The 72,089-nt window shown below is 42.2% G+C and overlaps 11 non-coding genes across 11 annotated transcripts; all 11 read right to left on the reverse strand.

Annotated features, from left to right (window-relative positions):
- Positions 1–25,961: 25,961 nt before the first annotated feature.
- On the reverse strand, positions 25,962–26,036 carry Trnas-cga. Its single transcript has one exon. It is a non-coding gene; the product is annotated as a tRNA-Ser (tRNA).
- A 226-nt stretch (positions 26,037–26,262) lies between these two features.
- Positions 26,263–26,337, reverse strand: Trnas-cga. Its single transcript has one exon. It is a non-coding gene; the product is annotated as a tRNA-Ser (tRNA).
- A 226-nt stretch (positions 26,338–26,563) lies between these two features.
- On the reverse strand, positions 26,564–26,638 carry Trnas-cga. Its single transcript has one exon. It is a non-coding gene; the product is annotated as a tRNA-Ser (tRNA).
- Positions 26,639–26,864: 226 nt separating this feature from the next.
- Positions 26,865–26,939, reverse strand: Trnas-cga. The gene has a single exon. It is a non-coding gene; the product is annotated as a tRNA-Ser (tRNA).
- Positions 26,940–27,165: 226 nt separating this feature from the next.
- Trnas-cga lies at positions 27,166–27,240 on the reverse strand. The gene has a single exon. It is a non-coding gene; the product is annotated as a tRNA-Ser (tRNA).
- A 226-nt stretch (positions 27,241–27,466) lies between these two features.
- Positions 27,467–27,541, reverse strand: Trnas-cga. Its single transcript has one exon. It is a non-coding gene; the product is annotated as a tRNA-Ser (tRNA).
- Positions 27,542–28,068: 527 nt separating this feature from the next.
- Positions 28,069–28,143, reverse strand: Trnas-cga. The gene has a single exon. It is a non-coding gene; the product is annotated as a tRNA-Ser (tRNA).
- Positions 28,144–28,369: 226 nt separating this feature from the next.
- Trnas-cga lies at positions 28,370–28,444 on the reverse strand. The gene has a single exon. It is a non-coding gene; the product is annotated as a tRNA-Ser (tRNA).
- Positions 28,445–28,971: 527 nt separating this feature from the next.
- Positions 28,972–29,046, reverse strand: Trnas-cga. The gene has a single exon. It is a non-coding gene; the product is annotated as a tRNA-Ser (tRNA).
- A 226-nt stretch (positions 29,047–29,272) lies between these two features.
- On the reverse strand, positions 29,273–29,347 carry Trnas-cga. The gene has a single exon. It is a non-coding gene; the product is annotated as a tRNA-Ser (tRNA).
- Positions 29,348–29,573: 226 nt separating this feature from the next.
- Positions 29,574–29,648, reverse strand: Trnas-cga. Its single transcript has one exon. It is a non-coding gene; the product is annotated as a tRNA-Ser (tRNA).
- Positions 29,649–72,089: the final 42,441 nt, after the last annotated feature.

Here is a 72,089-nt window from a genome sequence, read left to right on the forward strand (position 1 = left end):
ATGGCAGCCCCATCAGATTTGGTGGCTCAATGGATAGCCCGTCTAAAAATGAACACAGATCAAGCATGGAAACAGGAAGAGAGTGTTCTGAACTGTGGAAAAAGAAAAAAATACGAATAGTGAACGGACAAGTGATTGACCTGAATAGCCACGGTGTTGTGGTTAAGTGGTCACGGTGTTGGACTATCAAGTAAAAGGGGCATGTTCAAAACTCTCTCGTGCCATTTACTTTTGTTTCTTTTTTTCACAACATTATGAACTGTCCGTCTCGTCAATGTTTCTTCTCTTTCTGTTGGCTAAGCAGTTGTCATACTATACGTTGATTACAGAATATGAGTCATGTGGTAAGAATACGTTACCGTCGCAAGTAAACGTGATGAATAGTGGGAGCAGTTGAGATACCACACACACACGTCTCACTGAAATGAAAACTAATAATAAACGGGCGTGAATTATATTACGACAAAGGAGTGAAAACTTCCTACATGGAACGCAACTTAAAAAGACGTTAAAACGTATGTTTTGACAGAGCACAGAGAAACTGAGTGACTGTGAAACTGTTGCGTTCATTTGTTGCAGCTTATGTGACAAATTGTTATACAGGGTGTTACAAAAAGGTACGGCCAAACTTTCAGGAAACATTCCTCACACACAAATAAAGAAAAGATGTTATGTGGACACGTGTCCGGAAATGCTCAATTTCCATGTTAGAGCTCATTTTAGTTTCGTCAGTATGTACTGTACTTCCTCGATTCATCGCCAGTTGGGCCAATTGAAGGAAGGTAATGTTGACTTCGGTGCTTGTGTTGACATGCGACTCATTGCTCTACAGTACTAACATCGAGCTCACCAGTACGTAGCATCAACAGGTTAGTGTTCATCACGAACGTGGTTTTGCAGTCAGTGCAATGTTTACAAATGCGAAGTTGGCAGATGCCCATTTGATGTATGGATTAGCACGGGGCAATAGCTGTGGCGCGGTACGTTTGTATCGAGACAGATTTCCAGAACGAAGGTGTCCCGGCAGGAAGACGTTCGAAGCAATTAATCGGCGTCTTAGGGAGCACGGAACATTCCAGCCTATGACTCGCGACTGGGGAAGACCTAGAACGACGAGGACACCTGAAACGGACGAGGCAATTCTTCGTGCAGCTGACGATAACCCTAATGTCAGCGTCAGAGAAGTTGCTGCTGTACAAGGTAACGTTGACCACGTCACTGTATGGAGAGTGATACGCGAGAACCAGTTGTTTCCGTACCATGTATAGTGTGTGCAGGCACTATCAGCAGCTGATTGGCCTCCACGGGTACACTTCTGCGAATGGTTCATCCGACAATGTGTCAATCCTCATTTCAGTGCAAATGTTGTCTTTACGGATGAGGCTTCATTCCAACGTGATCAAATTGTAAATTTTCACAATCGACATGTGTGGGCTGACGAGAATCCGCACGCAATTGTGCAATCGCGTCATCAACACAGATTTTCTGTGAACGTTTGGGCAGGCATTGTTAGTGATGTCTCAATTGAGCCTCACGTTCTTCCACCTACGCTCAATGGAGCACGTTATCATGATTTCATACGGGATACTCTACCTGTGCTGCTAGAACATGTGCCTTTACAAGTACGACACAACATGTGGTTCATGCACGATGGAGCTCCTGCACATTTCAGTCGAAGTGTTCGTACGCTTCTCAACAACAGATTCGGTGACCGATGGATTGGTAGAGGCGGACCAATTCCGTGGCCTCCACGCTCTCCTGGCCTCAACCCTCTCGACTTTCATTTATGGGGGCATTTGAAAGCTCTCGTCTACGCAACCCCAGTACCAAATGTAGAGACTCTTCGTGCTCGTATTGTGTACGGCTGTGATACAATACGCCATTCTCCAGGGCCGCATCAGCGCATCAGGGATTCCATGCGACGGAGGGTGGATGCACGTATCCTCGCTAACGGAGGACATTTTGAACATTTCCTGTAACAAAGTGTTTGAAGACACGCTGGTACGTTCTGTTGCTGTGTGTTTCCATTCCATGATTAATGTGAAGAGAAGTAATAAAATGAGCTCTAACATGGAAAGTAAGCGTTTCCGGACACATGTCCACATAACATATTTTCTTTCTTTGTGTGTGAGGAATGTTTCCTGAAAGTTTGGCCGTACCTTTTTGTAACACCCTGTATTTTCAGCATTTCCTTGGAACTGACGACGTTCATACGAACACCTATACCGGGCAAGGAGGCATATCTCACTCACTCATCAGGCGTACAAATTAGATGCGTCGGTAAGAGGTTCTTACCACATGACACACCTACTGTCACTAATGCCGTGTATGACACACCAGACGTGTTTTCTGATGGAGGATTCGGTTGACCTGTCGCCTTGTCCTCAAACGTTTGCGGTTCCCATTTGAAAGACAATTCCTTTCCGCTTCTAATAGAGAAGTTGTGCAGAATCAACTGTCAATGTAGGTCCCATTCTTACACCCCGTTGTTGCAAACGGATGTTACACCACGACACAGACACAAATTTGAATATAGCGAACAAAGAAAAAACAAGTTGGCACGAGGTGGGTTTGAACACCACTCTCCCGCGTGGCGGCCCATCACCGTGATGCTACTATTTGTTTTACGTTATTGTTCATTGCATTTTTTCGGAGCGGATGTCCCACGACACCCGTTCTAGTTGTATCACAGAGGGCACTTAACCCTCTCCCCAAACACGCTGAGCTACCGTGCCAGCCCTTGACCACAACGCCGTTGCTACACTACAAGCACTAAAGAAACTGTTATAGGCATGAGTATTCAAATACAGGGATATGTAAACAGGCAAAATACGGCAGTACGGTTGGCAACGCATATGTAAGACAAGCGTCTGGCGATGTTGTTAGATCGGTTACTGCTGCTGCAGTGGCAATGGAAAGATTTAAGTGAGTTTGAACGTGGTGTTACAGTCGGCGCACAAGCAATGGGACACAGCGTCTCCGAGGTAGCGATGAAGTGGAGATTTTTCCGTACGACCATTTCACAAGTGTGCCGTGAATGTCAGGAATCTGGAAAAAGATCCTGCGAGAAAGGGACTTACGACGACTGAAGAGAATCGTTCGACATGACAAAAGTGCAACCCTTCCGCAAATTGCTGCAGATTTCAGTGCTGGGCCATCAGCAAGGTTCAGCGTGTGAACCATTCAGCGAAACATCACCCATATGCGCTTTCGAAGGCCCGCTTGCGTACTCTCGATGACGGCACAAAACGAAGCTTTATTCCTCGTCTCGGCCCGTCAACGCCGATACTGGACTGTTGATGACTGGAAACTCGTCGCTGGTCGTGATGAGACTCGTTTCAAATTGTATCGAGCGGATGGACGTGTGTGGGTATGGAGACAACCTCATGAATCCATGGACCCTGCATGTCAGCAGGGGACTGCTCAAGCTGGCGGAGGCTCTGGAATGGTATGGGGCGAGTGCAGTTGGAGTGATATGGGATCTAGATACGACTCTGACAGGTGACCCGTACGTAAGCATCCTGTCTGATCGCCTGCATCCATTCGAGTCCATTGTGCATTCCGACGGACTTCGGTAATTAGAACAGGACAATGCGACACCCAAACAGAGTGGGTTCAGGAACACTCTTCTGAGTTTAAACACTACCGCTGCCCACCAAACTCCCCAGACGTCAACATTATTTCGCATATCTGGGATGCCTTGCAACGTGCTGTTCAGAAGAGTTCTCCAGCCCCTCGTGCTCTTCAGGTTTTATGGACAGCCCTGCAGGATTCATGGTGTCAGTTCCCTCCAGCACTACTTCAGACATTAGTCGAGTCCATGCCACGTCGTGTTGCGGCACTTCTGCGTGCTCGCGGGGGCCCTACACGATATTAGACAGGTGTACCAGTTTCTTTGGCTCTTCAGTGTAGTTACAAGTAGTTCGAGCTTTCATTGTCCATAGATTATTGGTTCAATTATTAAAGAAATCAATAAAAATGTATCGACTTTTATGCAAATTTCAAATGTACTCTAAATATAAATATACTGTAAATAATCGGGATTTCAGTTTTGAAAGGAAAAAAAAACGTAAGCTTTAACAAGTTGAAGATGATGAAAAGAGCGTACATGAAATCCATTTCGCCAAAGATAACGCTGTAGCTTGCAGTGAGCTTCGTAGTATTGATCTCACTGGTAGCTTGTCACTGTCATTCCTCTGTCTCGATTGTCGTTGGGAAGGAATAGAAGTTCTAATGATATCAGCAAATGTTTTGCATGCCTAGTCTGCGTCTAAATCTGGGAGGAATCTTCTGGACGTGAACGTAATGCTCTCGCCATGTAAAGTCCACCTACTCTACGTGTGGCTTCTTCTGCTTTGTCACAATGCGTGGCATGTTGCGAGTCTTAAGGGAGGAAAGGATGTGGTAAGTACATTGCGCTTTCTCAAAGTTCGATAGTCAACGTAACTGTTTCGTCTTAAGTATCCAAACACCTGAAACGTACATGCGTAAACGTGAAATTGAGGTTTAAGATCGTGGAATTGTCACAAATATATAGAGCAATACTGAGTCTGCCATTTCGCTCGGAATTAATCAAGATCTACAAACTGTAATAAGAAATCAAATCGTTTCTCGATGGAGTAACTGATTATGTAGACATCCATCGAGACTTAGCGTAGTTTGGCGATTTGTATTAGGGAATAAGGTTTTTCTTTTATTCGTACCGTTTGTCGCGGTGTCATTACAACCACAATCTAATACAATTGCGACATTCATTACTGTGGATATTTTTACCGTCTTGACAGCTGGTGTGATACTAGCGCCCCAAGCGACCAGAAAGCGACCGCAAAAGTAAAGTTGGTTTTTAACGGTTTTTCTAATCGATTAGCGAAATAATTGTTAAATTTTTGCATTCGAAGCATTAGTAAAATGGCAAGAGACATGAATGACCGTGAAACACATGTAGGAACAATCGAATTTTCCTGGTTCAATGCCTCCCGAAGTGGCCGAGCGGTTCTAGGCGCTACAGTTGTAAGTAGGCTGTTTAGGTTTTCTTATTGGTAACGTCACGTAGCGCTCTGTATGAATATCACTGGCTGTGCTGTGTGCAGTCTGTGGCTAGTTTGCATTGTTGTCTGCCATTGTAGTGTTGGGCAGCTGGATGCGAACAGCGCGTAGCGTTGTGCAGATGCAGGCGGGCTGCCAGCAGAGGTGGATGTGGGGAAGTGAGATGGCGGATTTTTGAGAATGGATAATCTGGAGGTGTGCCCATCAGAAACAGTACATTAGTACGAATGGATGTCATGAACTGCTATATATATTATGACTATTAAGGTAAATACATTGTTTGTTCTCTATTAAAATCTTTCATTTGCTAACTATCCCTATCAGTAGTTAGTGGCTTCCGTAGTTTGAATCTTTTATTTAGCTGGCAGTAGTGGCGCTCGCTGTATTGCAATAGTTCGAGTAACGAAGATTTTTGGTGAGGTAAGTGATTTGTGAAAGGTATAGGTTAATGTTAGTCAGGGCCATTCTTTTGTAGGGATTTTTCAAAGTCAGATTGCGTTGCGCTAAAAGTATTGTGTGTCAGTTTAAGCACAGTCTTGTATAATTGTTCTAAGGGGACGTTTCATACTTCGACCCTTAGCCGAGGATACCTCACTGGAATCTTCTGGTTTTTTCTTGTAGTTTGTGTAATTAGTGTAGATTTTGTTTATTGCTAGCGCGTAATTGTAGAGAGAATCTCCTTTATAGTTGCAGTCTTTCATTGTTGTACAGTAAAACAGTTGTGGCATGCATGTAGATTTGCACCAAGTATTTCGCAGCTGCGCTTGCAACTAACTACATATTATTTTCAGTGCTATGTTAATGTGGTCTCTTATTTTTGCTCTTCAAATTGTGTTTTTCTGTGTTGTCGTGTGAAATATTGTGACAATAATGGCGTGTGAAAAACGTAATACTAGGCTCCAAAGTAAACTGAGAAATGACAGTGAAGACGAAAGCAGTGTGTTAGCGCCACCATGTAATGAATTAACTAATGTTCAAAGTAGTAATTTGGTAATTGTGCGTAGGGACATGGAGCGGGCTGCACTTAATGGTGTAGGCAGTGAAACAATTAGTAAACAGGGAAGCATTATCGATCGATCAGTCGGCAACGGCTCGCCTCAGGATTCAGAAACGACAGGACACAATCTTGCAAATACTGTAGATTCAGGTTTTGCGTCCTCACCGTTTTCTCAAATAAATCAAGACACATTTTCTGCTTTTCAAAATGCGAATATTACCGGTGCAAATTCACTGCCGAAAAGCACTGAGGAACATTTTTCAGACACCAGTGCACTGTTGTTACAGTTAATGCAACAAATGGGACAAAGGCTTCAAAAGTTAGACACAATGGAACAAAATCTTCAAAAGGTAGACACAATGGAACAACACCAGAGACAAACACAGCAACAGTTAGACACAATGGATCAAAATCTTCAAAAGTTAGACACAGTGGAACAAAATCTTAAAAAGTTAGACACAATGGAACAAAATCTTCAAAAGTTAGACACCACGCTTGAACAAACACGTGACGATTTAACTACTGAGTTACATAACATCGAATCGAAATGTCAAAATGTCTGTAATGACGTAAAAACACAAAGTTGTGAGCATTTCCAACCTATTTTTTCGCGTCATGAGAATGCATTACAAAATCACGAAGCAGCCATAAAAGAACTGCAAACTATTGTTCATGGAAATCACGACACCTTGCAAGCTAAAATTGACTCAGTTGCATCTACCGATTCGGTTACACAACTTGCAAAAACTCAAGAAAACTTAAAGGACACAGTAGATACGATTTCAACACAAATGGACACTCTGAAACTTGGTTCAGAAAAACACACTGAGGAAATAAGTACACTATCGGAGAAAGTAGCCGAACTTTCGGATCAGTTCACTAACTTATCTGCAAAGGTAGATGATGATCTGAATGACACAAGACCTGTAGCCATCACTGACACAGAAGAGTATGAACAAATTAGAAAATTCAAACAAAATCAAAATCAAATCAATACACAGTACAAAAGAGAAATCCAGGAAGTACAAGATCAGTTGGCACAAGTAATACAAGAATTACACTCGCGTTCCAGTACGAGAAGAGGGACATAGAAATACGGAACAACCACAAAATAATAACACAGGACACTTCGGAAATTATGAAAGAAATTGGCAAGGCGCATTGGATTTTGAGATGGAACCGCCGAAACGAAGTAACAATGAGCGATGTGCGACTCGCCGACACGATGATTTTGACTATAAGCTGTTCATTACTACACGTAAATTCAAAACATTTAAGAATTCTGACAACGACATTCATACACAAGCATGGCTCCATCAATTCTCTCATTGTTTTCCACCCAACTGGTCGTTAGAGCACAGATCAGAATTTGTGTGTGGCTACTTACAGAATGAACCAGCTGAAAGAATGCGATCGGTCATTCACGATTGTCACAGTGAAGGAGAATTTTATCATGCCTTCCTCTCAGCGTATTGGTCTCAAGCTACACAAGACCGTGTAAAACATAGCATCATAATGATGAAACGTCCCCTTTGAAAAATTATATACGACTGTGCTTAAACCGACACACAATATTTTTAGCGCAACGCAATCTGACTTTGAAAAATTCCTACAAAAGAATGGCCCTGACTAACATTAACCTACACCTTTCACAAATCACTTACCTCACCAAAAATCTTCGTTACTCGAACTATTGCAATACAGCGAGCGCCACTACTGCCAGCTAAATAAAAGATTCAAATTACGGAAGGCACTAACTACTGATGGGGATAGTTAGCAAATGGAAGATTTTAATAGAGAACAAACAATGTATTTACCTTAATAGTCATAGTATATATAGCAGTTCATGACATCCATTCGTACAAATGTACTGTTTCTGATGGACACACCTCCAGATTATCCATTCTCAAAAATCCGCCATCTCACTTCCCCACATCCACCTCTGCTGGCAGCCCGCCTCCATCTGCACAACGCTACGCGCTGTTCGCATCCAGCTGCCCAACACTACAATGGCAGACAACAATGCAAACTAGCCACAGACTGCACACAGCACAGCCAGTGATATTCATACAGAGCGCTACGTGTCGTTACCAATAAGAAAACCTAAACAGCCTACTTACACAGTCTGGAACCGCGCGACCGCTACAGCAGTAGGTTCGAATCCTGCCTGGGGCATGGATGTGTGTGTTCTCCTTAGGTTAGTTAGGTTTAAGTAGTTCTAAGTTCTAGGGGACTGATGACCTCAGAAGTTAAGTCCCATAGTGCTCAGAGCCATTTGAACCTGGTTCAATGACATAAGCTACAACCGAATGATGAAGTAATACTTTCGCATATGCGTATAATTGTAGCTTACTCTGCTGAAAACAAGAGAATATAAACGTATATTTCATGCATGAGAAGAATATATTTGTTTTGTTGTCTGTTCTAATTAAAACAGATGCTTTCCTTGACGCGTAACAACTTCGTAAGCAGCCTAATGTTTCGCATAGTCTTACACGTCACTTGGCTTTCTAATACATAAATATTTTTGTAAACCTAATTACTTTTGCTTCAAAATCGAATGTGTTGAAGATTCTAACTGTTTGTGAATCAGACGCAGCAACAATTACGGAGTTGGTTTCATCTGTATTGGGAAACAGTTTTATTGCTTGTATTCTTTTATTGTGACTCCAGTCGGGTTTTTCCTTGAACTACAGTTGTGGTAGTTTATCTGGTACTTTAAATAACGTAGGTATTGCATTGTTTACACGTTTCCTATATTCCACGTGTACTGATTTGACTGGAAGTGCAGTGAAGAAAACTTTACGTTTTTGAGTAGATACATATCTACATCTACACAGTGACGGGTACGGAAGAACCTCAAGGATGGGGCGCTATAGATATCTTGAGCTACCTTTACTTTTACTGTAATAAAAATGCGTTTTTAGGCATTTTCTCGAAAATCACTATTATCGTGGATTACAAGTTAGGTAAGGGAAACTACTGTTACGTTATTTGTAAAAATGTTGTTACGAGTCTCATAACAATATTTTTCCTGAGAAATTATTACGAATTACTATTATTAATACTTCACAATCAATTGGTCAATCTCACTCTTGACTAGCCTTCACACTTGCACTTGCTACAACTAGGACTTTTTACTTATTCATTCTTCAATATTCATATTTCTGCTTCTGAATGTAAACTAGCTTCCCATTCGGCGAATAGTCCGTATTTATAACGCTACGTATCGAAGGTTCTCTGTACAAGGAAACAGTAGAATATTCGCGACTTTCTTGAACAAATGCCAGACAGGATAACGAATCGATGTTACTAGAATGGTCGCGACTTTACTCGTAGGTGTGTGTTAGCTATTTATGTGCCAGACAAAAACGTATAAAATACGATCACGCGGACGCGCGTGCTACATAGGAAAGTACAACTAAAACTGGCTTATTTTGGAAATCAGCCTTATGTAAGCACAATTATTTTATTTTTAGTAGAACTACTCCATATCTCGATTCAGTCAAGTCGACTGCCGAGAGAAACGAACGAATCGGCCCCGCAAGGGGGGGGGGGGGGGGGTCGCCCCCGTATGTATCCGCCACTGCAGCTACATGGATCCTCTGCAAATCAGACTCAAGTGCCTGGCAGAGGGTTCGTCCAACCACCTTCACAATAATTCTCTATTATTTCAATCTCCGAACAGCGCACGGTAAAAACGAACTCTGATTTCCCTTATCTTATTATAATGATGGTTTCTCGCTACGTAGGTCAGCGTCAACAAAATATTTTCGCAATTGGAGGAGAAAGCTAGCGACTGAAATTTCTTGTGAAGTTTCCGTCGCAACCGAAAACGCTTTTCTGCAAACGGTCAGGTCTCCTGCTGTTTACTAGCGATTTTTTTGTTCCTATAGAACACGACATTCTCTAGTAAATATCTGTAGGTTACAAGAAAATCGTAAATAAACTATTCCATAATGTAGCCGTTCACACCTGCTAGGGTTGTTAGGAAACCAAAAAAAGAAAAATATGGTGTTTTCTTCTTGTTGTTGTTCCAATGTTCAGCGCTTCATACGCTTCCGTTTGTAAAAACCATTCTACACATCAACATATACAATTACGCATTGCTTTCGCTTTCAAAAGAGCTCACCGAACTCAACAGTGTAACTTCCTGGCCGCTTGGTGCGCTGCAATCGCTGTGGGTAACAAGAAAGAGACGGAGCGCCGTGACTGTTATGTTAAGACTGTGCCGCAGCTGTAGTCTTTCCTTGTTTCGCGGTACTTGGTTCGTTCCCATTTCGATAAATAGTTAAAGTTCTTTTGTGATAACCGTTCCAATTTGCTGCTGTCCCAGGAGCAACGGTCAATATTCAGAGATATGACAGGAATGATCATTCGAGGCAAAAATGTCGATTAAACATGAGCTCTAACATGCATACCTTAACAGCTATGAGCACTTCGTCATCTCAGATGCTGTTAAACCAATCTCTTCTATTGCAACTCTTTGCTTTCCATATTTTGGGAGGTGTTCAGTGTCAAACGAAGAATGGGATCAAACTCGTCGGCTTTGACTAATGACGTCATATTTTAGTCATAGATATTAATTTATTTTCGAATCATAGGTAATAAATCGGTTACTTTCTGTGGTAATAATCGTAACTAGGAGTAAATGAATGTTTTATTAAGAAATAAATATTGTGTACGATTTTTGATGCTGGTGGTAATTTTGAATCACTTGCGTAGGTCTTGCGAATTATACCTGTGTCTGATAGTCAGTCGTTCTAATTGCTGTTTCCTCTGCACTCGATTCGTATCTTGTACTATGTAGGTCAGCTGAAGAAGTATTGGCGAAAGAAGAAGAAGCGACGTACGCATAACTGGCATCACGTACCTCAGTTGAATTACGATGGTTGTATCCTGTTCTTCACCTGACCTATACATGTATATAGGATACAAGTACTTTATCAAATGGCTCTGAGCACTATGGGACTCAACTGCTGAGGTCATTAGTCCCCTAGAACTTAGAACTAGTTAAACCTAACTAACGTAAGGACATCACAAACATCCATGCCTGAGGCAGGATTCGAACCTGCGTCCATAGAGGTCTTGCGGTTCCAGACTGCAGCGCCTTTAACCGCACGGCCACTTCCGCCGGCAGTACTTTATCGCCTTCGCTGGTACTAGTATCGTATTCTTCCACTGGACTATGTAGGTCACCTGAAGTACAGGATACAAATTTTATGTTTGTGTCTTTTTTCGGCTTCGCTAGTACTAGTATCCTATTTTTCAGTTGACGCTAGTACCAACGAAGGTGAAAAAACTGATAAACGTAAAATTCGTGTATATATCAACATAGGCACTCCATGCCAATGTCAGATATATCACTTTATACTAGGGTTTTCTACTGTAAGAGAAAGCGATATGCCTCACACTACATTCGAAATATTGATGTACATGATACATGTGCACGATCTGTTGCCACTGTACTTCAAATGTTTGTTTCTCAACATTCGTCTATGCTTTTAAATCTTTGCAATGCAAGATGTGTGGTAACGTGTGATATCATTGATCAAAGCCGACGGGTTGTATCCCATTCCTCAATATTCTCACAATTTTTCATCTTCGCTGCTGAGAAATGATCTCTCCTACTGAACGTGTGCTCATAGCCTTTTCAGTTAAGCATTTTAGATCTCATGTTTACTACACTCCGTTCGTCATAAGAATAAACCTGTTGTAAACAAACACAAACGCGGCGATTGATGAGAAGCCGTAGCACTCGTAGACTGGTGTTGTTATGCTCTTCGAAGTACACTACTGGCCATTATAATTGCTACACCAAGAAGAAACGCAGATGATAAACGGGTATTCATTGGACAGATATATTATACTAGAACTGACATGTGATTACATTTTCACGCAATTTGGGTGCATAGATCCTGAGAAATCAGTACCCAGAACAACCACCTCTGGCCGTAATAACGGCCTTGATACGCCTGGTCATTGAGTCAAACATAGCTCGGATGGCATGAACAGGTACAGCTGCCCATGCAGCTTCAATACGATACCACAGTTCATCAAGAGTAGTGACTGGCGTATTGTGACGAGCCAATTGCTCGGCCACCATTGACCAGACGTTTTCAATTGGAGAGAGATCTGGAGAATGTGCTGGCCAGGGCAGCAATCTAAACATTTTCTGTATCCAGAAAGGCCCGTACAAGAACTGACCTGCAACATGCGGTCGTGCATTATCCACCTGAAATGTAGGGTTTCGTAGGGATCGAATGAAGGGTAGAGCCACGGGTCGTAACACATCTGAACTGTAACGTCCACTGTTCAAAGTGCCGTCAATGCGAACAAGAGGTGACGGAGACATGTAACCAATGGCACCCCATACCATCACGCGAGGTGATACGCCAGTATGGCGATGACGAATACACGCTTCCAATGTGCGTTCACCGCGATGTCGCCAAACACGGACGCGACCATCATGATGCTGTAAACAGAACCTGGATTCATCCGGAAAAATGACGTTTTGCCATTCGTGCACCCAGTTTCGTCGTTGAGTACACCATCGCAGGCGCTCCTGTCTCTGATGCAGCGTCAAGGGTAACCGCAGCCGTGGTCTCCGAGCTGGTAGTCCGTGCTGCTGCAAACGTCGTCGAGCTGTTCGTGCAGGTGGTTGTCTTGCAAACGTCTTCATCTGTTGACTCAGGGATCGAGACGTGGCTGCACGATCCGTTACAGCCGTGAGAATAAGATGCCTGTTATCTCGACCGCTAGTGATACGAGGCCGTTGGGATCCAGCACGGCATTCCGTATTACCCTCCTCAACCCACCGATTCCATATTCTGCTAACAGTCATTGGATCTCGACCGACGCGAGCAGCAATGTCGCGATACGATAAATCGTAATCGCGATAGGCTACAATCCGACCTTTATCAAAGTCGGAAACGTGATGGTACGCATTTCTCCTCCTTACACGAGCCATCACAACAACGTTTCACCAGGCAACGCCGATCAACTGCTGTTTGTGTATGAGAAATCGGTTGGAAACTTTCCTCGTGTCAGCACGTTGTAGTTGTCGCCACCTGCGCCAACCTTGTGTGAATGCTCTGAAAAGCTAATCATTTGCATATCACGGCATCTTCTTCCTGTCGGTTAAATTTCGCCTCTGTAGCACGTCATCTTCGTGGTGTAGCAATTTTAATGGCCAGTAGTGTAGGTACTATTTCTGTATTAGGAACATAAAATACATAAGATATGTATTACTGCTAAGTTACGTTAAATGAAACTTTAAGATATTCAAATGTAGTAACAGCCATCAACGATTTTCTTAATCACCCTTTAGCAACGTAGTTTTCATTTCAAAAATCGTGTGCAGTTACAGCTTCTGCAGTGTTGTGCTCTGATTGTCGCGTTGGTAATGAGCAGTACGAAAATGGCTGAGGCTGCTTCCTGTTCCGTAGAGGCCAGTCGGAGTGGCCGAGCGGTTCTAGGCGCTACAGTCTGGAACCGCGCGACCTCTACCGTCGCAGGTTCGAATCTTGCCTCGGGCGTTGATGTTTGTGATGTCCTTAGGTTAGTTAAATTTAAGTAGTTCTAAGTTCTAGGGGACTGATGACCTCAGAAGTTAAGTCCCACAGTGCTCAGAGCCATTTGAACCATTTTTTTCTTGTTAGTTCTCAGGCCAAATCCCGCAGGTTGGCTCCAGGTCAGTTCTCCTGTAAAAATGCAGCATTTGTATGATGTGCTCGATGCTGTGAAAATGATAGTTTTTCATGTTTCTACGGTACTTGTCTACCTCTGGGGCATAAAACGATGGAAATAGTCCAAATAAAGAGTATTTGGTTCTTCATTTTTGCGTTAAAAATTAAGTTGTTATGTTTTCTTACATCAATCAACTTTTATGAATAGTCTTTCATAAAACATCGATAGTTAGGAATTTGTATTTGAAATGGAAACAGGAATTTCGCGTCCAATATGTAATTAGCAACAAGAAGTCATGCATTATTCATAGAAAATGATGATAAGTTTTATAATTACGAGACCTAAGGATTTCAAATTGAAAGAGAGGAAAAAATAATGCATTTAGAGGAACGGCCCAAGTGTGACACTGAAGCACGGGAGCGTGTAGCCAACTGATCCCAACCCTCCCCATACCTGTTACGAATGGCGAATGTTAAAAATGATTGTCGGTAGCGTTAGCTCTAATTTCTCCAATTTTTTCGTTGTGGTCATTTCGCGAAATGTTTGAGGGAGGAAGTAATGCGCCGTCCGACTCATCCCTTCTCGAAATTTCAGCAGCAAAACTCTCCGTGGTACACAGCGCCTCTCTTGTAGCGTGTGCCGCTGGAGTTTGTTGGGCACCCCTGCGACGCTCTCGCGCCGACCAAACGATGACGAGGCGAAACGCGCCGCTCTTAGTTGGATCTCCTCTGTCCCTCCTACCAGCCCTACCCGGTAAACGTCCCAGATTGTTGAACAGTGCCCAAGGATCGACCGTACAAGCATCTTGTAAGCCACGTGATTCGTGGATGCGTTGCATTTCCTAATTCTTCTCCTTATGAGACTACTCATTGGTTTAGATGGTCATTCCACATAGGGTCGCTCTGGATTGTTACTCCTAGATACTGCTTCAATCAATTTGTAATCAATAGTGTAGTTGTGCAGTAATGGATTTCTTTTCCTATCTATGTGCAATATGTTACATTCATTGACGTTCAGGGTCAACTCACAGAGGCTGCAGCATTCATCAGTCCTCTGCAAGTCATTAAGCAAATCGATACTTTCTTCTCGCGTCGCCACTCTCTTATAGACTGCCGTATCGTCCGCAAACAGAGTCGTAAGGCTTCCAACAATAACACTACCACAAGAGGGCTACAAAAGCTCTTGTTCAGTATATCGTTTCCCACTTTAGTCACACATCCATGCACAGGGATGCAAAGCGTAACTCTATCACAACAGACAGCGGAACGAATGTTTGAAATATCGTCTGCCACAATACGTAGCCGGGGGTGCACAGTGCCCCTATGTGTGATTCACGTATCGAAGTCCAGTGCGTCCTCCCCTCACTTCTCGTAACTGGTTTGTAGTCGACTTTCCCACCTCGCATCTCGTATGACTTGCCCGACTAGGTTTTTCCTCCACCGGTCGCGAGCTCTAACGTTTGAGCCGTTAACAGTGCATAATAATGTGACGGTTGGGTAGTTTGAATGCTGAGCATAATAAGAATCTTGAAATGACAGGATTCCAACTAAATTTCAAACTTTATTTGACCTACCGTAAGATTAGCAAGACGATTTATAACACTACTCTATCGTTAGTATCCATGACAAGAATCCTGGTCATTTATCGTTAGAGAACGCACGGACAAATCTAACAATTGAATCTCTCTTTATGTGGAGCTGCACACAAAAGTTCGCATCTTGCTGCTTTGGAAGTATCTACATCGCGACTTATTTACGAGCACCGAATATTCACTGTCACGTCTACATCTACATCCCTGTATGTACACTGCAAGCCACTGTGAAGTGCATGGCATTGGGTACTTGGCACTGTAACATGTTTCGAAATTTTTTCCCGTTCCGTTGGCGAACGCAGTGCGTTAAGGGCGAGTGCTGAGACGTCTCCGTGCTGTGGCCGGCCTGACTCTGCCTTCAGCCTCCTTACGGCAGCGACGCGTGGTGGCTGGAGAGCGCCTCTGGACTCCTCGCTTAGCAGTCGCCTGCGACATTTCGTAAGCGGCCTGTCGTGGGACAGCTTGCGTCTCTCATCACTGAGTTGTTTCAACAATTGCGCGACACTCTCCTGTGGGTCAAACAAACCTTTCACGATTTCTGCTGCCCTTCTCTGTAGACGTTCATTAGCCGCTGTCGGTTCTGTGTGGTGAGCATCATGCTATGACGGGACCCACAGATGTTTCGTAACCGATATCGGAGGTCAGAAGTGATCGTCACTACATTTCAGACCAGCTCACTAGTTTTCAGTCCGTAAGGATCTGGCAAAGCAACAACTAAGATGACATGTAACAAAAAAAAGTGCCCCCAAAACAGCTCTAGGTCGAAAATTTTTTTTACAATCGGAGACGGAACTTCGGACGTTCACTGTATTTCTGTAGCGTCAAATTTCAACAAAAATGCAAGATTACGATGATAACCACCATCGGCTTTTGCCACAATAACTGACTGGAATCCTGCACAAGGAGACGTAAATAATTCTGCAAATTCCTGTCTAGTCTCTTAACCCTTAAGACAATATCCGCCGTGACAGTTAAAGTTATTGTTCAGTTTCATACCATGACGGCCTCCGTTGACGGAAATGTAAAATATGAGCGCCGACAGTTGGATTTGAAGTAATGTGAATAATTGTGGCTAAAACTTAACAGCACATGTTTACAATCATTACTAACTATTCTTTCTCATAACTTGAGCTACACATATCGGGGTAACGCGATGTTTCCACTACTTTCACACGTGCTTGTGAGTGTCGGCGAGCAATTGCACCATAAGCAGCGACGAAAACTCATCGCCATCTGAAAGGCATATACTGACGTGAAACACATCTGCGACGCTATAATTGCTGTATTCTTCAGTAAATGTCTAGGCTAAACGTAGCGTAGCGATATAAAGAAAAATCGTGATAAAACAAAAAATAACGCTAAACAAAAAAAAATGTTAGACAGTACCTATTGATATTAGCAACAAAAACCACTAATTTAGCTTCAATCAGAGGACCTGATTTATGGTAAATACATTGTAGATATCGTGTGAAAATTGCGACCATCGATTATCTACTGTACAATAAAATATTTTAACAGAAAATGAAAAAGCGGCGTCGTATATCACTAACAGAGTATATTTAAGTTACAATTCTATTTTTGCAAGGAGTATTTATTACTTTCATCAAAAACTTGACAACGAAGGTGGGAATATTGCAGGTGGTGCGTTCGACAGTGACAACTTTTTGTGTGCAACCAGTGTTTTTAGGATACAAAGATTACATTCACCTTACAAGGATGTGGTATAAATTCTCCCACTTAAAACAATTGAGGCTTAAGTAGTTTTCTCATACATAAAAGAAGTAATTCTTAAATTAGAAGCAGCTTGATGTGAGGTAGTTGGGTTAGTGGGCGACAATAACTGAATTTATAGAGAAGCAATATCTAACTTTAGCACTCCACCAGAAGTAAAGGTAAAGTACTGTCACCCTGCAAGGACTTCTGCAGATCGCCCACTGTACTATTTTGGGAATACCGTTCATCTTTTAAAGTGTATTTGTAACAACTGGTTCAATGAAAAGGAGCAGATTCTGTGTTTTCCTGATTTCAGTAGGAGCATGGAGGGAGGTTGAAATGGATGATTTATTACAATAGAGAAACTCTCTAGCTTTAAAATCTCTGTTTCCAAATTCAATTGAAAGGCAAGATGCTAAACAAGTGCTTTTTAATGATATGGCAGTTGTTGCTTTGCAGGCACTAGGCTCGAAGAAAGGAATTCAAAATTTTTAAAGTGCTGTAACATTTATAAGAATAATAAAACTTCAGTGGTGTACTGCGAATGCGAAAACATTACTTAAGGGTCAGAGGCTAAAAATGTTTTTCAGAAAACTGCAACTTCTAATTCCTATCACATATTTGATTTTTTAAAGAGCTTTGTGTCTTGGTTAGGTTTATGGCATGGCTTGAATGATAACAGGAAACTTTCTAAAGAAACACGCTTTGCTTTAAGACATGCAACAGCTGCTTTGACTGATTTCAGTAGTTACTGGCTGTCTGACAAAAAGAGGTCCTATTGGCTCCTTGGAAGAGTATAGACTGACTGTTTGGAATTAAGTGGGGGAAAATACCATATTTCTCTTAGACAGGCTTTTGAAACTGAGCAAAAACCTAGTGCTGAGAGCACAGTCTATAGTAGTTGGAGATGTGGTTATTTACGTGTCATATAGTTTTGAAACAACTTTTGAAATCCAGGGGTTAAATGTTATCCCAGTACCAGATTTATTAAGTTTGGTGGTAGATGAGAATGAGGTTGAAGGGATAGTGGAGGACAAATGGCCGTTATTTCACTACATATCAGGATACTGCTCACACCAAGTGCTGAAAGAAAAACTCACTGTGAGTATTGCACTGTGAGTATTTCTTATTTCAGATGATGTAAAGCAAGATGATCATTTGATAACGGCAAAGGATCGAGGAGGCTTGGCATATCCCAAAGAAGATGTATCAGGTGTAACATATGTTTATTTAACTCTTCAAAAAATGTAAAAGAACAACAAATTTTGTTTCTCCAATAGGGAAATCAAAGGTGTGTGCTTCCGAAGGTAGCATCCTGTAATATTCCCAGTGATTTGTTTGGTGGATTTCAATGTAAACAAACATAGTCTTGAATCTATCAGGTGTTCCATACTGCTCTGTTGTGTAAATATCATATTAAATAATCACATTAAGAGAGGAGATTATGCAGCTATGAAGAAAAATTTAAAAGTTTTTTTTAAAAGAAGTAAAAACATCATTAGAGCATACTTGAATTTTTTTATTGATATGTAGGAGAGTGTATTGGAAATCACATTATGAGGTGAAATAAAAAGTCACTTTTATATTTTTAAATAATTATTCCATTTCTTCCCACCCCTCGCTTTCTGTGTGTATGGTTTTTTTTCTGCCTGATGTGTGTAACAGAATATCTCTATTATTTTTAAGGGACATGAATGTGTGTTTCCTTACTCATTGATGACATTACATGAATCAATAGATTCCAAAATATTTGCATTGATTTGTGTGCCGCTCTTTAGATGTTTATTTGTATGAAAGAAAATTTTGGTGGCTAGGTTTCAGCTAATTCGGTAATTTTCCATTAATAGAAAATGAACATGGTATGCTGCCTCTATATTTTGCAATTAGTGAATCACATCTGCACCTGTTTCCCATTAAGAGATGTTAATGTTTTATATTCTGATGAAACATATACGTTTTAACATAAAAATGCGTATACGTGGACCACTAATTGTAGCACAAAATGGTGCAAATTACGATTTATGTTTTGTCAATCTACGAGCCTATGTTAAAATTACAAAGCTGCACTTAAAAAAGTCGAAATGTTGCAAACATGAGATTTGCAGTGATAATAGGAATCAGTGAAAGAAATTATGACCATATTTATTTTACGTTGCTTTAAATGATAATTTACGTTTATGCAAGACGCAGGAAGTAATGATACATTCACTTAAATGGACAATCCATGTTGCAGGGCATCCCAAAGTGCAGATATTGTTTGAGTCCTGTTGTGACATCACAACGCATGCTGTGAGGCTTTGTTTCCACGTGGCAAGCTATACGCTAAAAACTGCACGTCGAGTAACGATCGTTCTGGACAAACATGAGGCTACTTATCGTGCTGCCATCTTGTTGCGCCGACTTGCAACAGGGTGTAGTTATGTGGCGTACCGCTCGATGGCAGGACCAGCCGTGGCTGATTTCATTCCGTTTTCTTGCGTTTTGCAGGAACATGTCTTAACCAATTGAAGTTTTCATAGTTGCATGCATTTCTTACTTTGTTTTATTTACACTCTTGATATATGCGACAGTTAAATGCAATGATTCGAAATGGTGTAGAAATGTTGTGTACCTCGTTGCAGACGAAATTATGGAAATGAGCCACGAGTAGCGGTGTTTTTTTTCTCCTAAAATGTCAGAACTCCAGCAGAACTGGATAGCTCACTGCAATACATCATGAAAATTTCCATGTTACCCAGAATTCAAAGGTAAGCTCAGCGTCTTTACGAGTCACTTAGATTGTGTCATGGTATGAGGGCTTTAATACAGAGAGCAAGAACAACTTGTCGTGTGTTCGTGTTAGCATGATGTCCAGTTGTTCAGGAGCAACGTGATTTCAGTTGACCTGATGCCAATCTATAACAGAGCTATTTCACTGTATAAAGTACCGAATCACTAGCGGACTGTGATTTACTTATGCAGCTTTATAACTCAAAATACTGAGTCAGTATTGAACTATTTGTTCTGAAAGTAACCAACACTAATAGCATCTGTGCGTTAGTGGCAACCTTGCCCTTGGGCATTATCACTTGTAGCTAATGAAATGTTTTTGTCAAATTTCAAGGTCTGCAAGCTCCATTTCGCTGATGACCTCATTCACAGACGTGGTGAATATTTCTACACATCCACAGGAAAGAAATATTCTGTGCCTCTTCTGAAACCTCGCCTTAGACCAGCAACTGTACCATGGATTCTACCTAACTCTCTGGAGTACCTTTCGTCACCTCCTTTTTCATTGGAAGAGCCTGGAAAACAGACACTAAGTTCTAGCTATTGTAGCCAATGTAACTTATGCCCAGTATGAACAGGAAAGACATTTCGTAGACTTGAATGATTTTCTTCAGTGCTTGGAGGGGATCAAGCTGCTCAAAGAGTGGCATACTATAAAGTCAGATAGTGTCATTAGTTTTGCTCTAATAGAAACAACAGTTACTCTTACACTTTAATGTTCTGTTGTGGTGAATACTGGCCCAAGTATGCAGTTACATCTTGGTAATGTGTAACCACAAAACCTGGTACAAGGAAGTTCCCATTAACAATAAACCATTTGAACCTGGTATGCATACCCTGAGTCCAACAGACCTGCAGACAGTAGAAACTTTTAATTACAATATCAAAGACTTAAAATTGTGGCCCAACTCATCGGGTATGCTCTCTTGCAGTATTCAGTAACACATTAAATGTACCATTAGAAATCCGTGTCATTAGTTTTAAGTGTTACGTACATTGTCATCTTTATACCACATACTTATATAACCTGTTATATACATATAGCTATGGTTTATGTTGCAGCGTTATCAAATTAGACTGGGCTGTAATCGATTACGTTTTGTTGAAATACAGAGAATACATTATTAGTACACCTACACATTGTTTTCATTGCAGGAAATATATTGTTACAGCTCGCAACAGATGGTGTACTCCTGTGTGGTGTGATAGAGCGAAATCCTGTAGTGGATTATTACAAGTATAATGTTGTGGGAGTCTGCTGCACAGCAGTGGTGTGTTTGATATTCGATAGGAACTCGGAAGAAAGGTAAGTGTCATTTGTAAAACTAAACAATAAAATGAGTTACAGTCCTACAGTCTACAGAAGAAGAGAGGTTATTTCTTCACATTTTTCAGATATAATATCAGAATCCACATCTATAAATAGGAGCAGGAATGAAGATAGCATACGCTTATCAAACCCAAATTTTGAATCAGCTGTTAGTCAGTGGGGAGCTGAAGATGATTATTTCCTTTCAGAATAAAACCGTGAAATTGTTCCTTAGGCAACGGCATGCAGCTCTCTGAGTGAAGGACAACGTAGTGTTGGTGGTGATGATGATGTTAGTGACGATGATGATCGTAATGATGATGACGATGGCGTAGGTAATAATGCCTCAGGACAAATAAGCAGTGAAAATGCTACCATATATATTGCCCCAAATGGTATGCAGTGGGTTTAGTGCCCCCAGTGCCAAATAAAATGCCTGCACATAATTTGGTGAATAAATATTCCAAGACGAGCAAGGGGCGTAATCGCTTACACTCCCAAAGATGCTTGGGATTTATTTACTCTTCTAACTATTGCGGATGAAATCGTGAGATGCACAAACCTAGAAGCAAGAAGACTTTGTATACCAAAAAAATAAACTGGAATGATGAAGCTACAGACGAAATGTTCGCCTTCTGGGTAATTTTACTTAATAATGGCGCAGATAAGGTTTGGGATGTTCCAATTAGGGAATTTTTTCATGCACATTTTCCAATCCGTTATACAGTGCTACAATGTCTGTGAATCGGTTTGAGGCAATAAGAAGATTCATTAGATTTGATGACAAAAGAAGAAAGAGGCTAGGTTACAAACCGATAACCTTGCTGCTATATACTATGTATGGAAAATATTTACCAGACAATGCAAGAAAATAATGATACCTAAAAGTAATGTCGCTGTGGATGAACACCTAGTTGCATTTAGGAGCCATTGTGAATTTGTGCAGTATATGCCAAACAAGCCTGGAAAGTATGGAATGAAAATATTATGGATGTGTGAAGCTAAGCTGGTTATGCCATTGACAGGACTGTATACACAGGAAGAGAACCAGGTTAGTCACCCCAGAAAAATGTGGGCCTTACCACAGTGAAGATGCTTACAGGCAATATTGCTGGTACAGCCAGAAATGTTACTGTAGATAATTATTTTACAAGTATAAAATTGGCAGAAAATCTGTTGTGACAAAACCTTATTGTTGTGGGAACAATGAGGATGAATAAAACAGAAATTCCAAAAGAGATTAAGCCTACTTGGAGCAGAGCAGAAAATTCAAGTCTATTTGCATTTACATAAGAAATGACGAAGGTTCGATTATCACGAAAGAAAATCAAGTGTGTAGTCCTATGTACCATGCATCATGATAAATCTATAGATGAACAGTATCCAAACCTGACCCCCGAGATTGTGAAATCTTATAACTGAACGAAGGATGGTGTGAATATTATTAATTATACATGCAAAGAGGAACCAAACGGAGGCCAAGGGCTCTCTGGTGCAACATAAGGGATGCACACACTCGAAATGCCTTTATTCATTACAAAACACAACATTCCACGTATCACAAAGCGACTTTACGTAGGAGGAGACTTTTCATCAAGGACCTTTCAGTGGAGTTGATGCAACTGTTTATGAACAGAAGATCGTCTAACCCCCTTCAACAGAAATCCATATACCTGGATATGGAGAAGTTTATTACTATTCCTAAAACACAAAACTGCAGTAGTAACAATAGCAGCACTGTCAGTCATCAGAAGAGTCGCTGTTTATTGTGTCCTGCTCCAAAGGACAGTGTTCTGTAAATGCACAAAACGTGTGGCAAGACCATAGCAGTGTGGTGCGAAACAACTGTAAAAATTATTATCCTTGTTTCCTTATTAATTTGTTCCTCGTGAATACTACAGCCACTGATGCGAGAACAGTCTGTGATAATACTGGTGGCTTGTTTTTCAGTATAACTGTTAAAAACAATCGCAGCTGTCTTCTATTATACTGATAAGCTTTAAAACAAAATATTTCTGCATGTTAATGTCCACAGAATACGTTTCTATTTAAATTCTCGATTTATACATTATGGGTCCATTGGACCCAGGGTATGTAAATGTGCAGAAAATATAGGTCATGCAAAGTAGGATTAAATGACTTAATTGACGTTATAGATAACTTGGAAAACCGTCAGAGAGAACAAAGATACTTCAGAAACAGACTACTTACTATTCATAACCAATTATTTGAAAAAAAAAGTTAAATTTTTTTGATAAAACTGAAAGTAGGAATATTAGATTATTTGTTAGCAAGTGAAATGAATGGGTGTCCAAAAGAAGGGTTACAGATACTCGCCAGATTGCATTATGTCTTGTAGAATTTTATTTTCAATATCACCACACACTTACGAGTTTATAAGGAGCGCAAATTGTCTTGCGCTACCCCATCCTAACATACAGCATAGGATTTGTCTGCATTTTCAAACACATTCAGCAGTTGAGCAGCTAGGGGGCAATTAACTGTTGTATTCAAAACACAAGCTTGTATTTATTTGTGAATCAGTCTTTGTTGTTCACTGATTAGTCTGTGATGTTAGTGACAAAAGTTCAGTTAACACATGGGTCACGTCATTCTTTGCATCCCCTTCTCAACTGTCAATTGTTTACAATCTTCTTTGTAATGAAATACAACCCCTTTTTTAGTTTAACATTTCGTTCACATATTAAAATGTGTCACATACCATTGGATCGATAAATAAGATCCAGATCAGATAATAAAGTGCCCACAGTTTGAAACTGTTTCACAAAGCAAAGAACTCCTTATGGCGAAATTCTCTGCATGACGTGGAGTACAAACAGATAACAAGTTTTTACCAAACAAATTAAAGTATCTGCCTAAAATCAACCTGGAGTGAGAAAATTTCAAAGTTGTGCTTGATATTTTTAATGAGAGGACTGTTCAATGTTTGGTAGCCTTGGGGGAACATCATCTTACTGAAAGTTTCGAGAGCGCTGCTAAATTCATCAAAATTAATTTGTGCATGGTGGAACATTTTTAATATTGAAACTTCCTTGCAGATTATAACTGTGTGCCGGGCCGAGATTCGAACTCGGGACCTTTACCTTTCGCTGGCAAGTGCTCTACCAACTGAGTTACCCAAGCACGACTCACGGCCCCACCACCAAACTTTGACAGTATAATCGATTTCAGAGATGATCAAATCCAGTCTGTTCAGAAATATTTGCCTTTTCTTACACATACTTGTCAGGGCACTGTGCAAATGGTGTTCTTAAGAATCTGAGACACGACACGTGTAAAACATATTTAGAGAGAGATTATATATTATCAGCATTAGAAAACAATGCAGAGTAATGAGGTTATTAATGTTGTTATTTCTGCTTATTCGGTTGGTAATAGCTTGGTCTCCCGAGAACTTCAACACAGCTTCATTAGATGCCCTTCCCAGGGAAATTTACTTTTTCATTCTAGATGCTGATGAAATTAAAAAAAAAAGACTTTTCAGAAGCGAGTTTTCTCAGGTAGATCATATAGACGACAGAATTCTTCAGTGGGTGGTAAAAGTACCGTGTAATATGTTTCTCAATAATTAGCGATAACGGTAATAACAGCAAAAAGGGAAAATTGTCAACTGTAAAGTAGCTTGAAATAAATTTTGTATCAGGTTAACAAACACTTACATTTGTCATTTTCCTCTCATTCCTAATTTTCTCTTCTCAATACGTGTAATTGCGTTGTTAACACTGAAAGTGCATAATACTAAGCCTATATTTTACTTATAAACATTTCATTTCATTAACGGCAGTATGCTGGTACATATTTGACAGTTCTGATGACACAGACAGAGGGTCGTGTCAGATTTATGAAATCTTTCTTTTTGCTTTTTTGGTTAAATCTTGGTTACATGAGGGTCTACAATTAAACTGATCCTGATGACAACATCGATACTATCTTTGGTGAGTCATTTATGTCTCAGTGAATTATATTTTTGTCGAAGGAATTAAGCTTATGGTCACCAGAATAATTACTCCATCCTATCTGATAAGTTTTACTAAAACTATCTCCATCACGTAGAATAATTTACAGGCTGTGGCGTATGGCGGTTTCACTCCCAGCGTTTTTTGTTAACAAACGGTAAAATTCTGCAAATGATCTCAAACATAATAGAAGGAAATCACAGAACATTGCAACCAGCGTAACATGCATTTTGCACAACAGCATACAGGAAAGGCATAGTGTCTCTTTAACCGATAAAAGAGCGGCACAGTTTCATTGTAAGTGGCACACAGATTGATAGTCGAGAACTAAGTCTCGTGATTTTTTTGCACTTTCACGAAAGAACTGCAGGCTTTTGCGGCAATCAGCGACGGTCTATCAGCAATGACGTCACAGTTGACCGTGAGACCTGTGTATCAGAAGCTGTGGGCTCAACCCCGTGAAGTCTTCTGCACGCCTGGCTATCGAGAGCTGAATGAGACGTCGGACTGCCTGGTTATGTCGTTCGTCTCGCCCTCAATCGAACATTTTTAATGGGCTTAAGTTCTCCATTCATCGAATTCTATTCCAGTATCGAAAGTGCTCTGATGCAACAGAAAGAAGTTGAAGCACGTTTTATTATGTTACACGTTACAAGGGAAATGATCACCATTGTAGAACATTTTATAGCGCCTTTCTTTTTTCTTGCAGAATAATTGTCTTGCTCGTTCGAAACGCGTCAGTTATAGTGCTTCTGGATTGTGAACGGATTAACATATTGATATTTCAATGAAATTCTGTATCCAGAATGAGATATTCACTCTGCAGCGGAGTGTGTGCTGATATGAAACTTCCTGGCAGATTAAAACTGTGTGCCCGACCGAGATTCGAACTCGGGACCTTTGCCTTTCGCGGGCAAGTGCTCTACCAACTGAGCTACCGAAGCACGACTCACGCCCGGTACTCACAGCTTTACTTCTGCCAGTACCTCGTCTCCTACCTTCCAAACTTTACAGAAGCTCTTCTGCGAACCTTGCAGAACTAGCACTCCTGAAAGAAAGGATATTGCGGAGACATGGCTTAGCCACAGCCTGGGGGATGTTTCCAGAATGAGATATTCACTCTGCAGCGGAGTGTGCGCTGATATGAAACTTCCTGGCAGATTAAAACTGTGTGCCCGACCGAGATTCGAACTCGGGACCTTTGCCTTTCGCGGGCAAGTGCTCTACCAACTGAGCTACCGAAGCACGACTCACGCCCGGTACTCACAGCTTTACTTCTGCCAGTACCTCGTCTCCTACCTTCCAAACTTTACAGAAGCTCTTCTGCGAACCTTGCAGAACTAGCACTCCTGAAAGAAAGGATATTGCGGAGACATGGCTTAGCCACAGCCTGGGGGATGTTTCCAGAATGAGATATTCACTCTGCAGCGGAGTGTGCGCTGATATGAAACTTCCTGGCAGATTAAAACTGTGTGCCCGACCGAGATTCGAACTCGGGACCTTTGCCTTTCGCGGGCAAGTGCTCTACCAACTGAGCTACCGAAGCACGACTCACGCCCGGTACTCACAGCTTTACTTCTGCCAGTACCTCGTCTCCTACCTTCCAAACTTTACAGAAGCTCTTCTGCGAACCTTGCAGAACTAGCACTCCTGAAAGAAAGGATATTGCGGAGACATGGCTTAGCCACAGCCTGGGGGATGTTTCCAGAATGAGATATTCACTCTGCAGCGGAGTGTGCGCTGATATGAAACTTCCTGGCAGATTAAAACTGTGTGCCCGACCGAGATTCGAACTCGGGACCTTTGCCTTTCGCGGGCAAGTGCTCTACCAACTGAGCTACCGAAGCACGACTCACGCCCGGTACTCACAGCTTTACTTCTGCCAGTACCTCGTCTCCTACCTTCCAAACTTTACAGAAGCTCTTCTGCGAACCTTGCAGAACTAGCACTCCTGAAAGAAAGGATATTGCGGAGACATGGCTTAGCCACAGCCTGGGGGATGTTTCCAGAATGAGATATTCACTCTGCAGCGGAGTGTGCGCTGATATGAAACTTCCTGGCAGATTAAAACTGTGTGCCCGACCGAGATTCGAACTCGGGACCTTTGCCTTTCGCGGGCAAGTGCTCTACCAACTGAGCTACCGAAGCACGACTCACGCCCGGTACTCACAGCTTTACTTCTGCCAGTACCTCGTCTCCTACCTTCCAAACTTTACAGAAGCTCTTCTGCGAACCTTGCAGAACTAGCACTCCTGAAAGAAAGGATATTGCGGAGACATGGCTTAGCCACAGCCTGGGGGATGTTTCCAGAATGAGATATTCACTCTGCAGCGGAGTGTGCGCTGATATGAAACTTCCTGGCAGATTAAAACTGTGTGCCCGACCGAGATTCGAACTCGGGACCTTTGCCTTTCGCGGGCAAGTGCTCTACCAACTGAGCTACCGAAGCACGACTCACGCCCGGTACTCACAGCTTTACTTCTGCCAGTACCTCGTCTCCTACCTTCCAAACTTTACAGAAGCTCTTCTGCGAACTTTGCAGAACTAGCACTCCTGAAAGAAAGGATATTGCGGAGACATGGCTTAGCCACAGCCTGGGGGATGTTTCCAGAATGAGATATTCACTCTGCAGCGGAGTGTGCGCTGATATGAAACTTCCTGGCAGATTAAAACTGTGTGCCCGACCGAGATTCGAACTCGGGACCTTTGCCATTCGCGGGCAAGTGCTCTACCAACTGAGCTACCGAAGCACGACTCACGCCCGGTACTCACAGCTTTACTTCTGCCAGTACCTCGTCTCCTACCTTCCAAACTTTACAGAAGCTCTTCTGCGAACCTTGCAGAACTAGCACTCCTGAAAGAAAGGATATTGCGGAGACATGGCTTAGCCACAGCCTGGGGGATGTTTCCAGAATGAGATATTCACTCTGCAGCGGAGTGTGCGCTGATATGAAACTTCCTGGCAGATTAAAACTGTGTGCCCGACCGAGATTCGAACTCGGGACCTTTGCCTTTCGCGGGCAAGTGCTCTACCAACTGAGCTACCGAAGCACGACTCACGCCCGGTACTCACAGCTTTACTTCTGCCAGTACCTCGTCTCCTACCTTCCAAACTTTACAGAAGCTCTTCTGCGAACCTTGCAGAACTAGCACTCCTGAAAGAAAGGATATTGCGGAGACATGGCTTAGCCACAGCCTGGGGGATGTTTCCAGAATGAGATATTCACTCTGCAGCGGAGTGTGCGCTGATATGAAACTTCCTGGCAGGTTAAAACTGTGTGCCCGACCGAGATTCGAACTCGGGACCTTTGCCTTTCGCGGGCAAGTGCTCTACCAACTGAGCTACCGAAGCACGACTCACGCCCGGTACTCACAGCTTTACTTCTGCCAGTACCTCGTCTCCTACCTTCCAAACTTTACAGAAGCTCTTCTGCGAACCTTGCAGAACTAGCACTCCTGAAAGAAAGGATATTGCGGAGACATGGCTTAGCCACAGCCTGGGGGATGTTTCCAGAATGAGATATTCACTCTGCAGCGGAGTGTGCGCTGACATGAAACTTCCTGGCAGATTAAAACTGTGTGCCCGACCGAGATTCGAACTCGGGACCTTTGCCTTTCGCGGGCAAGTGCTCTACCAACTGAGCTACTGAAGCACGACTCACGCCCGGTACTCACAGCTTTACTTCTGCCAGTACCTCGTCTCCTACCTTCCAAACTTTACAGAAGCTCTTCTGCGAACCTTGCAGAACTAGCACTCCTGAAAGAAAGGATATTGCGGAGACATGGCTTAGCCACAGCCTGGGGGATGTTTCCAGAATGAGATATTCACTCTGCAGCGGAGTGTGCGCTGATATGAAACTTCCTGGCAGATTAAAACTGTGTGCCCGACCGAGATTCGAACTCGGGACCTTTGCCTTTCGCGGGCAAGTGCTCTACCAACTGAGCTACCGAAGCACGACTCACGCCCGGTACTCACAGCTTTACTTCTGCCAGTACCTCGTCTCCTACCTTCCAAACTTTACAGAAGCTCTTCTGCGAACCTTGCAGAACTAGCACTCCTGAAAGAAAGGATATTGTGGAGACATGGCTTAGCCACAGCCTGGGGGATGTTTCCAGAATGAGATATTCACTCTGCAGCGGAGTGTGCGCTGATATGAAACTTCCTGGCAGATTAAATCTGTGTGCCCGACCGAGATTCGAACTCGGGACCTTTGCCTTTCGCGGGCAAGTGCTCTACCAACTGAGCTACCGAAGCACGACTCACGCCCGGTACTCACAGCTTTACTTCTGCCAGTACCTCGTCTCCTACCTTCCAAACTTTACAGAAGCTCTTCTGCGAACCTTGCAGAACTAGCACTCCTGAAAGAAAGGATATTGCGGAGACATGGCTTAGCCACAGCCTGGGGGATGTTTCCAGAATGAGATATTCACTCTGCAGCGGAGTGTGCGCTGATATGAAACTTCCTGGCAGATTAAAACTGTGTGCCCGACCGAGATTCGAACTCGGGACCTTTGCCTTTCGCGGGCAAGTGCTCTACCAACTGAGCTACCGAAGCACGACTCACGCCCGGTACTCAGAGCTTTACTTCTGCCAGTACCTCGTCTCCTACCTTCCAAACTTTACAGGAGTGCTAGTTCTGCAAGGTTCGCAGAAGAGCTTCTGTAAAGTTTGGAAGGTAGGAGACGAGGTACTGGCAGAAGTAAAGCTGTGAGTACCGGGCGTGAGTTGTGCTTCGTTAGCTCAGTTGGTAGAGCACTTGCCCGCGAAAGGCAAAGGTCCCGAGTTCGAATCTCGGTCGGGCACACAGTTTTAATCTGCCAGGAAGTTTCAAACTCTGTATGTTGAACACGATTACCTAATTTTAAATAATGTTCACAACACTGCATTCAAATCCTCGAGTGTCCTCATTCATCCGACATAATATGAATCGTCTCATAAGCAAGACAGCCTACTCCGTAGATCTATGTTAACAATACAACACATACACCGCAAATGCTTGACCCATGTTACGAGTAGTGGTGGGCAGGAAATCGCGTATGTTAGAAATCACAGTGACTGAGAAGTCACAGATATCACAGTAGCAACTTTACAGAATCTAACTGCGATTTCAGTCACAGTTAGCAGTCGCAAATAGTATTTCACATTCAAAGACGTGAGCCATCTATTGGTCGAATTTAGCACTGCTTTCTGCGATTTCACTGACAAGTCGCAACTAAGAGTCGCAAGTAGCAACTAAAAAGCGCGGTTAACAGTGGCATCTGTTGTCCGAAGTTCGTACTACGTCCATCTCTGCGGTACGCTATGGAGTCTAACTGCGATTTCCGTGACAAGTCGCAACTAAGAGTCGCAAGTAGCAACTAGAAAGCGCGGTTAACAGTGCCATCTGTGGGTCAAAGTTCGTACTACGCCCATCTCTGCGGTACGCTATGGAGTCTAACTGCGATTTCCGTGACAAGTCGCAACTAAGAGTCGCAAGTAGCAACTAAAAAGCGCAGTTAGCACTGCCATCTGTTGAGCAAAGTTCATACTACGCTATTCGCTACCGAGTCAAACTGCGATTTCTGTGACAAATCGCAACTAAGAGTCGCAAGTAGCAACTAAAAAGCGCAGTGTCATCTGTTGACCGAAGTACGTACTTCGTTATGAGAGCCTTGTGCCTCACGAGATCTATGTGCTGTGTGTGCATATGAAGGGCTTATTTCAGTAGTGGTACAAGTCCATTTTTGTTAATTTTGAGATACAGAGTCGTAAAGTTAAATGAGCGCTGACAAATCTGCATTTGAGATACCAGAAATATTCAAGCATTTGGCTTCTTGCTAGAGATGAACCTTTATTTATGTTTGTTTGGATCACTAATTTCAGAAGCATTATAGACAGAAAAGTGGAGGTAATGGACTTGTACCACTATTGAAATAAGCCCTTCATATTATATGACGACATGCACATTCAGCATCAGTTATGGTTGGTCAAATACTGCTGTGACTCTGAATGTATTATATTAATAAGAAGCAACATTGCCTTTTTCTCCTGAAAATATCAAGTAACGTAACAAATGTGTTTGATTCTGCTTCCAATATGACAGTTTTGGTTAATACTCCACATGCCTACAGGATTTTGCAATGTTAACACAGCAGAACTCAGACATCTGTATAAGTGTAGAGAAATGAAAACAGTCATATGAATGCCTCACTTTTGTTCCGACACAGTTCAAGACTCGGGAGAAAAGTTTTACACCTGGTGTTCTACATGGCAACTTCACACACAAGAACTTTTTGCCGACACTACTACCACCTACATAAGTAAGCTTTTCCTGTGTCACTTTCAAGTAATGCACTTAAGCTATTCCTGATTTAACTGGAAGATCTGTACTTCCCCACTTTCATAACAACAGCCTCAAAATGCATATTGTAGACTTCGGGATATGTCACACCAAGATTGTGCAGAAAGGGGGGGGGACACCAAGATTGTGGAGAAAGGGGGGGGCGGCACGTCTGTAATCAACAAGTGTTTACCAATAAATAAGTGGCGGAAAATTACGGGTATAGGACGGCTTAACATGTGGAAAATGAGATTTTCATTATTCACTCAATGTATTTAACATTTATTATTCCTTTAAAATCGCACAACTTCAATAAAACACTTTAATCAGTCGGACACTAATTTCATAATTATTTCACTTTTAAACTGCAAATCCTCTAAGAGCTGTCTTGAATCTTCACGAGTCTCTCTCAACAGCCTTGATGTGGATAGATATGTACAGCAACCAGTAATCAGTCAGAACTGCGTCTGCAAAAACACAAGGATTATTAAACAATTTTTGCTGTCACTAATTACTAGCAATATAATTGACAGAGTAAATTGCTAATATTGGCTATATCACATTCGCAAGAACGATCTCACTTAAGTAATTAAGTCCATCAAAACGCTTAGAAACTAACCTCTCGTCTGACGAAAACGGTCTAAGGACTGGCAATTTCTTCAGATCTGTTGACAATGATATTTTGAATTATCTCTTTACTGAGTGACTGAAATGTAGTTCAGGTACCTATGAACATAACAATATGTTAGAATTCATTTTCTAAACACGAACTATTACGGTACTGTGCGGCTACTTACATTTTAATTACACTATTAATATTTTCACAGTTGTTTCTTTAATACAAAATTAAAGCCAACGGAAAAATAAACGTAAAACATACTTACCAATGACATGTTTGTAGAGATGCAATTTTCTGTGTGGACAGATGTAACTTTTTCATACGGTGGTGCGTCACAGAAATCGCAGAAGTTGCAGAAATAGCAGTGGCGGATGGATACGCGAATTAGGCTCCTTAACTGCGACTGAAAACTAGCATTCACAGAAATCACTGATATCGGAAAATCGCAGTATAGCCCAGCACTAGTTACGAGGTACAAACCATTCAAACATGTACCTCGTCAAACATTATAACGTATGGAAATGGATTCAATATACAATTTTTCCGGCAAGGATACGCCATAGCTGCGAACTATATAGCATTTGCCACGAACTACCATAACGAGTATTAAATATTTTTGTGATAAGTACTGCAAATATTCGAGCCCTTACATCAAAGTCTTTAAAGAACAAGAGATATATTATTGTGGAGTTGAACTCTACTTCAAATACTATCTGACAAGACGTCAAAATGCGAAATAAATGTGACTTCCAGCTGTCGGCTGCTACTGGTCGGCGAAAGGCGGGCCACACAACTGTTGCCTGGCGTTGCCAACAGATGGCAGGGCGGTAGTTAGTCTTTTGCTCACGGCACTACATGTTGGTTAACTATGTAGTATTAACACCTGTATGCAAGAACATCGACTTCTTTACTGATACATTAGTTCCCCACTAATGGTCAGACTGATGAAATATAAACCACTCTTCAAAGTTTAGGCGAATTAAACATCGTTTCAAACTAAATAAGAACATGGCTATGAAATATGTTATTTTCTTTTTCATGCACATCCTCTCCCGAAACAATGTCCATATCATCCCTGGTTCTATGGGGAACATATACGTTTTGGCGATCCTCACATTAGAGTCTGACTGTCTTTCTCGCCGTCTCCGAACGTTTCTGGAATTCAGTTCCCACATGTATCATAACACAAAACTTCTTTCTAGCGCAACAGGGAGATACTCTAAGTCTCCCATCGCATTTAATATCCACATTTGTCAATCCTTTCACTAAATTTGTAGTAGTTGTCTGTTCACCTAAACGCAAAATATTCGTCAATGCGCCGCTAAATGTACCCTTCAGAAAACGCTGTAACAAAGAATCTCTTCAGAGGAGAAAAATAAACAAGATCTGAAGATCGCAGAAGACTAGTAGCGTTCGGTGGAATGCAAATGAACTATATGTTATTTTTCTCACAAAGCTCTGAAGATTTCATTGAGATTTGAGAAGAGAGAATATTTCAAATATTAATCTCCTTCATTCCTTATTTGAGGCAAACATGAGGAAGTGAGTTTGAATTCAATTGTCAATCAACTCTGTTCTAGCCACCCACTCTGCTGTGTTTATTTGCATTCCAGGAGGTGACTGTATATCCAGTCAGTCCATTTTCGTTTACGTTTATCAATAAGATAAGGCGGAAGGAATTCTCCTGCTGCATTCCCCAACAACATAAGAGTGAAGCACGGTCTTGAGGTGTCCTCAGTTTTCTCAGGACGTCGACATGTCCATCGAAATAAGAGCTTTCGTTTGCTGGTATGTCATGAAACACATTTTCATCAAAACTGTAAACTTTTCAGCAGGACCGCCTTTAACGTCAGCTTTGTATTTCTCTAAAAAAGATATTGATTACATTCTCATTTACAGCAGCACCCTTCGTTTAAATATTGACTTTAAAATTGTGAGACAGTTCAGAACTATGTCTCTCTAAAAATGCCTTTCCCCAGGCCAATTCAAGCATATTATCAGCAAGGCAGTCCACTGTTCTTTTTCAGGTGACATGATTTAACCATGCACCTGAAGTCAGGTATTGATATTGGAAGAACCGTGTCACTGACAATGATACAGTCTTTGACAAAACATCTCTCTTCAGTCTGGGTAAGAACAGTGGGCCTTCCAGCTTTTCCGTCATTCTTGTTTCTCGAATTGTTCACAATGGTTTGTCTTGGAATGTAATACTTCCTTGCGGCTTTCCTGTGTCCATTTAGTCGAGAAGTAATTTCTTCTAATATCTTCTTGATTTACATTCGAATGACCGGTTTCGTGCCATATTCCTGAGAACCTGGTTTTGGACGTTTCTGTCATTCTGCAGTCTGTAAAAGAAAAACATAGTAAGCCTACTGTACTGTTTTAATTCGCGGCTTATTGGAGGCTTAGAAAGAATATTTAAGCTTATTTATAATTGCACCTACAGTACTCTTCGAATAATTTGGAAGAGTGTAGAACAATTCTACTTCCTTCTGCATAAGCCTCTATTGTTCTTCTCGATATCTGCACTGGCTCCAAAATTTCCTGAAAGATGTTACTTCTACTAATAGTCGATAGCGATATTGTGGTCGACACTAGAGGTACACTTAAAACACTTTAATCTTTAATTACACTCTCAGCGTAAAGTGTTCACCGATATGGCCAGATTTGTGTCTCACATATAGTTCGAATCAAAGGAATGCAGAGTACTACCTACTACACAGGTTCATAGATTGTTAAATTGTCCTAGTGTTAGTAACCACACGACACAGTCCAGTAGCTGAAAAAAATTCACCTGTGACAAACATTTAACCTATTATTTCACCATATCACTGCCCTCATACCCATTTAGAGAACTCGAAACAGTTATGATAGTGCACAAAAATAATCAAGTCCGTCAACACTGCTCTGCTAAGTGGTCATTGTTCATGAGCGTCAATAATCACGGATGTTCCTCTAATAAGTTTTCACTCGGAGTTAATTATTGATTACTGTCACAAAACTCACAAATGAAGCCCAGAGTTGAAGAAAACGAACCGTACACAAATAGCGCGAATATTTCAGAATGTTTGTTATCGTACTACGGCACACAGCTCACGACAAGAGACACAAGTGTTGCTCCACTTACCCTCAGCCACAGACTGCCTGACCTCAGCTGTGCTAGGTCCATACGTACATTCGCCTAGGAACACTATTATTGATAGCAGTCACTTTGCATGAAATATTTTAGTATCCTCAAAACACTAGCTTCCGAATTATCTACTTAATTAACAAATGCTGTAAATCAATGGGAACAAAAACAAAATCGCTAACATAATTATAATGCCCCAATTCAGAATAATCAGTGCACTACAAAAATGGTAATTTTTTGCTGGTGCAATGTTACTCTAAAATGACGTGTACTTGCAATTAGATGTGTCACAGTGTTTATTTCGACGCAGTAACTAATCGCTTGAAATAACATTTCACCACTGTAAACAGAAAGAGTTATTTGACTGTTTGAAAATGAAACATTATGCAGGAGGTCATGGTATTGAAATCTCTGCCTGTACTTCTTTCTTCACAACAAATGAGGTAACACTCGTTTCACTTTACTTCTTGCACACGTGACGTAATTTTGACGTCATACGCAAAAATCTACCACGGCTATCGAATTTCGTTTGCGTTCAATATGGGCCTCTCACAGGACTTTATCTTCGCGTACGGGATGTTTACAGAAAACGTCGTTCTTGGAATGATTTATTATAATCATTGCTATAATAAAAGTCACAAAATGATTTATCGACGGTTAATGTCTTCGTGTAAGAGTGTTCTTAGGAATGAGTTGTTATCGTCAATAATTGACAATTTAAAAAAGAAACAGCTTATTTTATAATCCGCAGTATGCCGTTTCGTGGTTACGAGGCGCTGATAACTTATCGCAGAGACGTTACCATTTATAAAGTCAGTTAATAACGTATTAACCGTTGACCCTCCAAGAGAGAATACGATAACGAAGACACAAGAAACAAATCACAACTGTGACGTCACCGCCACTAGGTGTCGCTGCAAACCAGCGTCAGCGCAAGAACGTGTACTTCTTCCGTGAGAGCGGAACAGACTTAGTTCTCGACTGTCAGTCTGTGTGCCATTTACAAAGAAACTGTGTCATTCCTGTAGGTTATAGTGCCAAATGCATGACACGCATGACACAATAGCCTTTAAAGTGTGCTACAGCAGTTAGTGTGATATAGTTTTAGTAAAAGTTAGCAGCCAGGATGCAGTAATTATTCTGGTGATCACGAGTTTAATTACTTTGACAAAATTGTAATTCACGGAGACATAAATGACTCACTAGAGATCGTATCGATATTGTCGCTCGGATAGTTGAGTCCCTCATGTAACCAAGTTTTAATCAACAAAGCCAAAAGAGAGATTTCGTAAATCTGATACGTCCTTATGTCCGTGTCATATGTACCAGAATACTGCTGCTAATGAAACGAAATCTTTGTAAGTAAAATATAGGCTTAGTATTATTATGCACATTCAGTGTTAAAAATGCAATTATGCATATTGGTAAGAGAAAATTTGGATAGAGGGGAAAATGACAAATGTAAATGTTGGTTTACATGTCACAAACTTTATTCCATTCTACTTTTCAGTTGACAATGTTCTCTCTTAGCTGTTTCTACAGTTATGGCAACGTTAATTTTCTCAACATGATTATTGAGAAACATATTACACCCATTTTTACTACACACTGAAGAAAGCTGTGATCTGTGTGATCTACCTTACTACAAGAAAACTCCCTTAGGAAGAAGTCCTCTCTTTTAATTACATCAACAGTAAATTTCTCTGGAAAGAGCATCTCACGAAGCTCTGTTTATGTTCTCTAGACACCAAGTTTTTAGCAACCAAATAAATGAAAATAACAGTATTAATAAACTCATTATTAGGTCATTATGGCATACTTCTGTCCATCTTTCTTATATTTTCATCATTTTCTATTACTAAAAGTCTTTTATCTCTTAATATGTTTCAGATGTCTCACATCTCAACTTCTTAAGAAAAGCTCTGGCATAATACCCTGACAAGTATGTGAAAACAGGCAAGTATTCCTGAACAGACTGAACTCGTTCCTCACTGAAATCTATTATACTGTAAAAGTTTGTTGGTGGTGATGGAGGTAAGTTCACATCATCTACTCAGTCAGTTTTAAAAATGGTTCAAATGGCTCTGAGCACTACGGGACTTAACATCTGTGGTCATCAGTCCCCTAGAACTTAGAACTACTTAAACCTAACTAACCTAAGGACATCACATACATCCATGCCCGAGGCAGGATTCGAACCTGCGACCGTAGCAGTAGCGCGGTTCCGGACTGACCGCCTATAACCGCTAGACCACCGCGGCCGGCAGTTTTAAAAGAATGTGAATCTATTCCAACTTCTCGAAGAGCAGCTGATGGAATTTTCCAGGGCAGCAAGGTCTGAATCCTTAGCTTGAATTGAATGCCTCATACCTTTCTCAAAATACCAAAGATACCAATTATTGGGATCCTTCCATTGTTCGCTGTTTTCCAAATCTCGCTTCTAGAGCATCTGTCTGAACATTTCGTGGCAGAACATATTTAAAATTGGTGCCCTCACTGCAATACTTGTCATTTCTAGAATGTGAGTGGTATCTGATATGGCTGAATGTGTGTTATTGGGTAATCCATATGTGTAATCAGGGAAACATTTCCATATATCGAACCATGACAAAAAATCTTTCGAAATATCTAATGATTTCGTCACTTGAGCTGGAAAGCGGTTTTTACAGAGCATTCTTGAAATGGCTATCTCTACCAGGTAAGGTAACATTTAAAATGTTACACCATGTGTAAATTAATTTTGATGAATGTAGCAGTGCTCTCAAACCTTAGTAAGATTATGTATCCTCAAGGCTAAGAAATCTTGAACAACCATCCCAGTGGAACTATTAAGCAAAGGTTTGACAATTTGTCACTCAATGTCACTTTTAGAAACAGACTTTGAATTTGATTTTTTGGCAGATTTTGTTATCTGTGTACACTCAACGTTATGTAGCTTTTTAACTGCAGAGAACTTGGCCACAAGCAGTTCTATACTTTCTGAAACTGATTCAAACTGTGGGTTCTTTATTTTCTCATCAGTATCTTTTTTTTTGTTTCAGTTGTTTCTGACTTATTTTAATATGTGAGGAGAATATAAAACATAGAGAGATTGTGTGTCATCAAAAGGGTGTTTGTAAACAATTGATAGTTGAGGAGGGGAAGCAAATCATGATGTGGCCCATCTGATAATTGAATTATTCTCACTAACAACACAGGCTAATTAAAACCAGTGGCATGTAGTCTAAAAACTATTATCTTAATTAGAGTGAACGGTTCTTTACCATTCATGTTGCTAACTGGAGGGATAAAAACCTGAGCTCTAGTTGCCACATTTTTAGAACTGGCTGCAGATTCCAAAATATTATCTAATGTGAAGTCCAAATAAAGCCTCAATTGAATTTTATCAACTATTAGTGAAACAACTCGACCTGATTCACAAAGGAACTGGATTTTCTGTGTTGTATACGACAGAAAACTGCCACCTAGCTGCTCACCTGCTCAGTGTGTTACAAAATGTGGAGAAATCTTATGTAGTGTATTAGGATGGGATAGCACAAGACAGTGTGTGCTCCTTATAAACTCGTAAGCATGTGGTGATATTGAAAATCAAATACTACAAAACATAATATAATTTAGCGAGTATCTGTAATGATTCCTTTGCACACCCATTAAATTCACATGCTCACATAAACAATTAACGTTGCTGTTTTCAGTTTCTCCAAAAAAATTTACCATATTTTTCAAATCATTGGTTATGAATAGCAAATAGTCTGCTGTGAACTATTATTGTTCTTTCTGGTGAAATTTTCCAAATTATCAATAACGTCAAATAAGGCATTTAAATGGGTTATATTTAATGGGAAACTCTTTGTACCAAGTTTGGTGTTTTCACTTTTACCAAATATGTACTCTGGGCAGTATTTATCACAACGAAACGCAAAAGTGTAGAAATATCTGTTGCTTTTGTTAGAACAAAACTATAGGCACCATCTGACTTTATAATAAGCCAATATTTGTGCAGTTTGATACCCTCTGAGAACTTAAGAAAGGTATTCATATCCGCTGTTGAGTTTTAGGCACAGTTATTTACATTACTTTAACTTGATCCAGCGGCCAGCACTCATGTTTTACATTTCCATCAACAGAGAGGCCGTCATCGTATGATGATCAGCAATAATTTTAACTGTCAGCGCGGGTACAGTCTCAGCGTTAAGAGACTACACAGGAATTCGAAACATTTAAGTCTAGCTGTGCGGAAAGATAGTCGCAGACATCGACAGTAGGACTGCAATTAGATGGAGGGGCAGGATCCGATGGCGGTTTCCGTCCTGATCTTGCATGTTTATACAAATTTGATGCAGCAGACATACGGGGAGCGTAAGCGTCCGAAGTTCCGTTCCCAGTTGTTACAAGAATTTCACACAGAGCTGTTTTGGGGGCACTCTTTTGTGTTACGTGTCATCTTAGTTGCTGCGTTATCTCATCCTGACGAACTGAAAACTAGTAGGCTGGGTGGACATTTACTGACGATGACTTCAGACCTCTGGCAGGATACTCGGACAGTGGCGCCATGTGCTGTCGATATTGGTTAGGAAACACTTGTGTGTGCTGTCATAGCACAATACTCTAGTGTGTGGGTCTCATACCAGATAGCACTGATAGCAGCTACTGAACGTATACAGAGAAGGGCAGCACAAATTGTGACAGGTGTGGCTGACCCACGACAGAGTGTCACGCAAGTGTTGAAACAACTCATTCGGCAGACGCTTTAAGAGATCCACAAGTTACCCCACCAGAGGCCACTTACGACATTTCGGAAGCGAGGAGTCCAGAGGCGCCCTCCAGCCACTACGCGTCGCTGCCGTAAGGAGGCTGAAGGCAGTCAGGCCGGCCACAGCACGGAGACGTCTCAGCACTCGCCCTTAACGCACTCCGTACGCGAAAGGAAAGGGAAAAAGTATCGAAACTTGTTACCGTTCCAAGTACTCTCTGCCATGCACTTCAGACTGGTTTGCAGTGTAGTCCGGGGATGTAAATGTGACGGTCAACTTGGTGCTTGTAAATACGTCGCGTAAGTGGACGATTTAATGGAAAAATTGTGTACAATCGCGCGAGAAATGCAGTCATCAACGGAAATATACGGCATTTTTCAAAAGTACACTTTTACGTCTCCATATGCGTTTTAGAATCTGGTACGACGGTGATGTATTCTCGCCACCGTGAGTGATGTAATTGTTTGCCGATTCATGGAGAAAATGTGAATATTAAGTAACTGAACATACAAATATTTTTTGCTGGGGTCCGCCTTTAACAAAACACTATTTTCTTTCACAACCCAAACATATTTCACTAAAGTTGCAGCAATATCAGTGGGATTTTATTTTACGGCTGTTAAACATAAAGAATGTTCTTTGTTGTTTCTACACACGTAAATATTATTTTTTGAAATCGCAATTACATATTTTTGGAGGACATCTCTTATGTATTCATACCTTTTTACCACATGTTGTAGTTTTCCTGAGGTATTATGTCTTTATAGTACTTGTTTTCTTTCACAGTTTGTCATCTGCAACCATATAGAACTTAATGTAGACAAGTTGTTTAGCAAAAAGTACGATTTGGAAACTGTTATTGCTATGCCCGAAATTAATTATTTCTATGTGTGTGTGTGTGTGTGTGTGTGTGTGTGTGTGTGTGTGTGAAGGGTAATGTGGGGGAGGGCTTTTATAGGTTGGAGTTACCTAATAATTCTTTGAGGGCGGAGAAAGAGTTCCATTGCAGAGAACTGTATATTCATTTATTCCCGCTTTTCCTTCAACTATGACTTTTTGTATTAGATACTTTTCATCAATTATTACTTTATGTGGGGTGCTGTTGCCGCACTTGAGAATTTGCAAGGCAGTCTTGATATCTGTTGGGTTATTTATCTTGTACATAATGTGTTCAGCAAATGTGGAATGACAGTAGTTATTTTTTAATGCTCTTCTGCGTTCTGTGTATCTAGTATTAAAGTTTCTGCTTCTCTGTCCTGTATAAACTGATTTGCTATCCTGACATGTTAGTTGGTAAATACCAAATCTGTTGTGTTTATCTGTCTTTTGCTGGTTGTTCTTGGCTTTCTCTGTGATGAGTTGTCTGCCCTGTAGGCCAATTTTAACCATTGTTTTTTGAGTACGTTGCCTATTCTGTGGGCTACCTTGTCGTTGTAGGTGAAAGTGAACCAGCTGTTTATTTTTGTGGGTGTTTCTTGTTCATCTGTGCTCATATGTGTGTTCTGTTTGTTTGTAAGTTGGTGAGAAGGCTTTTGTTTTTGTGTGTTGGGTGTCCTTGATTGTGTTTTAATTTTGTGATTCAATTGATCTATAGCATTTGTATCGTATCCATTCTGTACACCTATTTGTCTGATCGTCGGTAATTCATTGTTATAGTTGTTTTCAATGAGTGGGGTTATGTTCAGGCTGTGCAGCTTCTATTGGAAACTGGCTAGTTTGTGCGCAATGGGTTTATTAGAACGTTTGTGAGTGGCTGTGCTGGTGGAGTTCACATTCCTGAAAATGGAGAATTGGTCTTGGTTGTTGCGTCTATATATTGTGAAATCAAGGAAACTTAACACTTTGTCGTTTTCTGTTTCTGTGGTGAACGTCTCTAGCTTTATATCTTCGTGGTCTTTTCGCGAGATATACGTAGGAGGTGTCAGTGTATTGATTGACTCTTCTAGCAATGTACGCTCTCGGAACATTAACAATAGACCGTGATGTGACGCAGAACGCCTCTCTTTCAGCACCGGCCACAGGAGTTGGGTGAGGATCTCCGGGATGCTTTCGCGCTCACTAAACGATCTTGTCGCGAAACGTACTGCTCTTCTCTGGATAATCTGTTTCCTCTATCAGCCCTACATGGTACGGATTCCATATTGATCAGCAGTATTCAAGTATTGGTAGAACGATTGTGTTTTATGCTACTACCTTTTTGATGGATTATATTTCCTGTGGATTTTTCCACTGAATCTCAGTCTGGCATCTGCGTCTCCTCATTTCTACAAGCAGTTTATCTTTGCAGATCGCTGGAGCAACGAAGGGCATTTAGCGACAGGAGGAAAGCGCAGGGTCGTACGACAGATGTACATAACTACAGACTTTTATCGTTTACGTAAATCTGTTTAAAAATTATGGGACATGTTCAGCGCGACATGTTCAGCGCGCACTGTCTTGACGTTCTTGGGTAACGAAAATATCTTCTATAAAAATGCATGCGGATTCTGCAAACAAGGAGTTTGCGAAATTCAGCTCGCTCTGTTCCTCAAAAAGGCATCGTTGCTCAGGTTCATGCCGTGTTTGTTGACAGCAGGAAGGCATTTGACACTGCCCCACACTGCCGTTTAGTTAAGAAATGCGAGCTTAGCAGGTATCACAATAGATTTGCCACTGGCTACGAGACTTCCTTACGGACAGAACTCAACACGTCGCTCTTAAGGGAACGAAATAGACAGATCTAACTGTTATTTCTGCAGTACCACAGGGATGTGTCATAGGGCTTTACCTTACACAGTATGTAAATGTTGTAGAAGGATACTTCGTGTGACGTTCATGTCACATCCCTGCCGGCGTTTATTACATTTTTGTTGCTGTGTTTTAATGCATGATGTAGGAAGATTTTGCTCCAAGAAGCGAATCTTTTATCACCTATATTTACTGCTTAAATATTAATCCAGAGTTATAGTGGTGCTGATGACGTTTCTTGCAGCTAGAACATGTTAATAACAACATCTGACGGTTTATAAGACGATTGTGCCTCTCTTTCTATGACAGCTGTACCACTCGCAATAATAATTTATGAGACATGTCCGTCCATCATTGATTCCCGGTCAGTATTATTTCTTATCGCCAGCAATCAGTTACTTATGAAAGATTATACTTAGTAGTAGGGGATGTGTGATAAGTGCCCCTTGAGCACCAGGCTTATAAAGTATGTGTTTGTGCTCTGACATGTGCAAAGGAAATGACTGTGTCCAGTCGTAAGGAAGGTATGGATTTGACGTGGAATACTGTGATAGCAAAGCAAAGAGTATGTCAAGTCATAATAATGGTACAGATATTTCAATTTCCAGAGCCACAGCCGTCAGCGGGGTGTATTTCTGATACTTTGCCCATTGTAGCATGTCATCCAATTGAGACCGTGATCCTAATATTTGTTTGTAAGTACAGTGACGAAACATATATGTGTCCGATGTCGTAGGATGATTCTGTGTGTGTGTGCTCGGCGCGTCGGTGGCTGTGGCCTGCAGTGGGAATGATCCACGTCTGCCACTGACGGTAGGAGCCCTCCGAATGGAGAGGCCGTCCTCCAGGTTACGTTTTTTATGTGGACTGAGTGTTTGTGCACTGCATTGTTTTTGGGTGTTTAGGAATTTTGAGGGTTTTTGGATATCATTACACATGCATTATTTCGGTGATCTATGAGCAGTTTGCATGTCTGTATGCTGTGTACTGGATTATTACGGTTATTTACAAGTTTTGCGTCTCTGCAGATCAGAGTACTGCATTATTTACGAGTAGTTTCCTGGTCTGCAAATTGTATATTTTGACCCAAAGCACGTCAGGGTTACTGTTTTGTATCAATGTAATAAATAAACTACATGTAATCCGTCTCTAAATAAATTTTTCAAAAAATAATGTGCACTCCTTCCTCTCACCAGCAGACCGAAACAGGCTGATTCCTTATCCCGCAATTTTCCGCTCCAGACCTCTGGGGCGATGAGTAGGCTGGGGCACAAGTGCTGCCAAGAAAAAAACGTTACGTCATTATGATACTGTGCTCCTATGGACTGAACTGCATGATCATGTGACCTATAGCGGTGCCCTCTAGCAGTGAACTCGCCAACTAGCTCACTTCTCTGGTCTGGGGGATTGGAGGGAGTTGTCTCTTTTGTAGTGGGGGCTTATTCATAGGTTTTAGAAATGACAGACAATTCCAGCAGAGACAGATGTTTCCATGCATTGTGTTACGCAAAGCATTTATTTGCAGGACCTTATTCTTCTTCCTCTTCATATTTTCATGCATTAATGCCCGCTTCCATTCTTCATGCATTGAGCTGTGGATGCAGTCCTTGGCTGGATGAGTGCATGTAAGACAGCTATTACAACTCCCCCTGTCTGGCATCAAAATCTCGCTAGTTGAACACACGCTAATTCCGCACCTATAGCTCAACAAGCACTGATATCTCAGCCTCTTGTGGTCATAGCACTACACTAAGCCACTATTGCTGGAGGTGGATAACTAATTTAAACAAATTTCGACAGATTTATACAAATTCGAACAAATTTAAACAAGAATGAGAGTGTGCGCTGATATGAAACATTCTGGCAGATTAAAACCGTGTGCCAGACTGAGTTCCTCATTTAGAGTCTTGGTCTGGCACACAGTTTTAGTCTGTCAGGACATTTCAAACTTATACAAATGTATACAAATTGAACGACATGAGCAGACTCTAGTGGGGGCAACAGCATCTTATCCCCCCCCCCCCCCCCTCGGCTGCATGAGTAAGTTCTTGGAGCAAGATTCCCTTCAAAATTCGAAATCCCCACCCATTTTCCAAGAGGATGACACACCATTATGCAACAAAGTCGGAAAGGGGAGGGGTGGGGACCCATAGAAGCACGTAATTCAATTACCTGATCTTGGATGGTGTCATGCTCTGTTGCCAAGTCTACAGGTCGCCATCTTGGATGACTTTATCGCCGCCATCTTGAATACATTTGACAACAATGGAGAGTGGGGTGGTATGAATGTTACCCTTCTACACATGGATTCATGGGGTTGTTTCCATACCTGTACGTGTATGAGCAGAACTGCAATGTGAAATGAGACTCGTCCGACCAAACAACGTGTATCCTGTCATCAAAAGTCCAATGTCAGTGTTGACAGGCTAATGGCGATGTGTAAGGCTTTTTGTTCTGTGCTCATCAAAGCTGCACGATTGGGCCATCAGAAAAACAATACCGATGATGTCTGGTTGTGTGGTTCCCATGCTGAAACTTGTTGGTGCCCCAGCATTGAAATCAGCAGCAATTTGCAAAGTTGCACTTCTGTCGAGTTGAACGGTTCTCTTCACTCGTCGTTGGTCCCGTTCTTGAAGAATTTTTTTCCAGCTGCAGCGATTTCGGAGATTTGATTTTTCACCGGATTTCTGATAATCACGATACACTCGTAAAATGGTCGTTACCTCGGAGATGCTGCGTCCCATCGCTCGTGTGCCGACTGTAACATCATAACAACGCGCCAGGCACTCGTTGTCTTATATAGGCGATGCCGACCGCAGCGCCGTATTCTGCCTGTTTAGGTATCTCTGTATTGGATACGCATGCCTATACCAGGTTCATTGGGGCTTCAGTGTATTCGCAATACGCTACATCTGTTTGTGCTGAGGCTCCTTTGTTACTTCCTGCGTCGACCCAATGCAGGTCTCGCTGCCTTTCGCTACAGTCCTCTACCGTCGCGACTTCTCTGCATACAACGGCATTACACGAGTAAAGCCTCATGGAACGTCTGACGTTATCTACTAGGTTCTCCATATATATAGTGAAAAGTAACAGTCCTACGACACTCCCTAGGGGCACAGACGGAGTTACACGTATGTCTGACTGGAACGCTGAGTTCTGTTTGCTGGAGAATCTCCAATCCAGCCACACAGTTGGTATCATATTCTGTACTATAGTATTTCGTTGACTATCCGGCCGTGGGGAACTGTGTGGAATGCCGTAGCGAAGTGAAGGAACGTGGCTGCCCCTACCTGGGCGTCCGCGTCTGCTGCTCTCTGCGCCTCGTGGACGAACGGAGCGAGCTGGGCTCCACACGGCCGTCGCCTCCTGGGCCCACCTCGGTCGCTACACGGGAGACTTCCAGTCCCCAGAAACGTCACAGTCCGAGAGCGTGAGGCGTGCTCCAAACTTCTACAAGAGACTCGCATCAGGGATACGGGCTTATAGTTTTGTGCGCCTTTTCATCGAACTCCTCGAAAGTCTTATGGCGCACTGCTGCTAGAATAGGGACAAGTTTCACGAATTCTGTGTAGAATCTAACTGGTGTACCGTCACGTCAAGTGGCATTCTCCATGTAAGAGCGATTTCAGATGCTTTCCTGTCCCTCTGTTACTTATTTGCATAGCTTTCATTTTGTCGTTCGTGCGTCGTTTAACGGGAGTAACTGCAATGTGATGTTTCCTCTTCAAAACATAGATATGCACATGCTGACCACATCTCAATCGTGAATCCAAGGAAATGCGTGAATTGGTGGAATACGAGAGCTGTCGAGTGAGTAAAGTGGCAAACTGCATTTGCGAGAATAATGCTGAGTATTATCAGACGAAAATTACCGTGGTTCAAGTTCGTAATAATACCGAGAAACTGAGTAGCCAGTGTGGATAACTGGAAAGCAAAACGTAATAACATTTCATCACTAGCTCGCTAAATGTATGCTTCAGGAAAAACCCATCATGGTGCCAGATATGTCCACTATTGTCTCTTCTGATATAAGAAACTTGTATACGAATCTCACTTTTGCAGAAACTATTAACATCAACAAACAAAACCTTATTAGGCATAAAAGAATTGCGTCTGCAGAAGCAATAGAGCTAATACAACTTTTAGAATTATCATTGTCTTTCAACTATTTCCAATTCAATGATAAGTATCACTATCAAGAACAAGCTTTGGGTAGGAACCTTGACAGATATTTTCTTCAACGACCTTGAGAAGAAATCTTTACTAAGTACCAAGTATATGGGAAAACACAGTCTATTTTAAGCGATATGTTATTGACACTGTAGATCCTCACCCAACTCCTGTGGCAGGTGCTGCAAGAGAGGCAGTCTGGGTCACGTCACAGTCTAGTCTTAATGTTCCGAGAGTGTACACTGCTAGAAGAGTCAATCAATACACTGCCGCCCCCTACGTTTATCTCGTGAAAAGACCACGAAGATGAAATGAGAGACATTCACCACAGAAACAGAAAACGACAGAATGTTAAGTTTCCTTGATTTCACAGTATATAGACGCAACAACCAACACCATTTCTCCATTTTCAGGAAAGTGTACCGCAGCAGCACAGCCACTCACAAACGTTCTAATAATCTCATTGCGCACAAAATATCCAGTTTCCAATATATGCTGCACAGACTGAACAAAACACCACTCACTGAAAACAACTATAACAACGAATTACAGACAATCAGGCAAATAGCTGTACAGAGTGGATACTATACAAATACTATAGATCAATTGAATCACAAAATTAAAACACAATCAGAAAGGACACCCAACACATAAAAACAAAAGCCTTCTCACCAACTTACACACATATGAGCACAGATGAACAATAAACACCCACAACAATAAACAATTGGTTCACTCTCACGTACAACAACAAGGCAGCCCACAGAATAGGCAACATACAAAAAAAACAAGGGTTAAAATTAGCCTACAGGACAGACAACTCAACACAGAGAAAGCCAAGAACAACCAACAAAAGACAGACAATCACAACCCATCTGCTATTTACCAACTAACATGTCAGGATTGCGAAACAGTTTATATAGAACAGACAAGCAGAAACTTTAATACCAGATACACAGAATGCAGAAGAGCATTAAAAAATAACTGCTGTCATTCCACATTTGCTGAACACATTATGTACAAGATAAATAACCCAACAGACAACAACACTGTCTTGAAAATTCTCTAATGCAGCAACAGAACCCAAAAAAAAAAAAAATAATAATAATAATTGAAGAAAAGTGTCTAATAGAAAAAGCCATAGTTGAAGGAAAACAAGCAATAAATGAATATACAGTTTTCTGCAATGGAACTCTGTTGTCTGACCTCAAAGAATTATTAGATAACACCAACCTGTAGAAACCCCCCTCCGCCATTACCCTTCAGACAAACACACACACACACACACATACACACACGCAACCTTCCACATAGAATTAAATAATCTCAGGCATAGCCATAACAGTTTCCGAATCGTACTTTTTGCTATACAACTTGTCTACATTGAGGTCTATATGGTTGCAGATAACAAACTGTGAAAGAAAACAAGGACTATAAAGACATAATACCTCAGGAAAACTACAACATGTGGTAAAAAGGTATGAATACATAAGAGATGTCCTTCAAAAATATGTAATTGCAATTTCAAAAAATAATATGTGGAACGTCCCCTTAGAAAAATTTGTACAAGACTGTGCTTAAACTGACACACAATATTTTGTAGCGCAACGCAATCTGACTTTCAAAAATCTCTATAAAAGAATGGCCCTGACTAACATTAACCTATAACTTTCACAAATCACTTACCTCACCAAAAATCGTCGTTACTCGCACTACTGCAATACAGCGAGCGCCACTACTGCCAGCTAAATAAAAGATTCTGACTACTGAAGGCACTAACTACTAATAGGCATAGTTAGTAAATGCAAGATTTTGATAGAGAACAAACAATGTATTTACCTCAATAATGTTCAAAAGTCATAATATACATAGCAGTTCATGACATCCAGTCTTACAAATTTCAAAACTCCGCCATCTCTCTCACCACATCCACCACTGCTGGCGGCTCACCTCCAACTGCGCAACGCTACGCGCTGTTCACATCCAGCTGCCCATCACTACAATGGCGAGTATTACAGCAATGCCAACCAGCCACAGACTGCACACAGCACAGCCAGTGATTTTCGTACAGAGCGCTAAGAAAACCTAAACAGCCTACTTACATATTTACGTGTGTACAAACAGCAAAGAACAATCTTTATGTCTAACAGCCACAAAATAAAAGCCCACTGGTGTTGCTGCAACTGTAGTGAAATATGTTTGGGTTGTGAAACAAAATAGTGATTTGTTAAGGGCGGACCCAGCGAAAAATATTTGTGTCTTCAGTTACTTAATATTCACATTTTCTCCATGAATCGGCAAGCGATTACATCACTCACGGTGGCGAGAATACATCACCGTCGTACCAGATTCTAAAACGCATACGGAGACGCAAAAGTTTTCTTTTGAAAAGTGCCGTATATTTCCGTTGATGGCTGCATTTCTCGCGCAATTGTACACAATTTTGCCATTAAATCTTCCACTTACGCGACGTATTTACAAGCACCAAATTGACAGTCACATTTACATCCTCGGACTACACTGCAAACCACTGTGAAGTGCAAGGCAGAGAGCACTTGGAACAGCAACAAGTTTCGAATTTTTTTCCCGTTCCGTTCGCGTACGGAGTGCGTGCTGTGGCCGGCCTGACTCTGCCTTCAGCCTCCTTACGGCAGCGACGCATAGCGGCTGGAGAGCGCCCCTACACTCCTCGCTTAGCAGTCACCTGCAAAATGTCGTAAGTGGCCTCTGGTGGGGTAACTTGTGGCTCTCTTAAAGCGTCTGCCGACTGAGTTGTCTCAACACTTGCGTGACACTCTCCCATGGGTCAGCCACACATGTGACAATTTGTGCTGTCCTTCTCTGTATACCTTCAGTAGCCGCTATCGGTGCTATCTGGTATGAGACCCACACACTAGAGTATTGTCCTATGACAGCACACGCAAGTGTTTCCTAACCAATATCGACTGCACATGGCTCCACTGTCCGAGTATCCTGCCAGAGGTCTGAAGTCATCGTCACTAAATGTCCACCCAGCTCAGTAGTTTTCAGTTCGTCAGGATGAGGTAACGCAGCAACTAAGATGACACGTAACACAAAAGAGTGCCCCCAAAACAGCTCTGTGTGAAATTCTTGTAACAACTGGGAACGGAACTTCGGACACTCACGCTCCCCGTATGTCTGCTACGTCAAATTTGTATAAACATGCAAGATCAGAACGGAAACCGCCATCGGCTTTTGCCCCTTCATCTAACTGCAGACGTACTGTCGATGTCTGCGACTATCTTTCCGCACAGCTAGACATAAATGTTTCGAATTCCTGTGTAGTCTCTTAACGCTGAGACAGTACCCGCGCTGACAGTTAAAATTATTGCTGATCATCATACGATGACGGCCTCTCTGTTGATGGAAATGTAAAACATGAGTGCTGGCCGCTGGATCAAGTTAAAGTAATGTAAATAACTGTGCCTAAAACTCAACAGCGGATATGAATACCTTTCTTAAGTTCTCAGAGGGTATCAAACTGCACTAAAATTGGCATATTATAAAGTCAGATGGTGCCTTTAGTTTTGTTCTAACAGAAGCGACAGATGTTTCTACACTTTTGAGTTTCGTTGTGATAAATACTGCCCAGAGTACATATTTGGTAAAAGTGAAAACACCAAACTTGGTACAAAGAGTTTCCCATTAACTATAACCCATTTAAATGACTTATTTGACGTTATTGATAATTAGGAACATTTCCCCAGAAAGAACAATAATAGTTCACAGCAGACTACTTGCTATTCATAACCAACGATTTGAAAAATATGGTAAATTTTTTTGAAGAAATTGAAAGCAGCAACGTTAATTGTTTATGTGAGCATGTGAATTTAATGGGTGTGCAAAGGAATCATTACAGATACTCGCTAAATTATATTATGTTTTGTAGTATTTGATTTTCAATATCATCACATGCTTACGAGTTTATAAGGAGCACACACTGTCTTGTGCTATCCCATCCTAATACACTACATAAGATTTCTCCACATTTTGAAACACACTGAGCAGGTGAGCAGCTAGGTGGCAGTTTTCTGTAGCACACAACACAGAAAATCCAGTTCCTTTGTGAATCAGATCAAGTTGTTTCACTAATAGTTGACAAAATTCACTTGACGCTTTATTTGGACTTCACATTAGATAATATTTTGGAATCTGCAGCCAGTTCTAAAAATGTGGCAACTAGAGCAAAGGTTTTTATCCCTCCAGTTAGCAACATGAATGGTGAAGAACATTTCACTCTAATTAAGATAATAGTTTTTAGACTACATGCCACTGGTTTTAATTAGCCTGTGTTGTTAGTGAGAATAATTCAATTATCAGATGGGCCACATCATGATTTGCTTCCCCTCCTCAACTATCAATTGTTTACAAACACCCTTCTGATGACACACAATCTCTCTTTATGTTTTATATTCTCCTCACATATTAAAGTAAGTCACAAACAACTGAAACGATAAAAAGATAGTGATGAGGAAATGAAGTACCCACAGTTTGAATAAGTTTCAGAAAGTATACAACTGCTTGTGGACAAGTTCTCTGCGGTTAGAAAGCTACATAACGTTGAGTGTACACAGATAACAAAATCCGCCAAAAAATCTAATTCAAAGTCTGTTTATAAAAGCAACATTGAGTGACAAAATTACAAATCGGTGCTTAGTAGCTCCAATGGGATTGTTATTCATTATTTCTTAACCTTGAGGGAACATCATCTTACTAAGTTTTGAGAGCACTCCTAAATTCATCAAAAATAATTTAAACACGGTGGAACTTTTTAAATGTTACTTTACCTAGTAGATACAGACATTTCAAGAATGTTCTGCAAAAACCACTTTCCAACACAAGTGACGATGGTATCAGATATTTTGAAAGATTTCTTATCGTGGTTGGATATATGGAAATGTTTCCCTGAGTGCACATATGGATTATGCAATAACACATATTCAGTCATATCAGATACCATTCACATTCTAGAAATGACCAAGTATTGCAGTGAGGGCTCCAAGTTTAACGATGTTCTGCCACTAAATGTTCAGATGATCTAGAAGCGAGATTTAGAAAACAGCTTACAATGGAAGAATCCCAATAATTGGTATCATTGGTATTTTCAGAAAGCTATTTGACATTCAATTCAAGCTAAGAATTCAGACCTTACTGCCCTGGAAAATTCCATCATCTGCTCTTTGAGAAGTTGGAATGGATTCAGATTCTTTTAAAACTGACTGTAGATGATGTGACCTTACGTCCATCACCACCAACAAACATTTAGAGTATAATGGATTTCAGTGAGGAACAAATTTAGTCTGTTCAGGAATATTTGCCTGTTTTCACATACTTGTCAGGGTATTATGCCAGAGCTGTTCTTAAGAAGCTGAGATGTGAGAAATCTAAAACATATTTGATGAACACATAAGAAAGGTGGACAGAAGTAGGTCGTATTATCCTAATATTGAGGTAGTTACTGCTATACGTTTTGCTTATTTGGTTGCTATAAACTTGGTGTCTAGAGAACATAAACACAGCTTCATGATATGCTCTTCACAAAGAAATTTACTGTTGATGTAATTAAAAGAGAAGACTTCTTCCTAAGGCAGTTGGCAGTTTTCTTGTAGTAAGCTGGATCACACAGGTCAGAGCTTTCTTTAGTGTGTAGTAAAATTGGATGTAATATGCTTCTCAATAATTATGTTAAAAAAATTTACGTAGCCGTAACTGTTTTAACAACTAAGAGAGAACATTGTCAACTGTAAAGCAGTTTGGAATAAATTTTGTGACACGTAAACCAACATTTACATTAGTCATTTTCTCCTCTCTCAAAATTTTCTCTTACCGATATGCGTAATTGCATTTTGAACACTGAATGTCCATAATAATAAGCCTATATTTTACTTGCAAAGATTTCGTTTCATTAGCAGCAGTATTCTGGTACATAAGACACAGACATATGGACGTATCAGATTTATGAAATCTCTCTTTTGGCTTTGTTGATTAAAAGTTGGTTACATGAGGGACTCAACTATCCGAGCGACAATATCGATACGATCTCTAGTGAGTCATTTATGTCTCCGTGAATTACAATTTTGTCAAAGTAATTAAACTCGTGATCACCAGAATAATTACTGCATCCTGGCTGCTAACTTTTACTAAAACTATATTACACTAACTGCTGTAGCATACTTTAAAGGCTATTGTGTATGTCGGTTTCACTAGCAATGTTTTTCTTAAGAAGCAGTAAAATTTTGTATTTGATCTCATACCCAATAGAAGGAAATCACAGAGAGTTGCAGCCAGCGTGTCATGCATTTGCCGCTATAGCCTACAGGAATGGCACAGTTTTTTTTGTAAATGGCACACAGACTGACAGTCGAGAACTAAGTCTGTTCCGCTCTCACGGAAGAAGTACACGTTCTTGCGCTGATGCTGGTTTGCAGCGACAGCCTAGTGGCGGTGACGTCACAGTTGTGATTTGTTTCTTGTGTCTTCGTTATCATATTCACTCTTGAAGGGTTCAACGGTTGATACGTTATTAACTGACTTTATAAGTGGTAACGTCTCTGCGATAAGTTATCAGCACCTCGTAACCATGAAACGGCATACCGCGCATTATAAAATAAGCTGTGTCATTTTTAAATTGTCAATTATTGACGATAACAACTCATTCCTAAGAACACTCTTATACGAAGACATTAACCGTCGATAAATCATTATATGACTTTTATTATAGCAATGATTATAATAAATCATTCCAAAAACGACGTTTTCTGTAAACATCCCGTACGCGAAGATAAAGTCCTGTGAGAGGCCCATATTGAACGCAAACGAAATTCGATAGTCGATCACGCGGTGGTCGATTTTTGCGTACGACGCCAAAATGACGTCACGTTTGCAAGAAGTAATGTGAAACAACTGTTACCGCATTTTTTGTGAAGAAAGCAATATAGGCAGAGATTTCAATACCATGACCTCCTTCATAATGTTTCATTTTGAAGCAGTCAAATAATTCTTTCTGTTTACAGTGGTGAAATGTTATTTCAAGCGATTAGTTACTGTGTGGAAATAAACACTGTGACACAGCTAGTTGCAAGTTCATGTCATTTTAGAGTAACATTGCACCAGTAAAAAATTACCACTATTATAGTATAACGATTATTCTGAATTGGGGCATTATAATTATTTTAATGAGTTTTTATGTTCCCCTTGATTTACAGCATTTGTTAATTAAGTAGCTAATTCGGAAGCCAGTGTTCTGAGGATCATAAAATCTTTTTCGCACAATGACTGCCATCAATAACATTGTTCCTAGGCGAATGTACGTATAGACCTAGCAGAGAAGGGGTCAGGCAGTCTCCGGCTGGGGGTAAGTGGAGCAACACGTGTGTCTCTTGTCGTGAGCTGTGTGCCGTAGTACGATAACAAACACTCTGAAATATTCGCGCTGTTTGTGTGCGGTTCGTTTTCTTCAACTCTGGGTTTCATTTGTGGCTTTTGTGACAGTAATTAATAATTAACTCCGAGTGGAAAATTCGTGATTATTGACTCCCATGAACAATGACCGCTTAGCAGGGCAGTATTGATGGACAGATTATTTTTGGGCACTATCATAATTGTTTCGAGTTCTCTAAATGGGTATGAGGGCAGTGATATGGTGAACTAATAGGTTAAATGTTTGTCACAGGTGAATTGTTTTCAGCTACTGGACTGTGTCGTGTGGTTACTAACACTAGAACAATTTAACAATCTATGAACCTGTGTAGTAGGTAGTACTCTGCATTCCTTTGATCCGAGCTATATGTGAGACACGAATCTGGCCATATCGGTGAACACTTTATGCTGAGAGTGTAATTAAAGATGAAAGTGTTTTAAGTCTACGTCTAGTGTCGACCACAATATCGCTATCGACTATTAGTAGAAGTAACATCTTTCAGGAAATTTTGGAGCCAGTGCAGCTATCGAGAAGAACAATAGAGGCTTATGCAGAAGGAAGTAGAATTGTTCTACACTCTTCCAAATTATTCGAAAAGTACTGTAGGTGCAATTATAAATAAGCTTAAATATTCATTCTAAGCCTCCAATTAGCCACGAATTAAAATAGTACTGTAGGCTTACTATGTTTTTCTTTTACAAACTGCAGAATGACAGAAACGTGTAAAACCAGGTTGTCAGGAATATGGCATGAAACCGGTCATTCGAATGAAAATCAGGAAGATATTAGAAGAAATTACTTCTGGACGAAATGGACACAGGGTAGCTGCAAGGAAATATTACATTCCAAGACAAACCATCGTGAACAATTTGAGAAACAAGAATGACGGAAAAGCTGGAAGGCCCACTGTTCTTACCAAGACTGAAGAGAGATGTTTTGTAAAAGACTGTATCAGTGTCAGTGATACGGTTCTTCCAATATCACTATCTGACTTCAGGTGCATGGTTAAATCATGTTACCTGAAAAAGAACAGTGGACTGTCTTGCAGATAATATGCTTGGATAGGCCTGGGGAAAGGCATTGTTAGAGAGACATAGTTCGGAACTGTCTCACAAATTTACAGTCAATATTTTAACGAAGGGGCTGCTGTAATTGAGAATGTAATCGATATCTTTTTTAGAGAAACAAAAAGCCGAGTTTGAAGGCGGTCCTGCTGAAAAGTTTACAGTTTTGATGAAAATGTGTTTCATGACATACCAGCAAAAGAAAACTCTTGTTTCGTTGGACATGTCGACGTCCAGAGAAATCTGAGGACACCTCAAAATCGTGCTTCCCGCTCATGTTGTTTGGGTATGCGGCAGGAGAATTCCTTCCCCTTTATCTTATTGACAAAGGTAAGCCAAAAATAGACTGACTGGATGTACAGTCACCTCCTGCAACGCAAATGAACACAGCAGAGTGGGTGGCTGGAACAGAGTTGTTTCACGATTTGTTTCAAACTCACTTCCTTATGTTTGCCCCAAAGAAGGACTGAGGGAGATTAACTATAAATTCAAATGGCTCTGAGCACTATGGGACTTAACATCTATGGTCATCAGTCCCCTAGATCTTAGAACTACTTAAACCTAACTAACCTAAGGACATCACAGAACACCCAGTCATTACGTATCGAAGACATTCTCTCTTCTCACACCTCAATGAAAACTTGGGAGCTGTGTGAGAAAAAGAACATAAAGTACAAATGAATTCCACGGAACGCTATTATGTTTTGCAAGCTTCAGATGTTGTTTATTTTTCTTCTTGGAAGAGATACTTTGTTAGTGGAGGAAAACTGCAAATGATAGGAAGAAACAGCGTTTTCTGAAGGGTACATTTAGTGGCGCATTGGCAAATATTTTGGGTTTAGGTGAACAGGCAGCTACTACAAATTTAGTGAAACGATTGAGAAATATGGATATTAAATGCGATGGGAGACTTAGTGTATCTCCCTGTTATGCTAGGAAGAAACGGCGAGAAAAGCAGTCAGACTTCAATGTGAGAATCGTCAAAACGTATATGTTCCCCATAGAACCAGGTATGATATGGACATTGTTTTGGGAGAGGATGTGCATCAAAACGAAACAACGTATTTCATAGCCATGTTTTTATTTAATTTAAAATACCTTGGAATTCGCCTAAACTTTGAAGAGTGGTTTACATGCCATCAGGCTGCCTCTTAGTGGGGAACTAATGTATCAGTAAAGGAGTCGATATTCTTCCATACAGGTGTCAATACTACATTGTTAACCAACACGAACTGCCGTGAGCAAAAGACTGACTACCGCTCTGCCATCTGTTGGCGAAGCCAGGCAACAGTTGTGTGGCTCGCCTTTCGCCGACCAGTAGCAGCAGACGGCTGGCAGTCACGTTTATTTCGCATTCTGACGCCTTGTCGGAAAGTATTTGAAGTAGAGCTCAACTCAGCAATGATATATCTTTTGTTCTTTATAGACTTTGAGATAAAGGAGATAAGGGTACGAAGATTTGCAGTACTTATCACAAGAACATTTAATACCAGTTATGGTAATTCGTGGCAAATGCTATATAGTTCGCAGCTGTGGCAACAGATTGTAGGTATAATTTTTCTTTTGAAACAATTTTTGAAGAGAGCAACCAATTGTGGTTTGTGTCTCGTAACGTGAGGCGAGCATATGTCGTGTGTGTTCAATGTTGATAATGTAGAGCAATGGAATAGTGATGGGTAAACTGAAGCACGTAACTGTTTCGAAACAAATGAAACAATACAATGTAATGTTTCGATATGGTGTTTCGATACAGTTTGTGTTTTGTAATCTAATAAACCTACACATTTTATCATCTTGACTGTCTACTCTGTATGTATGCATGTCCATATAAACACAAATGAAGTGCGAGAGCGCTAGTGATGTCGCAGAATGCATGAAACGACCACTTAGGCGTCTCGGCAGTTTCGTATTTCCTGCAGCAAATGCAGCTGCTTTCGTGTCGTGTGACTTTCATACTTTTCAATTGGCTGAGGACAGCCATAGCTGAAGACAGAAGAGCCACCACGAACGGAACTGGAGGTGGGGGCAAACTGCAGAAACAACGGATATGCTACTGGGATTCCCATATTCTGATAGTATGGGTAATATACCCATCCTGCTAATTTCCATTCACGCAAAGGGAATCATTGTGGATAATAGGCACAGTGACTACAGACTCACAAATAATTCGAATAAATCACAAAATATAACAGAAAAAAATTTTGTCTTTCAAGGTGTTTCGAACTGTTACTATAAATTCACCATGCTTCCCAGCCCTTCCCGTTCACCATTACACTATCAGTGATACGTCAAACAGATTGCTTGCAATTATGCCTACATCAAATTTACGTATATGTCTAATACCTGTCACTCTACTGCTTTTTTTTTAATTCAAAATGTTGTAGGCTTAGCCGGCCGAAGTGGCCGTGCGGTTAAAGGCGCTGCAGTCTGGAACCGCAAGACCGCTACGGTCGCAGGTTCGAATCCTGCCTCGGGCATGGATGTTTGTGATGTCCTTAGGTTAGTTAGGTTTAACTAGTTCTAAGTTCTAGGGGACTAATGACCTCAGCAGTTGAGTCCCATAGTGCTCAGAGCCATTTGAACATTTGTTGTAGGCTTACTTGCGTTTCTTTATGCGGTTACTGTACATGAACAGAGAAGCGTATGTTATAAAAAAGTGTAATATAAGTGAATGATTTTCACATATTTATTATTTTGAATGTGAATAGTATGTGTTGTTTTATTGTTTGGTTAATGTTTATAAAGCAGATGTTACGCCATTTCGTGATAGGACAGCCAGCTAGAAACGAAGCTTTATTTTCGGATATCTTAAGCTTCATGCTATTGTTTGTCAAAAAGATTTCGACACTCTTGAAAGTGTTTCATGAAGTGTTATGTTGTTGTTTCAGTACCTGTGCCGAGCCCGAATCTCGTCCGACACAGAGCGGAATGAATCATCACTGTTTCGATACAATTACTCCGTTTCAAGCATAGGTGGACTGAAACAGCCTTATTTTCAAACAACGATACAGTTTCTGTGTTGTAACCTCCCCACAAAAATGGATAAGATTCTAATTTTGGTGTAACCTCAAAACAAAATTTTTTCTCATTTATAACCTCCTTACAGAAATTCATTCACATTTGACCTCCACACAAAATTCTTTCTGATTTGTCCTCCCACACCAAATTCTTTCTGATTTAATCTAAGCTCAAAATTCATTCACACTTAGCGTAACCTCACAACAGTAAAAATTATAATTATGTCGTTCACATTCAGTGTAACGTCCCAATAAAAAAATAAATTTAGTAACCTAGTAATAAAACAATGTAACTAACCTCTCAATTAAATTGTCGCTCGCTTATGACTTTTCAATAATTCACTGTGAATTTAACCTGGTAAATTTAGGACGACAGCAGTGCTGCGTCATTGCCCTGAAAGATCATTCTGAATAGAAAAGGAAAAATTCTTACCTCAATAAAGTCGCCGGATATATCTGCTCTTGCAATAAATTTTCCGGCACAGCTCTGTGCAATGCTGGCATCTCTCATTTATGAAAGGAAGCAACTGATTTTTCTATTGCAATAATCGGGATGATCATGGATGGGAGATTTTAATAAATTATTTAAATTGAGATGAATGGTTGTTAAAAGTTACTTTTTATGAGGAAGATTATTATTACGAGAGTTTTAAAACATTTACATGCGAGTTGAGATAACATTACTACGTATGAGCGAGGCTGCTTTTTACCTTGTACAATAATACTTTGGCTCCGGCATCGCTGCACCGCGACCGGGCCAGACAACACGATACACCAGACCAGACCAGAGCAGACTCCAGACTAGAAACAACTTGCTGCTACAGCTACACAGTTCCTACTGCAGTCAACACTGCTCTCTGGTCAGAGATTCTCTTATACCTTGCCTATTGCAGGCAGCGCATGAGCAATACATCGAAATTACATCTGCTCGGACCTCTTACAGTGTCTGGCTCGAGATCGAATTTGGTCCGGTTATCCGAGACAGGGACGGAATGAAACTCCACTGCTTCGAAACAGTGAAGCGCAGCCGTTCCGAAACACTGAAACAGTTCCGCGTATCGATACACTGTATCGAAACATAGAAACAGTGGCCAAGTCTACTCTGGAATAGGGTGTCTTGCTTGTGAGTTAGTTCATATTACGACACATGAATGAGGAAACTTGAGGATTTGAAAGCAATGTTGTAATTATTATTCAATAATTAGGTAATCGTGTTTAATATACAGAGTTTCATTATAATATCAATATGATAATCATTTCTCAATCCCGAAGCACTATAACTGACGCGTTTCGAACGAGCAAGACAGAATTCCTCTGCAAGAAAAGATAAAGTCGCTATAAATTCATAATGTTCTACATTGGTGATAATTTCCCTTGTGACGCGTAACTTAATAAAACGTGCTTCAACTTCTTTCTGTTGCAGCGCAGCACTTTCGATACTGGAATAGAATTCGATGAATGGAGAACTTAAGCCCATTAAAAATGTTCGATTGAGGGCGAGGCTGGAACGACATAACCAGGCAGTCCGACGTCACATTCAGCTCTCGACAGCCAGGCGTGCAGAAGACTGCAGGGGGTTGAGCCCACAGCTTCTGATACACGGGCCTCACGGTCAACTGTGACGTCATTGCCGATAGATCGACACTGCACGCCGCTAGAGGCTGCAGTTCTTTCGTGAAAATGTAAAAAATTCACGAGACTTAGTTCTCGACTATCAATCTGTGTGCCACTTACAATGAAACAATGCCGCCCTTTATCATTTAAAAAGACACTATGCCTTTCCTGAATGCTGTAGTGAAAAATGTATGTTATGCTGGTTGCAATGCTCTGTAAATTCCTTCTTTTGTGTCTGAGATCATTTTCAAAATTTTACCGTTTCTTAACAAAAATTTGGGAGTGAAACCGCCATACACCATAGCCTGTAAATTATACTACGTGATGGAGATAGTTTTAGTAAAACTTATCAGACAGGATGAAGTAACTACTCTGGTGACCATAAGCTTAATTACTTCAACAAAAATGTAATTCACTGATACATAAATGACTCACCAAAGATCGTATCGATGTTGTCGTCAGGATCAGTTTAATTGTAGATTCTCACGTAACCGAGATTTAACCAAGAAAACAAAAAGATAAATTTCATAAATCTGACACGTCCCTCTGTCTGTGTCATCAGAACTGTCAAATGTGTACCAGCATACTGCCGTTAATGAAATGAAATGTTTGTTAGTAAAAAATAGGCTTAGTATCATGCACTTTCAGTGTTAACAAAGCAATTACACGTATCGAGAAGAGAAAATTAGGAATGAGAGGAAAATGACAAATGTAAATGTTTGTTAACGTGATACAAAATTTATTTTAAACTGCTTTACAGTTGAAAATTTTCTCTTTTTGCTGTTATTACCATTATCGCTAATTATTGAGAAACATATTACACGGTACTTTTACTACCCACTAAAGAATTCTGTCGCCTATGTGATCCACCTGAGTATAAACGTACGTTGTCCAAGACGCGACGCACACTAGCGACTGCGACGGGTCGCTACGTGACGTCAGAAGTTGCCCGCTGGCGCATGCGCAGTTCGAGTTTGGGATGCGACGCACGACTGTTGCGGCAGCTGCCGCAGCACTGCACCAGTGAGCAGTGTTGCGACGGAAGTCGGACGACACAAAGACGTACGGCTGCCAGAAAGATGTCGAGCCATTCAAGGAAAACTGAAATGAGCCACTCACATGATGTGATGCTCTGTGAGCTGATCTCGCAACATCCTTGCCTTTACGATTTGAAGAACCCTAAATATAGGAACACTTTGTTCAGAGACAGAATTTGGGAAGAAATTGGTGCACAGCTGAAACTGGCAGGTTTATGACCGAATCTGATGAATTTACGTAAATGTAAATATTTAGGACACATTCTCATGCATTTCCTTACAACTTTTGTTGATACATTTAACGTGCTATAACAAGAGAGGCTTTGTTCCAGATATGTCTGCAATATTTTGGTCTCTCAGTTGAATGAAATGATAGACAATACGACTTCCATCACTGGGACTGATTTAAAAGACAATACGGAAGTTGAATCCATATCAATAAATCTGCTAAAAGCCTGAGACGAAAGAAATACAAGCTGCATCAAAAGTTTCAGATGAACAAACAATTGTTCTGATCCCAGCGCCGCAAATGTACATAAGATAATAAAACTACATGTACCTTAGCGTCACTGCGAGTTTTTCAGCTGCACTGATAGGTTTCTTGACCCGGTTGCCCGATTTTCTCTCTATGTCACTTTCTATAAGTTCCAAGACATGAGCAAACTGGCTGAAACTTAATCTGAAATAATGTTTGACTTTTTTTTTTTTTTTTCATTTATTGAATTTCAACTCCCCCCGAAGGGGGCGGGCTGGCAGCAGCTTAGTATGCCGCTCTTCAGCCGACAGATTTTGTGACAAAGATCAAGAGAACAAATAATAAAAAAAAAAAAACAGGCGATAAAATCGGAGACTTAGAGAGTAACAAGGCGAAAAGAAATCGTGGAACTTAAAACAACAACAGAGGGATGATGATGCTAAGAAAAATACATACGAAGCAGACAGGGAAAACAATAGACAATTAAAAAAACACGGCGACAGTCTGGATTCTGTTCGCAAAGGACATAAAATTCACACCTAGCGACAGCATGGTTTCTGTTCGCAACACGAGAAAGACAAACAACACTGAATAGTCACTGGAACACTGCACTAAAAAGTGGGCAAATGTGACACCACAGTCGAGAGCAGGTGGGGGGAAACTGGACAGAAGAGGGGAAAACAAAAAAGGGGGGAAAGGAGAGGAAAAGCGAAGGGGGGAGCCGGGAAAGGAGCTGAAGGAGGATGAGGACCCATAAGAGGGGTGGGGGGCAGACGCGACAGGGAGTGGGGTAGGCAGAGGAGGGGAATACAAAAGGACTGGGGGGGAGAAGGGAGGTAGGGAGAGGTTGAGTGGGGAGAAAGCAGGACGGAAGGGAGGGGGGAAGAGGGAGCCCAGGGAAAGGACAGAGGAAAGGAGGGGGATTGAGGATCAGAGTTGATAGGAAGGATAAATGGAGGGAGAGAGGGCATCATCCGGGAGGGGGAGTTGACGGAAGCCACCTTGGGAAAGGAGATGGAGGGTGGAGAGATGGAGGGTAGGGGGGACACAACAGTGAAGACGTGGCAGGGGGCGGGGATGGGAGAGGAGAGGAGCAACCAGGGGGTGAGGGGGTTCGAGACGGCGGGAAGTGTAGAGGATGCGGATATGTTCGAGGAATAGGAGCAGATGGGGGAAAGGAATGAGATCATAGAGGATCCGCGTGGGGGACGGGAGGCGGATACGGAAGGCGAGGCGGAGTGCATGACGCTCAAGGATCTGGAGGGACTGATAGAATTTGGGGGGGGCAGATATCCAGGCAGGACTGGCATAACAGAGGATGGGACGGATGAAGGATTTGTAGGTGTGGAGGATGGTAGAGGGGTGCAACCCCCATGTCCGGCCAGAGAGGAGTTTGAGGAGTCGGAGGCGGTTGTGGGCTTTGGATTGGATGGAGCGGAGATGAGGTATCCAGGTGAGGTGACGGTCAATGGTGAGGCCAAGGTAGGTAAGGGTGGGGGTGAGGCGGACAGGACGTGCACAGACAGTAAGGGAGAAATCCAGGAGCCGGAAGGAGCGAGTGGTACGACCTACGATGATTGCCTGGGTCTTGGAAGGATTGAGTTTCAGGAGCCATTGGTTACACCATGCAGCAAATAGGTCAAGGTGATTCTGGAGAAGGCGTTGGGACCGTTGGAGGATAGGAGCGAGGGCGAGGAATGCGGTGTCATCAGCATATTGCAAGAGGTGTACTGGAGGGGGGGGTTGGGGCATATCTGCCGTGTACAGGAGGTAGAGGAGAGGGGAGAGGACAGAGCCCTGGGGCACACCGGCAGAGGGGTAGAAGGTGTGGGAAGTGGCATGATGGATGGTAACATAGGAAGGGCGGTGGGAGAGGAAGGAGGCCACCAGACGGATGTAGTTGATAGGAAGGGCGTAGGTTTGGAGTTTAAACAGGAGACCGGGATGCCAGACACGGTCGCAGGCCTTTTCGAGGTCAAGTGAGACAAAAATGGCGGAGCGATGGGAGTTAAGCTGGAGGGAGAGGAGATGAGTGAGGTGGAGGAGTTGGTCATCAGCAGAGAAGGAAGGTCGAAAGCCACATTGGGTGTTTGGGAGGAGGTGGTTTTGGTGGAGGTGGAGATGGATGCGCCGGGAAAGGATGGATTCGAAGAGCTTGCTGAACACCAATGTGAGACAGATAGGACGATAGGAAGAGGCATCAGATGGAGGCTTTTTGGGTTTGGAGAACATCAGGATATGGGAGGTTTTCCACAGGTCGGGATAGAAGCCAGTGGCAAGGATGACATTGTAGAGGGTGGCAAGGAGGGAAAGGAAGGAGGGAGGGCAGTGTTTGAGGTGGTGGTAGGTAACGCAGTCGTGGCCGGGAGCAGTGTTGCGTTTAGTGCGGAGTGTGAGGCTGATGTCCTGTGTAGTGATGGGAGTGTTAAGTGCAGAAGGTGGGGTGTGGCCCAAGTACTGGAAGCTAGGAGCAAGGGGAGGAACAGAGGTATTCGTACGGTCCATGACATCAGGGAAGAGGGAATAATCAAAGTGGGGATCATCTGGGATGGAAAAAACATCAGAGAGGTGGGAGGCAAAGTGGTTGGCCTTACTGAGGTTGTCAGGAAAGGGACGGTCATTAAGGAGGAGAGGGTACTGGGGGGTGGGGCGGTTCCCAGTAAGGCGGTGGAAGGCAGACCAATACTTGGAAGAGTTGATGGGGAGTGTGGTGTTGAGTCGTGTACATGTCTGGCGCCAGGCTCGGCGTTTCTTCGCAACAAGCAGGTTGCGGATGTGTCGCTGTAATTGCCGGTGGCGGGTAAGTGTATCCCGGTCACGAGTGCGGAGAAAAGAGCGGTAGAGGCGGCGGGACTCTCGAAGGAGAAGGACGGCCTGTGGAGGCAGGGTGGGGCGGTGAGGGTGGATGGCTTTGGTGGGGATATGGGTGGCGACGGCGTCAGACAATGTCCGGTGCAGGAAGGCAGCAGCGCGAGCGATGTCATCAGGAGACTGCAGGGTAAGGTCGTGGCCGTCAACCTGGGTGTGAATGGAATCCCGGTAGGCATCCCAGTTGGCACGGGAGTAATCATGGACAAGTTTAGGAGGGACGTCAGGGCGAGGAGCGTGGCGGGGATGGCGACCGTTAGAGATAGTGAGGAGGACAATGTTTGACTTTCGTATCGTCATTTAAAAGGTGCCTGTTAATCAAAATGTTGTAACAGCCTTCATCGCCACGTGTCGCAAAAAGACAATGAACCTTCTTCTTTTTCCTTTTGTTGTGGAGCCACAACAACGTAAGTGTGTCATCGTCTTCATCTTGCTGTAAAATATCTAATTACTTTAAAGTGAAATCGAATGTGGCTCTACTTCTCTCCATCATGTCAATGACAGACCGCAGCTTGGGAAACACGCGCCGCTACTGACAAGTGAAGGTCCAATACAGCTGAGCGACAGATGGCATTCCCATCCGTACTTACCGCGTGATGTACTGTGAAGCTACAACGCGATACTCACGGGAAGTAATACTCAAACCCAGTGTCGCTATGATTTACCTACCACATCATATAAAATATATAATTGATGGCAAGGCGATATTAAACTAATTTGAACGTTTTTTCGCTCTGTTGAAAAACGTAAATTTTTGACATTTGTTGGTTTTGTTAGGACGTCTACTTCTACTTGGGTATCCTCGTCCAGGTTCAGAAGAAAATACTAGAGATGAGTAATTTATCCTCTTCCCAGGAATGAGAAGAAAATATATTGAAGGCAGCATGTCTTTACTTTCAAGAAACCTACTTTCGTGGCATTTTAAATGAAATGGTCAAGAGCATATAGAGAAATATTAGTAACTCATACCGGAAAAATATACGACAAAATGGTTTCATTAGGTCCAAATGTGTCAGCGAAACAAAACAAATGCATTTTCTATCGTGTGATGACCACATGATTCACGTTGCGCGTCGACAGAACTGGCGGCTAGTCGCGACGCTCCCAGAGATATATGAGCCCAAATCTCGGAAACGGAGATCGATATCATTCTGATCTCAACTTTAAAAATAATTTCGATATGTTAGCTTCTTTTTATCGGCAACGATGTATGACCTAACGTAAACCATACGCAAAGTAGCCAGAGACCACATTTTTCACTGTACACAATTCAAATTTTATGCAGTAGCTTACTTGTAAATTAAGTATCGGAATAACTGTGACGAATATCGGAAAAATAGACACCTCATTATCAAGCTGTGATGCGAAACTGTAAGATAAGCAAACATAAATTTTTTGTGACTTTTACTTTCCTCACAATCGATAGAGAAGTCCATTAACATACAGCAAGAAAATCGCAATTTTTATTTTTCTTGTGTATTTGAATCCACCGCCGCTGACCGGAGCTTGGGAAACAGCGACGACTCCTGTCGTGTTGCGGCCTTGTCGCCGTCTGCCAGGGTGGGAAAAGAGGAGGGGCCAGTGTCGTAGTCGCAGTCAACTGTCGCGTCTTGGACAACGTAGCTTAAGAAAACTCTCTTAGGAAACTTGTTTTTTGATTTCATCAGCATCTAGAATTAAAAAGTAAATTTCCCTGGGCAAGGGCGTCTAATGAAGCTGTATTGAATTTCTCGGGAGACCAAATTTTTACCAACTGAATAAGCAGAAATAACAAGATTAATAACTTCATTACCCTGCATTGTTTTCTATGCTGATAATACACTCCTGGAAATGGAAAAAAGAACACATTGACACCGGTGTGTCAGACCCACCATACTTGTTCCGGACACTGCGAGAGGGCTGTACAAGCAATGATCACATGTACGGCACAGCGGACACACCAGGAACCGCGGTGTTGGCCGTCGAATGGCGCTAGCTGCGTAGCATTTGTGCACCGCCGCCGTCAGTGTCAGCCAGTTTGCCGTGGCATACGGAGCTCCATCGCAGTCTTTAACACTGGTAGCATGCCGCGACAGCGTGGACGTGAACCGTATGTGCAGTTGACGGACTTTGAGCGAGGGCGTATAGTGGGCATGCGGGAGGCCGGGTGGACGTACCGCCGAACTGCTCAACACGTGGGGCGTGAGGTCTCCACAGTACATCGATGTTGTCGCCAGTGGTCGGCAGAAGGTGCACGTGCCCCTCGACCTGGGACCGGACCGCAGCGACGCACGGATGCACGCCAAGACCGTAGGATCCTACGCAGTGCCGTAGGGGACCGCACCGCCACTTCCCAGCAAATTAGGGACACTGTTGCTCCTGGGGTATCGGCGAGGACCATTCGCAACCGTCTCCATGAAGCTGGGCTACGGTCCCGCACACCGTTAGGCCGTCTTCCGCTCACGCCCCAACATCGTGCAGCCCGCCTCCAGTGGTGTCGCGACAGGCGTGAATGGAGGGACGAATGGAGACGTGTCGTCTTCAGTGATGAGAGTCGCTTCTGCCTTGATGCCAATGATGGTCGTATGCGTGTTTGGCGCCGTGCAGGTGAGCGCCACAATCAGGACTGCATACGACCGAGGCACACAGGGCCAACACCCGGCATCATGGTGTGGGGAGCGATCTCCTACACTGGCCGTACACCACTGGTGATCGTCGAGGGGACACTGAATAGTGCACGGTACATCCAAACCGTCATCGAACCCATCGTTCTACCATCTTTCGAAATATCTGATACAGTTCTGGAAAGTAGTTTCTGCACTGGATCCTTGAAACGGATATCTCTACCAGGTCAGCTAATTTAAAAAATCCAGAATGAGATTTTCACTCTGCAGCGGAGTGTGCGAAACTTCCTGGCAGATTAAAACCGTGGTGCCGGACCGAGACTCGAACTCGGGACATTTGCCTTTCGTGGGGTTGTGCTCTACCAACTTTTCTTTTTACCTTTTTTTCCTTTATTAAAACAACCATATATGTAATAAGCACAAAAACAAAATATTGAAGTGCTGGAACTGTTTCAACATGAATTGTATCCTACAATAGACTGAAGAAGACATTTCAATATAGTGCCATTTGTAAGCTTACAAAATAGAACAAAAATAGTTAACTGACAATAGCCTCTTCAGTCCAGACAGAGACATAGAACCGAAACGCAAACATATATATAATTGATTGTTTTAACCTGGAATGACAGTTCTGTCATTTGATTCATAACCGTCCAAACTCAAAGTCATTTGGAGCATACAAACCGATAACAAGAGATGCACAGGAACATAAATTAATGAAAACATCATAATGAAGTTAATACCACCATTGAGAAGTCGGGAGTAGTCCTAGGAACTGGTATAACCCCTTATTCGTTGTGTGTTTTGTTCGCTACATAGTCTTGCATGTGATTTGTGTCCTTACCGGCATCGAGAATTACCCTACGCGTTGTTTTTCAAAAATTATGTCTAACATGTTAGCAAACATGTTCCTGAAATTTGGGTAACGTTTCATCTTCCAGCGTGCCGTTCTCATGTAAGCCTCGAAACTAATGAGATTATCTTCACTGTTGTGGATGATGATATATGTCACAAACTGTCCTAACATCCACATCACGGTGTTGTTCTCGGTAGCGGGAAAATGTCTCGCGTCCGGCCAGAGCAGGATGTCGGTGCAGTGGCTGGCTGGGCTGCTGCGGGTAATCAGGCCCAGCCTCTGCTGCACCCATTTCCAGTTAATGTGATGGCCGCCACAAGTGAAGCGACGGCGTACGGTGTCGACCAGACCACAGCGGACGCATTTATCACTGTCACTTAAACCGATTCTATGCAACCTTTCATTAGTGGGTATAACATCGTTTACCACTTTATGTGGACGCCACTTCAGCAGTGTGGACAGTTAAACTTATGTTGTCCCAAACTGCCTTCCAATGAACACTCGGGTATTTAAGTTCAATGGGATTCAGGACTATTGGAGATGTCCACCTTTTTAATAACAGGTGCGTCGTCGGTAAATCCCGCGTGAAATAATGTCCATCAATATAGCTTACTTCAAGAAAAAACTGCTTGACATGTCGTAGTTTGTAATGTATTTTACCTACATCAATGGGTGGATGCATATCGGTGGGTTGTAAGGTTCGGAAGAGCCAACTGGTTACGCTGAGAGGTTCCTTGTCCAACAAATGGGTGATTCGTTTAACATATAACGCAGTACACTTTCGGTTAATGTCAGGCATGTTGAGTCCGCCGGCCTGTCTGGAAGACGTCAGCGTGGTGTATTTCACTTTGAACAGATGCCCTTGCCAGATAAATCTATTAGAGAGTTTCCTCACGTGTTTGGCCTGCATCTTGGGGACTGTAAATAGTTGGGCCATATAGTACGCATTACTGAATATATAACTGCTGAGGAGTCGTATGCGTTGGAGAATGCTAACGGACCGCCAATTGTTTTCATAGATGGCACCTTGCATCTTATTGGTGACCTGCTTCCAATTTTTTGCATTCATTTTTAGCGGGCATTTGTCGATAATCATCCCCAGAGTGGTGTGGGTTTCGCACGCTTTGCCCAAGGTATAATAACTGCGTCAAATCCTCGAATGCTGACAAAGGTGCATTTACCGGCGTTGATTTTAGCACCGGAAGCACGACAGTGCTCGTCTACCGCGGTCTCGAGGGTTGATGCGTCTCCGTCGTTGCGCAGTGACACTCCGACGTCGTCGGCGTAAGCACGAACCACGAAGGACGTCCCGGCGATCGAAAGGCCTGCACGTTTGTCATGAACAGAGCGTAAGAGCGGCTCGAGCGATAAAACAAATAACATCATGGAGAGAGGGCTCCCCTGCGGCACTCCTCTTTGGACCTCGATGGGTTGAGTAAGCTGTCCATTTACGCTGATTCTGGTTGTAATGCCCGTAACGAAATGTTGCACGACATTTAGAACCCGTTGCTCAAAACCACGCCGCTGCAGCAGCTGTAGGAGGTACTCGTGGCGCATGCGATCAAAAGCCTTGCAAAAGTCGATAAACAGCAATGCGAGATTCACGTTAGTGACTGACGCTATGGCTATTACATCTCTGTATTCCGAAAGGGTGCGACCAGGGATGCATGATTGATGGTTGTGAATCACTTGCTTCATTGACGGAGACAATCTGCTGTTGAGTGCTCTGGCGAAGGTTTTGTAATCAAAGTTGAGTCAAGTAAAAGGTCGGAAGTTATCTAAGGTTTTTCGGTGTTCGCTTTTTGGTATCAATACAATTCGGCCTTCCTTCATTTCGGCCGGCACGTCACTCCCTCGCATCACTACATTGAGAACGTCTGTAAATGAGTGTCCGATTATGGGCCAGAAGCGCACATAAAATTCCCGTAGCAAACCATCAGGGCCAGGGGATTTATTCGATGGCGAGCCAGAAATCAGTTCAAGGACTTCGTCTGGAGCAAAATCCTGCACGACCGCCGAGTTGTCCGCAGGCGTGACTACGGTGGGCAGAGCACGCACGATATCGCCGCCGTCATCACCATACGTATCGCATTGCGAGGACAGATCCGTGAAGTACCGGTAAACTGCAGTAAGAATATCACCCCGCCGGTCAAACGGAGTCCATCATCTGTGTCCAGCTCCCTGATAAAAGCTCGCTTGCGATGAGCACGATGTTTTATGAGGTGATACAGTGATGCAAGTTCGTCCTCTTGAGGCGATTTTGCTTTAGATCTGATCTTCAGTCCTTCAAGCTGCGTTCGCTTTATGCCTATAAGCTTCGCCTTTATTTGTTTGATGGTCGTCAGCTGTGTGTTGGTTGGTGTCGTAGTCGCATACAACTCTCGCAGAACTGTCTAGTAAAAATCAATCTTGCGCCCGTTGCCAACTGTAGTTTCTTAATGACAATCGCATTTTCCGTTTGATCACAGCATTCCACCAGGCTATCTTGCTCGGATATCTGCAGCATTGCTTGAGACAATCCGCCCATGTCGTGGAGATGACATCTTGTAGCAAGGCATCGGCGAGAATAGAAACATTCAGGCTCCACGGAATCCTATACCATTTAGTATGCTGTTTGGCCAGATTTATCGTGACACAGAGGGCGCAGTGGTTGCAGAAACTAGCCGCAATGACATCGGCGTCCAGAATATGTTGGCAAATGTTCTCAGAGATGTACAAACGGTCTAGACGGCTACATGCGGTGGTGGTCAGGTAAGTGTACTTTACCAGGGTAGGAACTCTTATTTCCCACGCATCCTTCAGCTGCAGGTGACGCACCAGATCATGTAGTTCCCTACAATAATTAAAGTTTGGCGATTGGTCTTTCGCCGGCCGAAGTGGCCGTGCGGTTCTAGGCGCTACAGTCCGGAACCGCCGGCCGGAATGGCCGAGCGGTTAAAGGCGCTACAGTCTGGAACCGCACGACCGCTACGGTCGCAGGTTCTAATCCTGCCTCGGGCATGGATGTGTGTGATGTCCTTAGGTTAGTTAGGTTTAATTAGTTCTAAGTTCTAGGCGACTGATGACCTCAGAAGTTAAGTCGCATAGTGCTCAGAGCCATTTGATTGGTCTTTCCTGTGAATCACACAGTTGAAATCACCACTAATTATCAACTGGGTTGGGTTGCGGCGTAGCAAGTATATGGTGTCTTGTTTAAAGAAGTTTGCTCTTTCTGATTTTAAGGTCGTTCCAGATGGAGCATAGATATTGACGCCTGTACCCCCGTCCGCCACGGTGTTTACGATTGTTGCAAACCCTGATACATGAAAACTTAAGATAGACACTTCCTGTAACAGAACTATATCAGCTTCCGACTCATAGATAAACTGCCGTAGCATTGCTAATTTTAAATCTGTCCTAACTCTATTAATGTTCAGCCACAAAAACTTATAAGCTTGACTCATGATCGTCCGAGACTTGTGGGTGATGGGAAGCGTAGGAAGCCCAGTCCATCTCACCGTCGGACATGGATCCTACATCCGCAGGTTTTGTGCCAGTTTTTGCGCTGACTTTACTTTTTGAGTTACTTCCAGCCACGGAGTCCTTTGGTTTAACTTTATGTAGCAGTCGCAAAGTCGTCCGAAGTGTCATTGAAGACGGCGGAGTCGGTGAGTCATGGCTGTAAGCAGGATGTGAAAGTTCTTGCTTCGGAACGGGTGACGGCAAGTCCGAAGACGCGGCTTCAGTAGGCTCACTAGTGTTTGTTTGAAGCCGCACTGGCTGTTTGTATACAGCTGTCCGGGTCCTCGTGTTGTTTGGGAGCAGTTTCGAGGTGGCGGCTGTTTATGTTATGCTCTACACCGCGTGCTTCATCCGCCGTGTTTACGAGTTGCAGTTGACTGACTGCCGCCTCTCGTGTGTTGGCCACCTGCGGCGAGTCGGCTAGCGGCATCGGAACGGATTGCTGTAAACACTCGACTGCACTCTTATTGACAGTTTCTGCGTCGGGCGGTTGAATGGGAATTTGGCGGGTCGTAATCTAAGCCATCCGACACATGCGTGTCCTGTGTGGAGGCCCGTGGCTCCGCGTCATGGGTTTGATTTTTTACTACCTGGTCGCCGGAACCACTACCGTCACTTATAGTACGTCGTCGTTTGTTACCGACAGATAATGCAACACCGGTGGCTGAGGGGCGACTGGCCACGGGTTTCTGAGGCAAGGGTGGGGAAGTGCCGTTACCGAGATCGTTGTCCTCTGACACAGATGCACTCGGTTGGGAGTCAGTCACAGAAGGCGTCTGATTTTGAGTTAGGACATCAGCCG

Source organism: Schistocerca americana, chromosome 11, assembly GCF_021461395.2.
Source record: "Schistocerca americana isolate TAMUIC-IGC-003095 chromosome 11, iqSchAmer2.1, whole genome shotgun sequence".
Lineage (NCBI taxonomy): Eukaryota > Metazoa > Arthropoda > Insecta > Orthoptera > Acrididae > Schistocerca > Schistocerca americana.